Source organism: Sceloporus occidentalis, unplaced genomic scaffold (assembly GCF_023333645.1).
Source record: "Sceloporus occidentalis isolate IW3139 unplaced genomic scaffold, rSceOcc1.0.p SCAF_307, whole genome shotgun sequence".
NCBI lineage: Eukaryota > Metazoa > Chordata > Lepidosauria > Squamata > Phrynosomatidae > Sceloporus > Sceloporus occidentalis.
The window spans coordinates 132,346-192,732 of NW_028317287.1; the positions used below are offsets into that span (position 1 = coordinate 132,346).

A 60,387-nucleotide genomic window follows, 5' to 3' on the forward strand; every position below is an offset into this window, starting at 1 on the left:
GGAAGCGGTGGGTTCCAGGTTTGGAAAGAGTGTTCTGGCTTTAATAACAGCTGGCACGAAGAGAGGAGATGGACAGGTTGCTCACCTGTAACAGTATTTCTTCGAGTGGTCATCTGCGAATACATACAAATGGGTTTCACTGCGCCTGCGCAGTGCTGCTCGGAACCTACTGGAATCACTGGGCAGAGTTAACTCTGCAACATATAGAAACTTTTTGGCGGTAACTCCGCCCATCCGTTATAAGGCCCCTGCCTTCCCGCTCTTTTCCCCAGTTCCGCAATTTTTCCGCCAAGCAGGCGATGGAAAGAGAGCCAAGTAAGCAGGACACTGAGGGGACGGACGGGTGGGATTTGTATGTATTCGCAGATGACCACTCGAAGAAACACTGTTACAGGTAAGCAACCTGTACTTCTTCTTCGTGGTCTCTGCGAATCATACAAATGGGTTTAGACTGACAAGCTTAGGTATGCGGTGGAGGGAGTGTCCTGAGACCAAGCTATGGTAAACCAAAGGTATATTTATTACAAATAAACACCTTGAACCATAAAGAGTCAGTCTTTTGTTCATGCACAGATAAATAGCAATAACTTTGCTAAACCTGAGAAGGGAACAGAGGTCATGCAAGACCGATCCCATAGCAGTTGTGCAATCAACACTCAACAGTATAGCAGTTGTGCAATCAACACTCATCAGTATAAACAGTGTAAACTGTATAACACAAATACATCAGTAGTGCAATCAATGCAACCCTGAGACCAACACAGCCCTCCCGAAAGCTGCGTCTCGGATGGCCCTGGTGTCCAACCTGTAATGCTTAATAAAAGTGAGGGGTTGGGACCAGACAGCAGCCTTACAGACATCCTCCAAAGGGATCCCAGACAGGAATGCTGAGGATGCCGCCACAGCTCTTGTGGAATGTGACCGAACCCTGCCAGGGAGAGGTTTGCCCAGCAGTTCATAGCAGAGGTGGATGGTACCGGCCACCCATTTGGAGAACCTCTGCGTAGACACGGGCAACCCCTTCTTCGGTCCCGAGTAGCATTGAAAAAGTCTCTCGGACCGGCTGGAGGCAGCAGTCCAGATAAAACGCCAGCGCCCTCCTGACATCAAGGGAGTGCAGGCGACGCTCCTCATCCGACGTCGGATCGGATGCTAGAGTGGGCAACACAATGTCCTGGCACATGTGGAAAGCAGACACCACCTTCGGCAAGAAGGTGATGTCCATGCGGAGGACCACCTTGTCCTTGTGGAACCTCAGGAATGGTTGGTCCCTCCGTAAGGCACAGAGTTCGCCCGCACGACGGGCAGAGGTGATGGCCACAAGGAAAGCGGTTTTCCAAGTCAATAGTCTCAAGTCCGCTGTGGCCATGGGTTCAAAGGGCTTGGATTGGAGAGCGGACAGTACCGACTCCAAACTCCAAGCCGGTGTTGGTACCGACACAGGAGGATATAGGTTGGCACAACCCTTCAGGAAGCCCTTCACCAAGGGATCCTTAAAGAAAGACACCCTCCCCCCGAACTGATATTTTGCACAAATGGCAGAAAGGTAGCCTTTGATGGATGTGAGGGACAGCCCTCCGTCCAAAAGCGCCATCAAAAACTCCAGCACCACTGGAGTGGAAACCTGTGCAGGAGACAAGCCCTTCTGGTCAAGGAAGAGGCAAAATCTCCTCCATTTCAGGGCATAAGAACGCTGGGTGGAAGGTTTTCTGGCAGCCAGGATCACCGTCCTAACCGATTTCGGCAAGGCGGTCAGGGCCGGATCCTCCAGGCCACCAGCGGCAGGCTCTCGATGTCCGGGTGGAGAATTCGTCCGTCCTGGATCGACAGCAGGTCCGGAAGCGGTTCGAGACGGAGGAAGCATCTCCCGGAGAGGCGGAGAAGGGATGCGAACCACGGTTGTCTCGGCCACCACGGGGTGATCAGGATCGCCTGCGAGCGGTCCATTGTCATTTTGGACACCACCCTGACGATAAGAGGGAACGGAGGGAAGGCGTAGATGAGCTCCCCCGTCCAGAGGAAAGCGAATGCGTCTCCAAGGGATCCGTCGAATCGCTTCCTGGAGCAGAACTGGGGACAGTGGCTGTTCCAGCTGGTCGCGAAAAGGTCGATCCGGGGGGTTCCCCACCGAGCGAAGAGGTCGCTGACCGTCTCGGGATGGAGCCTCCACTCGTGGCACACCGATGGAGATCTGCTGAGGCGGTCTGCCAGCTCGTTGTCCTCTCCGGGAAGATGAACCGCCTGGAGGAGGACGCGTCTTTTGATACACCAGTTCCAGATGCGGAGCGTGAAGTCGAGCAGGGTCCTGGACCTGGTACCACCTTGTTCGTTGATGTAGTACATCACGGTGGTGTTGTCCGTCCTCAGGAGGACCACTCTTCCTGAGACAGCAAACTCGAATGCCCTCAAGGCCTTCTCCACTGCGAGCATCTCCAAAGCGTTGATGTGGAGGAGCTTGTCTTGTGCGGACCACCTGTCCTTGACGACAAGGTCGAGCAGGTGGGCGCCCCATCCCTCCAGGGATGCATCGGTTGTCAGCGTCAGCTGTGTCTGAGGCTGATGGAAAGGCATCCCGGTGCAGACGTTGGAGCCGTCTAGCCACCATCTGAGGGAAGCGGCTATAGGTCTGGGTACCGTGAGCCACTTCGAAGGTGGGTCCTCCAACGGAAAGAAGACGGAGAGGAACCAGGATTGGAGAGGACGAAGACGCAGTCTTGCCCAGGGGGTGACGAATGTCGTCGATGCCATGTGGCCCAGGGCGACTTGGACATCTCTGGCTCTTATCCTTCTGTGTGAGAAGAACGGCGTGAGGGATGTAGCCAGGGCCTGAAACCGGTCCGGAGGAAGGAAGGCTAGGCAGTTGTCGGAGTCGAGGATGGCCCCGATGAGCTTGACCTGTCTGGTCGGCGTGAAGTGGGACTTTTCCTTGTTGACAACCAGTCCGAGGGAGTCGAAGAGGCGCAAGGCGAATGAGACTGCCTCGTGTAGCTCTTCCTGGGATTCGGCTGCAAACAGCCAGTCGTCCAGGTAGGGAAAGACCATGAAGCCCTTCTGATGAAGGTATGCCACCACCGGTGCCATGCACTTCGTGAAGACACGCGGGGCCGTGGCCAAGCCGAACGGGAGCACGTTGTAGTGGTACGAGTCGGAGCCGACAGCGAAGGCGAGGAATCTCCGGTGGGATTCTCGGATCCCGATGTGGAAATAGGCGTCCTTCAGGTCGACAGTCGCGAACCACAAGCCCTGGTGGAGGAGAGGCAGAATGGAGGCCAAGGTTACCATTCGGAAGCGACGGTAGTTCAAAAACAAGTTCACTTGCCTCAAGTCCAGGATGGGCCTAACGCCCCCATCCGCTTTAGGTACGGTGAAGTACCTGGAGAAAAAGGCCCGAGGATGTTGGTCGGGCGGCAAAGGGGAGATTGCCCCCTTACCAAGCAAGGTGCGCACTTCGTCGAGAAGGGTGTCCGAGGGGGAAGTGGACATGAAGGCTCCAGTTGGAGGGAGCTCTTGAAACTCGAGGGCATAACCCCTACGGACGATGTTAAGAACCCACGAGTCCGATGTTATAGAGGCCCAGGTGTTAACATAGGGCCTCAAGATGTCCAAAAGAAGAGGGGTGAAGGGGAGACGAAGCGCGCTGCGTCCCTTCAGGCTCTCTTCTTCCCCTGGTCGGTATCCTGCCGGCGGGACTTGCGGTACCGAGGCGGGAAGTTGCGACGGCCAGAGGAGGAGGAAGACTGCGAAGGGAAGCGCTGTCTCTGAGAGCCTTGGTGCTGGGGCTGTCGATCCCGGGAGAAGGTCCCTTGTGACTGACCTTGCGGCTGCCACGGGCGCTGTCGCTTCCGGAACGGAGAAGCCGGTGCTGAGGACATGCCGTGCTTCTTCGCCGCCGCCTTCATCCTGAACTTGCGGTTCAGGCGGTCGTCGGTCTCGGCGTGGAAGAGGCCGGTCCCGTCGAGCGGCATGTCCTCGATGGCCGCTCTGACCGTCGGGTTGAGGTCGGAGGCCCTGAGCCACGCGTGGCGCCGAAGAGCCATGGCAGCTGACATGGATCTCCCGGAGCAGTCCGCCATGTTCCTGGAAGTGGTGATTAGCCAGCTTCCGATGGAGTGCGCCTCGTCTCTGATCTCTACCAGCTGCCTCTGGATGTCATCTGGGACGTCCGGAACAACGGGAGAGATCCGTTCCATGAGGGTCTGGATGTAGGCCCCCATGCAGGCGGTGTAGTTGGCGGCCTTGACCCCAAGAGCCGAAGCCGAATAAACCTTTTTTGCCAATCCATCGACTTTCTTTGCCTCTTTGTCGACAGGGGAAGTAGCTTGCTTCGGAACGAAGCTGTGCTGAGCTCCCTCCACAATGGCCGAGTTTGGTCTGGGGTGTTCTGCCAACCAGGAGCAACTCGCCGGGGCGACCCTATAGAGGGATTGGACCTTGCGGGAGGGTGCCGATAGGGCGGCCGGAGCATCCCAGGACCTTTTCACGATGGTCTGGAGAGAGGGAAGGAGAGGAAGGCATGGCGGAGTGGGGACCCGTCCATGCACCCTACGCTCGACCGGGTCCTCTGCGTCGTCCCCCGCGGATGCGAGCTCGATGTCGAGGGCCCGTGACATCCTGACCACGTGTTCTGTGAAGGCCCTGACGTCGTCCGACGGCGAAGACGGCCCTGGGTTGTGCATCCTCTGAGGGGAGGCCGAACCCGAGAGGACATCCTCGTCCGAGGGTGCCTCCGAAGGTGGCAGCGGTTCGTCCTCAGAATCCAGGTCGGAGGAGAGGGGGTCCGTCACCCTGACCTGGGATCTCGGGCGGGCGAAGTCCACTGACGATCGGGAGCGTCTGCGGGTTGAGGACGGCGACCTGTCGCGTGTACGGAGTGGAGACGGCGACCTCTCGCGTCTACGGGACGGCGATGATGACCTCTCGTAGACCGACACGGTGGGAACCGATCTGGCCGGGTCGGGTCGGTCTACGGGGTGGGGGTTCAGCCTCGTGAACTCCCTCAGGGCTCTGTCCTCCGGTACCGACATGTAGTAGCGGCGCGACTGCACGTCGTAGAAGAGGTCCGGGATACCCTGTATGTGGGCCAAATCATCTTCATCATCGGTCGCCGGATGGGAAGGAGACCGATGATCCGGAGAGCGAGGGGGCGCGGCGTCATCCGTCCCGTGGATGAAGTCCATGGTCCGGGGAGGCAGGGATGTAACCGGGGTCCCCTGGTCTACCGGCGTCGGCTCCTGGTATGGAGCTGGCAAGGCGGAGGCGCGGGCCTGTCTGGAGTGGGAGCTCTCCTTGTCCTTTACCCTCGGCGGGTCGGTGGTGGGCCGATCCTTGGAGGGTTTGGCCTTTTTAAGGGCCGGATCACGGTCAGCCTTGTCATGGTGCCTCTTCTTCGCAGGCTTAGGAGTCTCCTCCGATGGGAAGAATGGGTTGTCCGGGAGGTCCAGGAGGACAGCAGCCGGTGTCGATGACGAAGGCCTCGGGGACCTTGTCCCTTGCACCGGTTCGGTGCGCTCGCTAGGCATCGCATGCCGTGATCCCTTGGATGCCTTGGAGGACGAAGGCGTGAGATGGACCTCCGGTTTGGCAGCCTCCTTCGAACGGGGGCCCTCCGATCCCTCCTTTGGCTTGGAGGCCCGTTCGGTACCCTCAGTCCCCGATGGCTTATGGGGGCGCTTGGAGGGTTTGTCGGTGGCACTGGGCGGTTTGGAGCCACGGGCCACATCGGCGGTGGTGGAAGGAGTCCCGGCCGGGACACACACCACGCTGGGGACGGCGGCTCTCCCCGATCCCACGCTGGAGACACTTGCCCGAGAAGATGAAGCGGGGGGCGGCAGAGGCGGGACAGAAGAAGACCGCGAACCCCTTTCTTGCAATTTCCCCAGGGCAATCGCCGAAGTAAGCCGGGACTCACGGTTTTTCCGGGCCTGGGAAGAGAGGGATCTGCAGAGTGCGCAGGCCTTGGGGTCGTGACTTGGACCAAGGCAAAGCAGGCAGGTGGAGTGCGGGTCCTGAACGGGCATCTTGCCCTTGCAAATGTCGCACTTCTTGAAAGCCGCGGGCATTTCAAAGTCGCCAAGTCGATGGGAGATCCGAAAACGAGGTCAAGAGTCCGAAGTCCGAAGTTACCAGGGACGGGAGACAAAGAATGGTCAAGATACAGTCCGAGGTCAAAAACGAAAGTGATTCCAAGCAAGCAAAGCAAGCGAAGGTTCCTCTGAAGCAGCTTAGCGCGGCGGAAAAAAGGAACTGGGGAAAGAGCGGGAAGGCAGGGGCCTTATAACGGGTGGGCGGAGTTACCGCCAAAAAGTTTCAATATGTTGCAGAGTGAACTCTGCCCAGTGATTCCAGTAGGTTCCGAGCAGCACTGCGCAGGCGCAGTGAAACCCATTTGTATGATTCGCAGAGACCACGAAGAAGAAATGCCCAATGATGTCATTGCTTTGAGGCCAGAATGACATCACACCAAGGCAGGCTGCCCTCTCTGACATCACCACGGAGTGGGATGACATCACAGTGATGTCACTGCCTCATGGGAGAGCCACTGGTCCTGACGCAGGAGTTTGCAGTGAAGACCCTCGAACTGACCGTCCCCACGGCTGCATCTCAAAGGGGAGCGTTGCTCTTGAACTATCTGTCTGTCTTTCTCTGTGTGCGCTTTGGTCTTGGACTAGCAATTAAGGCTCATTAGCTTTACAAGAGACCCACTTCTTCTGGAGAGGAGAGCATATATATATATATATATGCATAAATGTGTGTGGAGGGGATATACATTCTTATATAGGGTTGCCATAAATCAGGACCTTCAAACCGGGACAAATGTAGGACAACATTTTCAAATGTAGGACACTTTTTTTTTTTTAAGCAGATCCAAGCCTCTCCCTCCCAGTTTCACTTTGTGTGTGGGGGTGTGAGGGGATGGAGAGGGTATTTTGCAGTCGTGACACCCCCCCCCCCATTGGCAAGCACCCCGTTTTAGTGCCAGGCTTTTAAAGGCCTCCATTTGCCCAGGCTTTCGGAAGATGTTTGCTCACGAAGGGGCTTCTTGTGGCCCAGAGTGGCTCAGCCTCCTTCCTCTCCAGGGTTTCAAACCAGATGGCTTTTTTCTGTTTGTTGCTGTTGTTTTTAAATTCAAACTTGGGCTACTACTTCTGGCCCAGTTTTTGCATTAATGATGGCTTTAAAGATGTTGATCTGGATGGAAGCCACCCAGAAGAAACAAACCTTCAGCTGAGAAGAAATTATTAAGCCAGCAAAGGGTTGAATAACCAAAAGCAGAACAACACAACTAATTGGTTAATGACACGTTTGGACTGTGACTCCCAGAATCCCCCCGACAGCTATGCTGGGAATCGCAGTCCAAAAAAGTGAAATTTCCACGTTCTGGAAAGGTAACATATCAACCTACCACAGCCAGTGACTGGGATCGCCCCAGTCCCAGTATCCCATACTGGAGGCTAACTGGAAACCCTAAGGAATACCTGATGGGTCACGGGGTCCACTCCAATCCCCCCTTTCTTCCCATCCTGTCCGTCCCAACTTCGCCAGTACCTGAAACAGATGCCGCTTTGAAGGAAAATAGCTGATGGGTTCCCCGGGTGCCACGGTGACCTCAGGCCTTCCGGAACCCTGGGCAGGCAGCAAGCATGGCTCCCTCCTGCAGCCTCCTCCTTCCCTTCCTCTTGGGACGCCTGGGTCCTTCCTCTCTCCCCGTTGCCATAATAGACAGGGCCCCTGGAGCCCTCTTGGACCCTTGAAAGGCCATGCCACACGCCACCAGAGCCCCCTGGTCCAGCAAGGGCCCCTCTTCCTCTGGGGTCTTTGGTAGCTTGGAGCGGCTATGCCAGGTTGAGCCTCCCTTCTCCAAAATGCTTGGGGGACCAGAAGCGTTTGGGGTTTTGGGATATTTGTGGCTACATAGTGAGATGTCTTGGGCTAAAGTCTGGACACAAAATGCATTTAAGTTTGGCCTTATACACATAGCCTGAAGGTAATTCCATGCACAATACTTTTTGATAGTTTTGTGCATGAAACCAAGTTTGTGTACATGAACCCTCAGAAAGCAAAGGTGCCTCTCTCTCGGTTTTGGATTTTGGAGTATTTTCGATTTCAAGATTCCAGATAAGGAAGACTGTCCCTAAGGAGCAGCCTAAAGCTGCCCCTTTTAATGCCGGATCAGGGCCGTGGCATCTACATGCTGCGGCCACGATCTCTGCTTTCCACAACGCAAAAAGGAGCTGCAAAAAGTGGCTCCTTTTTGCACCCTGGAAATGGCGCCAGAGCTGCAGCTTTTCCGCACGCCTTTGGTGCTGTGTCATGCAGACACAGTGGCAGAGGAGAGCACCATGAAGCTGCGCACCATGTGGAGCCGTGTGCGGCATCCTATCGGCCTCGGGGCAGAGTCAGGGCATGTGTCATGTGGATGCCATGCTCCAACTCTGCCCCTAGGCTGGCCTTAATAGCCAGTTTTTCCAGCACCTATATTTGGGGTGGAGGTGAGGGAGGAAGTCAAGGTGAACATTGAGCTTAAGCAGAATTAATACTTAAAAACCCTCAACAATAGGCAGGTCGGCACTTTGCTTTGAAGGTTATAAAGGGGAGGTTGTGGAGCAGAAGCCCATGGATGCCCTTTGCCCGGAAAGCTCCCTTATTGCCCTCAATTGGTGCAGGCATAAAGCACACTTTGGACAGAATTTGCTGGAATGCCACAAGCCCTCATGCAATCCCTTGGAGCTAATTGCCTCTGAGCACTGGAAGAGTTCTGCCAGCCAGGAAGCAGATGCCACCCTTCCCATCTGGAACTGGGGAGGGAGGCTGTCCTAGAGCAAGGGGTCTCTGGCTGTGGGGCATTGTTTGGGGGTCGCCAAGACCCTGACATGGCAGCCCCCACAACGTGAGACAAGGATAGTCCTGGGGCTGCCATGTCCTTCCCTGCTTGGATCCCTTCCCCTTTCTTCTTTGTCCCTCCTTGCCCCCCATTTTTATTCCTCAGACTTCCTCCAGGCCCACTCCCTTCCTTTCCCAGCCCACAAGAAGGGTCAGCCATAACTATCCAAGAATATTTATTTACCCTCCAAGACACCCCCCCCCCCCCACCACTGCCACATTTTTCCAGAGTCCTTTGTGGCTTGCGGGAGACAAAAGGTATTTTATAATCAATTTTTTTATGACGTCTCCGAGTGAAATTCCTAAAAAAAATAAAATAATAAGAATAAAATTAGAAAAATGCCAGGAATGGATTGCCATCTGTCATTGGGAATGCTTTGATTGTGAGTTCAATCACAAAAAGTCCAATCCAATGTAAAAGCACTGCTGCCACTGCTGTTTCTGGGGAGTGTGGGCTGGCCCTTGGCACTCATGTGCCCCCTCCTCATTTACCCTCCTTTTCTCCTCCCCCCCAGCCCTGGAGCTGCTGAAGACCGCCATTGCGAAGGCTGGCTACCCAGACAAGGTGGTCATTGGCATGGATGTGGCAGCCTCTGAGTTCTTCCGGAAGGGCAAATATGACCTGGACTTCAAGTCCCCCGACGACCCAAACCGCTACATCTCTGGGGAGAAGCTGGGGGAGCTTTACCAGAGCTTCATCAAGAACTATCCTGGTGAGTGGGATGGCTGAGGGAGGGAGACCCCGACGCTCCGCTCATCCCACCCAGCTTTGCAGGCAGCGTTTTCAGCTCTGAACATTAAAAGTACTTTCCAAGCCACTGGGCCTTTTTGAACACAGGGCTCAGCACTTGAGACCTGCTTCTAATGTTCAGCCTGTAACCCAGAGCAGACCCACAGCACTCAACCCTGCCTTGCAGTCCTGACTCATGCACTGCAAGCCTTCCTCAAAGACACCTGACAGCCATGTGGGGGAGCACTCTGTATATGGCCAGGAGCACTCTTCCCATGCCCGAGGCTCCCTGGGGCCCTCCTCTGCCTCTCAAAGCAATGTTTGGATCCAGGACAGAGCAGGCCAGGGAGGGACCATTACGACGTGCTACCTTTTAAACTCTTCCCCACTCACTCCTGCCAGTTGTTTCCATTGAGGACCCCTTTGACCAGGACGACTGGGAAACATGGAAGAAGTTCCTGACCCAGGTGCAGATTCAGATTGTGGGGGACGACCTGACAGTCACCAACCCCAAGCGCATCCAGAAGGCCGTGGAGCAGAAGGCCTGCAACTGCCTCCTCCTCAAGGTCAACCAGATCGGCTCTGTCACAGAGTCCATCCAGGCGTGAGTGACCGGCCGGGTGGCAGAGGGACGTGGGGCCTCTCAAGTGGGCCCACCTCGCCTGGGGAGGCTTGGAGGTGTGCTCCTGGGAGGGGTACTCCTGATGCCCCCTCCGATGGCTTCTCCTGCTCCCTTTCACAGCTGCAAACTGGCCCAGAGCAACGGCTGGGGGGTCATGGTGAGCCACCGCTCCGGGGAGACGGAGGACACTTTCATCGCTGACCTGGTGGTGGGGCTCTGCACAGGACAGGTGAGAGGCTACTGTTCACCTGGAGCCAAGGGACCATCCTAATGCACCTTCTCTTTGCTGGTCATATTAATTCATAGTGCACCTTCTCCCACTCACTGGGCAAGGTTTTATAATACTTTGGGTGCTCTTTTATAGATCAAAACCGGAGCCCCTTGCCGGTCGGAGCGTCTGGCCAAGTACAACCAGCTGATGAGGTGAGCAGTCCTTAAAAAGCCCTCCCCTCCCCTCCAGCCAGGGCTTGCAGGGGGCTGCTGAGGAGGGGGGAAAGCCCCCAAACTGTACATTCATCACCCTGAACCCTCTGCTGGGCTGGGCCTAAGAACAGCTGCCTGTCTTCTTGTTTTGCAGGATTGAGGAAGAGCTGGGAAATAACGCCCAATTTGCTGGGTGCAAATTCCGGAACCCTCTGGCCAAGTAAGACCCAGGCTCCGGCCTCCAAAGGAAGGAGGAGATACTGATCACCCAACCTTCTTCCTGCCTTGCACCCCCAAGAACAGCTCTGGGGGCCATCCGAATCTCACCCTCGTTCAGGCTGTTATGGGAACATACTCACTGTACACCTGTGGAGCCTCTCCAAATGCCATCTAGGGGGGCTGAATAAAAAGGCAGCTGCACCAGAACCTCCCTTTGTGTCTCCTGTTACCTTTAGTGCAGGGTGTGGGGTGTGCGCACCGTCTAAAAGGCCCACAAAGGTCAGCAGTGCCTGCTCTTGTCCTCACTTTCAGGGAACCAGACAGGGACAGCTTCAGACCTCAGAAAGTCATGCATGTGTGGAAGGAGTCCTGCATGGAGCCACAGAGTGGGAGGGATCCTGAGAGCCAACTAGTCCAACCCCCTTCTGCCAGTGCAGAATGGGAAACCACCACTTGTCAGTGGAGGTTTCCAAACAGCACTGCGCAGGTGCAGTGAAACCCATTTGTATGATTCGCAGAGACCACGAAGAAGAAACACACTTTTTCCAGGCAAAGTATTCTATAAAAATGCCAGCCAGAGATGCTGCTTGCGAAATGTCCGTAAGATGTGCCCGAAAACCCCCACAAAAGTATGGATGCCATTACATTACCTTATCTAGAAGATCCCTTATGACATCTTCTAGGTTTTGGATGCGGCGATGCAAATCCTTATTAACCTTTGCAAGATAAGAAAGAAATGTTACATTTTATTATAACAGCTTAATAACCATATCTAGCTTGGGCCTGCATCTCCCCATATGATCTGCCCCACACACAGATGTTCTGTTAAGAACATCAGTCTGGAAGAAGAAAAAAGCCCTCCTTCCGACCACCATCTTGAGAGAGAGAGAGAGGCAGGCCAGCAACAACAGGCCTTGCCTGAAGACAAAGAGCCCTCCTTCCGACCACCATCTTGAGGGGGAGAGAGGCCTATATGAGAGAGAAGATGAGCTGGACTTTCCTCCTTCCCTACTGGAATTAATAAAGGCTGGGGGTTCAAGTATCTTGGTTAAACTAGGGATTGGGGGACCTTCCAGGAGACCTCCAAATGTTGGCCTGGTGAGCCCAAGAGTGGCCTTGGTGGCAGGGGGTCATCTCTGGAGAAGGGGAAAAGAAGTATGGCCAATGGTCAATAAAATATTGGCTGGGGGGGACAAATGGGGTGGGGGCTGTTGGCCAAAGTGGAAGAGATGGAGGGGATTGGTAGATTTGGGGAGTGGGGGATGCTGGTGGCCCAGGACTTAGGGGTCCTTTTGGGGGGGATATGGCCTCTCAAGGGACAAGCCTTCATCAGCCCCCCCCCCATGGCAACCCATGGGAGTGGGCTCTGTGTGAGTGTGATGGCCGTGATGACCCCACTGCTGCTGTCACAAAGGTTGCGCCAGAGAGACCCTGGGGTCAACAGTCTGAGGGGCTTCGGCTGCTTGAAGGGGTCAAGGCGACAGAGGCAAGGAGGGGGCAGCCAGAGGCAAAGGGGGGCTACATTGGGACTCCCAATTTCAGAATCCTGAAAGGGAAGTGTCCGGAGGAGAGGAAAGGTGCTACGAGCACAGTCCCAAACAAACGTCAGGGGCCAGGGCGCCACTTCTGCTCCTCCTGAAGCCGAGAGGAGAGCAAGTGGCGCTCTCCCTAGTGTTGCATTGGGGGTGTGCATGCGTGTGTGCGCGCATGCGCCAACAAGCACCTTTTCTCTCTTCCTCTTGAGGGGGGGGTCCGGACCCCTGAAACCCCTCCCCCTTAACTACGTCCTTGCAGGCAAGAAGCAGTGAGTTAAGTAGGGCAAAGCAGTCAGTCTGGAAAGGAAAGGATAGTGTACTTACACAATTCACATCTTCGGGATTTTTGGTATCAAAGGTAGGCTGTGTATGAGATTGAAATACACGTCAGGTATAAAACTCATAGAATCATAGAATCATAGAGTTGGAAGAGACCTCAAGGGCCATCCAGTCCAACCCCATTCTGCCATGCAGGAAATCACAATCAAAGCATCCCCGACAGATGGCCATCCAGCCTCTGTTTAAAGACCTCCAAGGAAGGAGACTCCACTACACTCTGAGGGAGTTTGTTCCACTGTTGAACAGCCCTTACTCTCAGGAAGTTCTTCCTAATGTTGAGGTGGAATCTCCTTTCCTGCAGCTTGCATCCGTTGCTCCGGGTCCTATTCTCTGGAGCAGCAGAAAACAAGCTTGCTCTCTCCTCAATATGACATCCCTTCCAATATTTAAACAGAGCTATCATATCACCCCTTAACCTTCTTTTCTCCAGGCTAAATATCCCCAGCTCCCTAAGTCATTCCTCATAGGGCAAGGTTTCCAGGCCCTTCACCATTTTAGTCGCCCTCCTTTGGACCCATGGCTCCAGTTTCTCAATGTCCTTTTTGAATTGTGGTGCCCAGAACTGGACTCAATATTCCAGGTGGGGCCTGACCAGAGCAGAATACAGTGGCACTATTACTTCCCTTGATCTAGACACTATACTTCTATTAATGCACCCTAATATCGCATTGGCCTTGTTAGCTGCTGCATCGCACTGTTGACTCATGTTCAACTTGTGGTCTACTTGGACTCCTAGGTCCCTTTCCCATGTTGTCTCCTTAAGCCAGGTGTCTCCCATCCTATATCTGTGCATTTTATTTTTCTGCCCTAAGTGCAGTACCTTACATTTCTCCCTGTTGAAGTTCATTTTGTTAGCTGTGGCCCAGCTTTCTAGTCTATTCAGGTCATTTTGAATTTTGATCTTGTCCTCTGGAGTATTACCTATTCCCCCTAATTTGGTGTCATCTGCAAATTTGATAAGTATGCTCCCAATTTTGTCCTCCAAGTCATTGATAAAGATGTTGAATAGCACTGGGCCCAGGACAGAGCCCTGTGGGACCCCACTGGTCACTTCTCTCCAGGACGAAAAGGTGCCACTGCTGAGCACCCTTTGGGTTCGTCCGGTCAACCAGTTACAAATCCACTTAACAGTTGCCTTGTCTAGCCCACCTTTTCCAAGCTTGTTTGCAAGAATGTCATGGGAAACCTTGTCAAAGGCCTTACTGAAATCAAGATATACTGCATCCACAGCATTCCCTTCATCTTTCAAGCTGGTGATTTTTTATCAAAGAAGGAGATCAGGTTTGTCTGGCATGACTTCTTTCTCTGAAACCCGTGTTGACTTTTTGTGATGATAGCATTGCCTTCTAGATGTTCACAGACTCTCTGTTTAATGATCTGCTCCAGAATCTTTCCTGGGATTGATCTCAGACTAACTGGATGGTGATTGTTGGGATCCCCTTTCTTCCCCTTTTTGAAGATGGGGACAACGTTTGCCCTCCTCCAGTCGGCTGGGACTTCTCCTGTTCTCCAGGAGTCCTCAAAGACTATTATTGCCAATGGCTCCGATATTACATTTGCCAGCTCTTTTAATATCCTTGGATGGAGTTCATCTGGTCCCGGAGACTTAAATTCATTTAGATTAATAAGGTATTCCTCTACTATCTCTTTACTTATTCTGAGCTGAAATGCCCCTATTCTGTCCTCTGCTCCATTATCCTCAGGTTGAGCCCCTTTGCCTTTTCTGAGAAGACGGAGGCAAAGAAGGTCTTGAGTAATTCTGCCTTTTCTCTGTCTTCTGTTAGCATTTTGCCATCTTCTCCATGCAGTGGCCCTACCGTTTCCTTCTTCTTCCTTTTGCTGCGGACATATCCAAAAAAGCCCTTTTTATTGTTCTTAACCTCTCTGGAAAGACTGAGTTCATTCTGCGCTTTAGCTTTTCTGACTTTACCCTACAAATGCCTGCTATTTCTTTGAATTCCTTTTTCGTGATTTCCTCCTTTTTCCATTTCTTATACATCTTCCGTTTCAAACTCATCTCCGTTGAAAGTTCCTTAGTCATCCATCCTTGTTTCTTGAGACTTCTCCCGTTTTTCTTTCTCACTGGAACTGTTTGAAATTGTGCCTTCAGTATCTCCCTTTTGAGAAACTCCCATCCATCTTGAGCGCCCTTCTCTTTTACTATAGTTGACCATGGGATCGCCCCCAGTATTTCTCTAAGTTTACTGAAATCCGCTCTCCTAAAGTCTAGGATGCGTGTCTGACTCTGCCAGGCTTCTCCTTTCCATTGTACAACAAACTCCAGGAGAACATGGTCACTTCCACCTAAGGATCCCACCACTTGCACCCCATTAACCAAGTCATCCTTGTTGGTTAGGATCAGATCTAAAATAGCTGACCCCCTTGTTGCCTCTTCCACCTTTTGGACCATGAAATTGTCTTCCAGGCAAGTGAGGAATTTACTAGGCCTTGAGGATTTGGCTGAGTTTGACTTCCAGCAAATATCAGGGTAGTTGAAGTCACCCATCACTACTACATCTCTCCTTTCTGAGTGTGTGGTCACCTGTTCTAGAAAGGCATCATCCAATTCCTCCATTTGATTGGGGGGTCTGTAGTAGACTCCCACCATAACACCCTTGTTGTTTCCCTCCCCTTTGATTCTTATCCAGATGCTCTCCACCTGGCTTCCAGGATTGATGTCCAGGATCTCTTCACTGGTGTAAATATCTCTGACATATAGTGCTATTCCTCCTCCTTTCCTGTTTGGCCTGTTTCTCTTAAAAAGGTTATACCCCTCTATTTCCACTTTCCAATCATGAGACTCATCCCACCAGGTTTCAGTGATGCCTGTTATATCATATTTGCTTTGTTGTACTAGGAGTTCGAGTTCATCGTGCTTATTTCCCATACTCTGTGCATTAGTGTAGAGGCATCTAAGACCATGTGTTCCCTTTACTTGCTGCCTGTGCAAGTTCCTTTGCCTCCCACTGTTGGGTCCTTGCACTGTTTGTCTTGTTCCCTGTCAGTTTGACTATCTTCTCCAGCCCTTTTGCCTTCCCGAATACTGTCTCCCTCCCCCACATAACTCAGTTTAAAGCCCTCCTGATCAAATTCTTGAGGCTATTGGCAAAAACGTTTCTGCCAACTGGCGTGAGATGCAACCCATCCCTTGCCAGAAGTCCCTCCTCATGGAACTGCAGCCCATGGTCCAAGAATCCAAATCGTTCTTGGCGACACCATCTGCGGAGCCAGTTTCTTCTCCCTTCCTGGACCATGCCCTTCGACTGGGAGAAGAGAGGAGATGACAACCTGTGCATCCACCTCTTTCAGCTTCCTACCCAAAGCCTCATAATCCCTTATGATATTCTGAAGGCTATGCCTTGCAGTATCATTGGTTCCCACATGGACCAAAAGAAAGGGATAATGGTCAGTAGGCTTGACAAGTCTTGTCAGCCTCTCTGTCACATCACGGATCTTTGCCCCAGGGAGACAGCACACCTCCCAAGACATCTTGTCAGGCCCACAAACCACTGCTTCAGTGCCTCTCAGCAAAGAGTCCCCGATGACCACCACACGCCTCCTCCGAGGCTTAGCAGCGGCCGTTCCCTTTGGTGGAGCTTTCTGGGTCCCCTGTTCTGTCCCTGAGGTCTGTCCCTGTTGCTGTTCCTCATCATCCCTGATAGCAGAGAGAGATTGAAATCGATTCTGTAGCTGTAAGCTTACAGAATGTTCCCTGGTTTCCCTACTTCTGTGTGTGACCTTCCTTCAACTATCTCCTTCTGTTGTGTGTGAAGTGACCTCCTCCTCCCCAGCAACTTCCTCTGTGTCTTTCCTGTCCAGGACCATCTGGTCTCTTCTGGTCAGAAAAACCTCTTGCTCCCTAAGATGCTGAAGTGTAGCGACCTGGGCCTCCAGCTGCTGTACTTTCTCTTCTAAGAGGGCTACCAACTTGCACTTGGGGCAGGTAAAGTTCCCCATATCCCTAGGCAAGAAGACAAACATCCCACAGGTGTTGCAGGTGACTGCAGTAGGGCATTCAGTGTCCATATTGAGAAGTCTTAAGGAAGCTCTGAACAAAACTGTGGGTTTCCCCTGCTAAACACCAGTGTAAAGACCCCCTGATGGCTTGGCCTTTGTCCCCAAACTCTGTCCTTGAGTTCAATTCACTGGCCTTATAGTTATGTAGACTAGCTCCTTTCAGAGCCAAGTCTCTGACTCACTTCCTCTGAGCAGAAATAGCCACAAGCCCCTTAAGGAAAAGGGAAAAGAAAATGTGGAAGGTTAAAGGGCCCCCTCTAACAATGTTCCCAGGCCAGCTTCTATTTACTCCAAACCCTCCTTGACTATATAACAATTTTTTAAAAAATAAAAATAAATAATTCGCGCGCCGTTAGGCGCATGCCTCACCCAGGACTTAAAGAGAATTAGGCTTCTGTCCACTCCCCCCAAGATCTACAACAATATCCCAAGTTTAAAAAGGTCAGATCTCACCAAAGCACATGGAGAGAGAAAACCAGCTTTCCTCTTGGAAAAGGTGAACTAGAATGCCTCACCCAGCACTTAAAGAGAATTAGGCTTCTGTCCACTCCCCCCAAGGATGCTGGCCATGAAAATACTATTACCTTTTGAATCAAGTCTCTGATCAGTCTTTTCAGATGAATCACATGGTTCCTCAGAGATTCGTTTTCAGCTGTCAAGCTTGCAACCTAAAAAAGAAGGTTCACATTTTATTATAATGGCTTAAAACTACATTAAATGCTTAGAATCATAGAATCATAGTTGGAAGAGACTGCAAGGGCCATCCAGTCCAATCCCATTCTGCCATGCAGGAAATCCAAATCAAAGCACCCCTGACATTGCTCGGTCCTAGCATCTGAAAAGTCTGGAAATCATAAACGACTCAGGGAGCTGGGGATGTTTCGCCTGGAGAAGAGAAGGTTAAGAGGTGATATGATAGCCCTGTTTAAATAATTGAAGGGATGTCATATTGAGGAGGGAGCAAGCTTGTTTTCAGCTGCTCCAGAGACTAGGACACAATGGAGCAATGGATGCAAGCTGCAGGAAAAGAGATTCCACCTCAACATTAGGAAGAACTTCCTGAGAGTAAGGGCTGTTCAACAGTGGAACAAACTCCCTCGGAGTGGAGTCTCCTTCCTTGGAGGTCTTTAAGCAGAGGCTGGATGGCCATCTGTTAATGAGATGCTTTGATTTAAATGCAGGGTTGAATGACTCTTGTGGTCTAGAGTTAATGTAATCATATATATCTCCATATATATATATATGTGTGTATACACACACACACACACACAGTCACACAGATCCACACAGATCCAGGGAATACATAGCTCTCTGTGTTATATATACACACACACAAACACACACAGAGAAAATTTAGTTACAATATTATATACATACACATACATGCCAAGGTATGAACAGAGCATGTGAAATCATACATGTGCATACACACACACACACACACACATCAATATATACAGGACATGTATGAGGCTCCCTGGGTGCCCTTCTTCCCCATCTTGGGAACCCATCTGACATCTCCCCATCACCAGCCCACAAGCAGGTCCTCTCCAGGACACAATAGGTCACAGTGGCTCAGGCCAAACCAGACCAACTCCTCCAAACGAGTACAGAGCAGGGATTCTGGTTGAGCGGATACCACAGATCCACTCATCAAATGACCACGTGGCCATTTTGATGGCCACATTTTCCATGTCCCACCCGTTTATTCTCACAGAGGAGAACAGAAGCCTCTTACAGTTTGTCTATGGCTGGGAAATGGTGCTCATCACATGCTCAGAAGCCCCTTCACTTGTTAATGAGGGGAGTTCTGCCTCTATGTAATGTCTGAGATGCAGCTAGGTCTCTCTTGGAATGCCACTTGTTTGGCAGAAGGATGTGGGCAGCACATGGGAGCAGGAGGAGGAGGGGGTAGACCAGGCTCCCAGGGGTAGGTCCTTCTGTGGGGTGTTGTGGGGGAAGGGGAGAGAGGTGCGGCCAGAAAGCACCTGGGGAAGAGAAGTCCAGCAGACATCCCCCATGCGCTCCATGCTGAAAATACCAGACAGCATCCAGTCCTTGGTCTATTAATGGAGGGGGAGAATGGATCAAGAAAATTGAATTTGCCATGGCTAGTCAACATTTCTCATCGTATCTCTTGCATCAACAACTCTTTGGACTGATTTTCAATTTCCCTAGTTCTGAATTTCAAGCACAAAATATGAATCTCAGCAGGTTTCCAAGTTTTGTGACAGATTTAAGCCGCAAGCTGGGATTTGGCTTTTTCTGGAAAATAAAACCCAGAGATAGACAGACCGACTGACAGACCTCCGCTCCTTTTCTCTCCCCTCTGCTAGAAAATCAGTGTCGTTGAGCAGGAGAAGATTGACAAAATCATGATTGACTTGGACGGGACAGAGAACAAGTGTAAGCAGAGCCTTTCTTGGGAGGAAGGGGAGGGAAGGGACCCCTGGGCCATGCTGGCCCCCGGTGCCTCACTTTTATTCTGCCTTTCCTTCTCACAGCCAAGTTTGGGGCCAACGCCATCCTGGGGGTCTCCCTGGCTGTTTGTAAGGCTGGTGCGGCCGAGAAGGGGGTCCCCCTCTATCGCCACATTGCTGACCTGGTCGGGAATAAGGAGCTCATCCTGCCTGTCCCTGTGAGTGACTTTGCAGTGCTTGAGATGGGGGTGTTTACACAGGGGAAGGGCACAGGGGAAGGTGGGGAAGGGGCCTGGGTCTTGGAACAGGAGGGGCTGGGCCCTGGTTCCTCAAAGGAGAGGGCAACCAAGGCCTTGGGCTTTTGGGGGGGGGGGGCTACAGAGGGAGCAGGCTGTGTCCTGCCTGTCAGCAAAGGTGTCTTCCCAGGAAGGATGGAGGAGGCCAGCAGATGGGGGAAGCACCCCCAAAGCAGGGCACGAGGGCATTGGGAGGCATTGAATGGGAAACCACCAGCTTGGCACTGGATCATAACACTTTCCTTCCCCCAAACTCCCCAGGCCTTCAACGTTGGGAACAAGCTGGCAATGCAGGAGTTCATGATCTTGCCCGTGGGGGCCACCAACTTCAAGGAGGCCAATCTTGAACTTACCTCAGATACTGAACGGAGTTGTTCCCGGCGCTGAACCAAAGACATCATGTTCCTTGGATGCTTGTCATACAATTCCCCACGTTCCTCAGTGGTGATGCAGCTATCCACTTCCACCTGAAACATATTCGTATTAAATCATTGCATTAAAGATAGACAAACTGAAATAAAGGAGAAGGAATGGAGGTTGTATTGTCTGCAATGGAAGAAGAGGTCCCCCTCAAGATGGTGGTCAGGACAGACCAGCCTCAGGATCCTTGAGAAGGGACCTAATCCCTGGAAGGCGGAGGGCTTTCTAACCGAGTATCCCTTTGCCACACTGCTGAGGATATATAAAACACACACCAAAAAGACAAGGTTCAAAAGAGTGGGTGAAGTTGGCATCTGTTCAGTATCCCTCTCCTGTTAAAAATAGATTAGTAGGGTCGAGATGAGGCTCCGAGGGGGAAGGAATTCCAGGTGTGTTGAAGGTCAGGATTACAGAGGGGCGTCCAAATGGGCCGGTTGCCCAGCAAAGCTGACGTTGGTTCAGGATGGGCAAAAAAGGAAGCAGTCTTGGCATTTGCACACCTCAGGCACAATCAGTGCGCGGAATTTGCTGCTGCCATATGGATGTGAGGGGGTGGCCACTAGCCAGCCCACTTTCAAAGCCAACGAGGCAAAGGAAGGGAGGGCAAAGAGCGGAGCGCAGGGAAGGAGATTCCTCATTTCCATCTCTTTCATTTAAACCACACTTTTCTCCCCACATGAGACCCAGGGGTCCTTCCTCCATGAAGCACAAGTTGTCCCTGAGGAGAGGTAATGAGGTGGGGGCTTGGGTTGCAGCCCTCCCTCACTGAGTGCCAGGAATGGATTGCCATCTGTCATTGGGGATGCTTTGATTGTGAGTTCCTGCATGGCAGAACGGCATTGGACTGGATGGCCCTTGGGGTCTCTTCCAACTCTATGATTCGATTCTATGATTCTACCCCTTCCTTTCCCCTCTCATCCCACAGGGCAGCTCCCTCCCAGCGGCCACTCAGAATGTCCCTGCTCACATTCGGATGGGATGCCAGACAAACAAGGAGGCCTTTGCTGGGCCCCTTGTGCCTGGCAGCCCCAGTCTTAATCTTGGGCCCATGTGCCGTGGGCCTTCCAGCCAGGTGCCCTCCTCAGCCACGGATCCCTGCACACTCCAGGGCAGGGCCAGGGCCAGGGCATGGGTGGCAAGTGGGTGGGCCTGGTTCCTTTGGGGTCTCTGTTGAGTCTGACCACCAGGAGCAGTGGGTCACCCTGCTGACCTCTCCCCTCCTTCCACAGCCATGTCCATCCAGAAGATCCTTGCCCGTGAGATCCTCGACTCTCGGGGGAATCCTACGGTGGAGGTCGATTTGCACACTGGCAAAGGTGAGTGCAGGCCAGAGAGCATGTGGGTTTTGTCCTCCTGGTTTTAAGGGGTGGGTGGAAATCTGTTTGTTTCCTTGGAGGTCAGTCAAGGTGCCCCGTTGACCCTTTTCTCTCCCTGCCAGGCCGCTTCCGGGCAGCCGTGCCCAGTGGCGCCTCCACCGGCATCTATGAGGCCCTGGAACTCCGGGATGGAGACAAGGCCCGCTACCTGGGCAAAGGTGAGAGGGTCCAGACCCACCTGATGGGCTGCATGGAAGGGCTTCCTGGCAGATGCCCCGGGTGGGGGGTGGGCTGGGCTGCACCAGGGTCAGAGGTCAGGTTGGAGGAGGAGGACGATGAGAGGAAAGGGCCCTGGGACCAGGAGGGGGCCTTTCTTGGAAATGTAGGTGCCTGAGTGCTGGCAAAGAGAGGCTGCAGCATGAACAAACTCCTTCCTTTCTCCTCAAAAGAAACCTCACTCAGGGGTATAGCTGTGGGGAAGCCAAAGGAGCACATTAGCCCCCCATAAGAGCTTTGCTCCCCCCCCCCCCAACTGCCACTATGTAATTTCCCTTCAATGCTCACAGTTCTAGCATTGCAGAGCGGGAGACCTTGAAACTCCTTCCCACCTGGAACGCCTCTTCTCCTTGCCACCTTTGCATCCCCTTGGAAACCCTTTGCCTTTCTTTGCATGCCTCCATGGTGGTTCTCAAGGCTCAGCTGAAGTTCCACAGTGCTGCAGTGCTGGAGATGTGGGGAACTGGTGGGAGATTTCTCTGGGGAGGGAAGAATCCTTATGGGGGTGCAATGCCCTCCTTTCCCCTGCTCCAAAGGTACATCTCTGGAAATGGGGAACAGGCTTGTGGCCCTCTTGGTTGCTGGATTGTGTAGCAGTGGCTCTCATGAGTGGCTTTAGGAAGGGCTTTGTTTAAATCTTGGGGGTGGTGGTGGGGGAACACTTGGAGGACCCCTCCTTGTCTGACTCTGGAGCACAGCTTGTCTCCAGGAAGAGGCAAGCCTCCTCCCCACCAAACCTCACCATCTCTGGCTTCCCCATGGTGGCTGGGGCCTTTGGATAAGGCCAGGGAGTCCTGGCCAGGTGCCCTCCCCATTTCTGTGGGATGCTCCTGCTTCCCACCATCTCCCTCTCCTCAAATCTGCCCCACTGGCTCTGTCTGCCTCACTCTCTGCCACTTGTTTTGATCAGGGAGTCTCTGACATCTCCCAGTTGGCCCACTAAGTCCACCTTCTGGCTCATTCACCCTGTTTCAGTCCTTCTGTGCCCCCCCCCCCCCCCGGCCAGGATAGAAGCTGGTCCTTGGGCAGGACTGTGACCGTGGGAAGGGGCTGCCATTGCTCCCCTTCATCCACCCATCCATCCACCCACTCCTCCCTCCCTCCATCTGTCTGTCTATATAGGGGTGTTGAAAGCCGTGGAGTACATCAACAAGACCATCGCCCCAGCCCTGATTGAAAAGGTGAGCTTCGGGGGGGGAGGGACCCCGCAGCGGCTGGGATAAGTGGGGGGGTGGGAGGGAACAGGACATGTACGAGGCTCCCTGGGTGCCCTTCTTCCCCATCTTGGGAACCCATCTGACATCTCCCCATCACCAGCCCACAAGCAGGTCCTCTCCAGGACACAATAGGTCACAGTGGCTCAGGCCAAACCAGACCAACTCCTCCAAACGAGTACAGAGCAGGGATTCTGGTTGAGCGGATACCACAGATCCACTCATCAAATGACCACGTGGCCATTTTGATGGCCACATTTTCCATGTCCCACCCGTTTATTCTCACAGAGGAGAACAGAAGCCTCTTACAGTTTGTCTATGGCTGGGAAATGGTGCTCATCACATGCTCAGAAGCCCCTTCACTTGTTAATGAGGGGAGTTCTGCCTCTATGTAATGTCTGAGATGCAGCTAGGTCTCTCTTGGAATGCCACTTGTTTGGCAGAAGGATGTGGGCAGCACATGGGAGCAGGAGGAGGAGGGGGTAGACCAGGCTCCCAGGGGTAGGTCCTTCTGTGGGGTGTTGTGGGGGAAGGGGAGAGAGGTGCGGCCAGAAAGCACCTGGGGAAGAGAAGTCCAGCAGACATCCCCCATGCACTCCATGCTGAAAATACCAGACAGCATCCAGTCCTTGGTCTATTAATGGAGGGGGAGAATGGATCAAGAAAATTGAATTTGCCATGGCTAGTCAACATTTCTCATCGTATCTCTTGCATCAACAACTCTTTGGACTGATTTTCAATTTCCCTAGTTCTGAATTTCAAGCACAAAATATGAATCTCAGCAGGTTTCCAAGTTTTGTGACAGATTTAAGCCGCAAGCTGGGATTTGGCTTTTTCTGGAAAATAAAACCCAGAGATAGACAGACCGACTGACAGACCTCCGCTCCTTTTCTCTCCCCTCTGCTAGAAAATCAGTGTCGTTGAGCAGGAGAAGATTGACAAAATCATGATTGACTTGGACGGGACAGAGAACAAGTGTAAGCAGAGCCTTTCTTGGGAGGAAGGGGAGGGAAGGGACCCCTGGGCCATGCTGGCCCCCGGTGCCTCACTTTTATTCTGCCTTTCCTTCTCACAGCCAAGTTTGGGGCCAACGCCATCCTGGGGGTCTCCCTGGCTGTTTGTAAGGCTGGTGCGGCCGAGAAGGGGGTCCCCCTCTATCGCCACATTGCTGACCTGGTCGGGAATAAGGAGCTCATCCTGCCTGTCCCTGTGAGTGACTTTGCAGTGCTTGAGATGGGGGTGTTTACACAGGGGAAGGGCACAGGGGAAGGTGGGGAAGGGGCCTGGGTCTTGGAACAGGAGGGGCTGGGCCCTGGTTCCTCAAAGGAGAGGGCAACCAAGGCCTTGGGCTTTTGGGGGGGGGGGCTACAGAGGGAGCAGGCTGTGTCCTGCCTGTCAGCAAAGGTGTCTTCCCAGGAAGGATGGAGGAGGCCAGCAGATGGGGGAAGCACCCCCAAAGCAGGGCACGAGGGCATTGGGAGGCATTGAATGGGAAACCACCAGCTTGGCACTGGATCATAACACTTTCCTTCCCCCAAACTCCCCAGGCCTTCAACGTTGGGAACAAGCTGGCAATGCAGGAGTTCATGATCTTGCCCGTGGGGGCCACCAACTTCAAGGAGGCCAATCTTGAACTTACCTCAGATACTGAACGGAGTTGTTCCCGGCGCTGAACCAAAGACATCATGTTCCTTGGATGCTTGTCATACAATTCCCCACGTTCCTCAGTGGTGATGCAGCTATCCACTTCCACCTGAAACATATTCGTATTAAATCATTGCATTAAAGATAGACAAACTGAAATAAAGGAGAAGGAATGGAGGTTGTATTGTCTGCAATGGAAGAAGAGGTCCCCCTCAAGATGGTGGTCAGGACAGACCAGCCTCAGGATCCTTGAGAAGGGACCTAATCCCTGGAAGGCGGAGGGCTTTCTAACCGAGTATCCCTTTGCCACACTGCTGAGGATATATAAAACACACACCAAAAAGACAAGGTTCAAAAGAGTGGGTGAAGTTGGCATCTGTTCAGTATCCCTCTCCTGTTAAAAATAGATTAGTAGGGTCGAGATGAGGCTCCGAGGGGGAAGGAATTCCAGGTGTGTTGAAGGTCAGGATTACAGAGGGGCGTCCAAATGGGCCGGTTGCCCAGCAAAGCTGACGTTGGTTCAGGATGGGCAAAAAAGGAAGCAGTCTTGGCATTTGCACACCTCAGGCACAATCAGTGCGCGGAATTTGCTGCTGCCATATGGATGTGAGGGGGTGGCCACTAGCCAGCCCACTTTCAAAGCCAACGAGGCAAAGGAAGGGAGGGCAAAGAGCGGAGCGCAGGGAAGGAGATTCCTCATTTCCATCTCTTTCATTTAAACCACACTTTTCTCCCCACATGAGACCCAGGGGTCCTTCCTCCATGAAGCACAAGTTGTCCCTGAGGAGAGGTAATGAGGTGGGGGCTTGGGTTGCAGCCCTCCCTCACTGAGTGCCAGGAATGGATTGCCATCTGTCATTGGGGATGCTTTGATTGTGAGTTCCTGCATGGCAGAACGGCATTGGACTGGATGGCCCTTGGGGTCTCTTCCAACTCTATGATTCGATTCTATGATTCTACCCCTTCCTTTCCCCTCTCATCCCACAGGGCAGCTCCCTCCCAGCGGCCACTCAGAATGTCCCTGCTCACATTCGGATGGGATGCCAGACAAACAAGGAGGCCTTTGCTGGGCCCCTTGTGCCTGGCAGCCCCAGTCTTAATCTTGGGCCCATGTGCCGTGGGCCTTCCAGCCAGGTGCCCTCCTCAGCCACGGATCCCTGCACACTCCAGGGCAGGGCCAGGGCCAGGGCATGGGTGGCAAGTGGGTGGGCCTGGTTCCTTTGGGGTCTCTGTTGAGTCTGACCACCAGGAGCAGTGGGTCACCCTGCTGACCTCTCCCCTCCTTCCACAGCCATGTCCATCCAGAAGATCCTTGCCCGTGAGATCCTCGACTCTCGGGGGAATCCTACGGTGGAGGTCGATTTGCACACTGGCAAAGGTGAGTGCAGGCCAGAGAGCATGTGGGTTTTGTCCTCCTGGTTTTAAGGGGTGGGTGGAAATCTGTTTGTTTCCTTGGAGGTCAGTCAAGGTGCCCCGTTGACCCTTTTCTCTCCCTGCCAGGCCGCTTCCGGGCAGCCGTGCCCAGTGGCGCCTCCACCGGCATCTATGAGGCCCTGGAACTCCGGGATGGAGACAAGGCCCGCTACCTGGGCAAAGGTGAGAGGGTCCAGACCCACCTGATGGGCTGCATGGAAGGGCTTCCTGGCAGATGCCCCGGGTGGGGGGTGGGCTGGGCTGCACCAGGGTCAGAGGTCAGGTTGGAGGAGGAGGACGATGAGAGGAAAGGGCCCTGGGACCAGGAGGGGGCCTTTCTTGGAAATGTAGGTGCCTGAGTGCTGGCAAAGAGAGGCTGCAGCATGAACAAACTCCTTCCTTTCTCCTCAAAAGAAACCTCACTCAGGGGTATAGCTGTGGGGAAGCCAAAGGAGCACATTAGCCCCCCATAAGAGCTTTGCTCCCCCCCCCCCCAACTGCCACTATGTAATTTCCCTTCAATGCTCACAGTTCTAGCATTGCAGAGCGGGAGACCTTGAAACTCCTTCCCACCTGGAACGCCTCTTCTCCTTGCCACCTTTGCATCCCCTTGGAAACCCTTTGCCTTTCTTTGCATGCCTCCATGGTGGTTCTCAAGGCTCAGCTGAAGTTCCACAGTGCTGCAGTGCTGGAGATGTGGGGAACTGGTGGGAGATTTCTCTGGGGAGGGAAGAATCCTTATGGGGGTGCAATGCCCTCCTTTCCCCTGCTCCAAAGGTACATCTCTGGAAATGGGGAACAGGCTTGTGGCCCTCTTGGTTGCTGGATTGTGTAGCAGTGGCTCTCATGAGTGGCTTTAGGAAGGGCTTTGTTTAAATCTTGGGGGTGGTGGTGGGGGAACACTTGGAGGACCCCTCCTTGTCTGACTCTGGAGCACAGCTTGTCTCCAGGAAGAGGCAAGCCTCCTCCCCACCAAACCTCACCATCTCTGGCTTCCCCATGGTGGCTGGGGCCTTTGGATAAGGCCAGGGAGTCCTGGCCAGGTGCCCTCCCCATTTCTGTGGGATGCTCCTGCTTCCCACCATCTCCCTCTCCTCAAATCTGCCCCACTGGCTCTGTCTGCCTCACTCTCTGCCACTTGTTTTGATCAGGGAGTCTCTGACATCTCCCAGTTGGCCCACTAAGTCCACCTTCTGGCTCATTCACCCTGTTTCAGTCCTTCTGTGCCCCCCCCCCCCCCGGCCAGGATAGAAGCTGGTCCTTGGGCAGGACTGTGACCGTGGGAAGGGGCTGCCATTGCTCCCCTTCATCCACCCATCCATCCACCCACTCCTCCCTCCCTCCATCTGTCTGTCTATATAGGGGTGTTGAAAGCCGTGGAGTACATCAACAAGACCATCGCCCCAGCCCTGATTGAAAAGGTGAGCTTCGGGGGGGGAGGGACCCCGCAGCGGCTGGGATAAGTGGGGGGGTGGGAGGGAACAGGACATGTACGAGGCTCCCTGGGTGCCCTTCTTCCCCATCTTGGGAACCCATCTGACATCTCCCCATCACCAGCCCACAAGCAGGTCCTCTCCAGGACACAATAGGTCACAGTGGCTCAGGCCAAACCAGACCAACTCCTCCAAACGAGTACAGAGCAGGGATTCTGGTTGAGCGGATACCACAGATCCACTCATCAAATGACCACGTGGCCATTTTGATGGCCACATTTTCCATGTCCCACCCGTTTATTCTCACAGAGGAGAACAGAAGCCTCTTACAGTTTGTCTATGGCTGGGAAATGGTGCTCATCACATGCTCAGAAGCCCCTTCACTTGTTAATGAGGGGAGTTCTGCCTCTATGTAATGTCTGAGATGCAGCTAGGTCTCTCTTGGAATGCCACTTGTTTGGCAGAAGGATGTGGGCAGCACATGGGAGCAGGAGGAGGAGGGGGTAGACCAGGCTCCCAGGGGTAGGTCCTTCTGTGGGGTGTTGTGGGGGAAGGGGAGAGAGGTGCGGCCAGAAAGCACCTGGGGAAGAGAAGTCCAGCAGACATCCCCCATGCACTCCATGCTGAAAATACCAGACAGCATCCAGTCCTTGGTCTATTAATGGAGGGGGAGAATGGATCAAGAAAATTGAATTTGCCATGGCTAGTCAACATTTCTCATCGTATCTCTTGCATCAACAACTCTTTGGACTGATTTTCAATTTCCCTAGTTCTGAATTTCAAGCACAAAATATGAATCTCAGCAGGTTTCCAAGTTTTGTGACAGATTTAAGCCGCAAGCTGGGATTTGGCTTTTTCTGGAAAATAAAACCCAGAGATAGACAGACCGACTGACAGACCTCCGCTCCTTTTCTCTCCCCTCTGCTAGAAAATCAGTGTCGTTGAGCAGGAGAAGATTGACAAAATCATGATTGACTTGGACGGGACAGAGAACAAGTGTAAGCAGAGCCTTTCTTGGGAGGAAGGGGAGGGAAGGGACCCCTGGGCCATGCTGGCCCCCGGTGCCTCACTTTTATTCTGCCTTTCCTTCTCACAGCCAAGTTTGGGGCCAACGCCATCCTGGGGGTCTCCCTGGCTGTTTGTAAGGCTGGTGCGGCCGAGAAGGGGGTCCCCCTCTATCGCCACATTGCTGACCTGGTCGGGAATAAGGAGCTCATCCTGCCTGTCCCTGTGAGTGACTTTGCAGTGCTTGAGATGGGGGTGTTTACACAGGGGAAGGGCACAGGGGAAGGTGGGGAAGGGGCCTGGGTCTTGGAACAGGAGGGGCTGGGCCCTGGTTCCTCAAAGGAGAGGGCAACCAAGGCCTTGGGCTTTTGGGGGGGGGGGGCTACAGAGGGAGCAGGCTGTGTCCTGCCTGTCAGCAAAGGTGTCTTCCCAGGAAGGATGGAGGAGGCCAGCAGATGGGGGAAGCACCCCCAAAGCAGGGCACGAGGGCATTGGGAGGCATTGAATGGGAAACCACCAGCTTGGCACTGGATCATAACACTTTCCTTCCCCCAAACTCCCCAGGCCTTCAACGTTGGGAACAAGCTGGCAATGCAGGAGTTCATGATCTTGCCCGTGGGGGCCACCAACTTCAAGGAGGCCAATCTTGAACTTACCTCAGATACTGAACGGAGTTGTTCCCGGCGCTGAACCAAAGACATCATGTTCCTTGGATGCTTGTCATACAATTCCCCACGTTCCTCAGTGGTGATGCAGCTATCCACTTCCACCTGAAACATATTCGTATTAAATCATTGCATTAAAGATAGACAAACTGAAATAAAGGAGAAGGAATGGAGGTTGTATTGTCTGCAATGGAAGAAGAGGTCCCCCTCAAGATGGTGGTCAGGACAGACCAGCCTCAGGATCCTTGAGAAGGGACCTAATCCCTGGAAGGCGGAGGGCTTTCTAACCGAGTATCCCTTTGCCACACTGCTGAGGATATATAAAACACACACCAAAAAGACAAGGTTCAAAAGAGTGGGTGAAGTTGGCATCTGTTCAGTATCCCTCTCCTGTTAAAAATAGATTAGTAGGGTCGAGATGAGGCTCCGAGGGGGAAGGAATTCCAGGTGTGTTGAAGGTCAGGATTACAGAGGGGCGTCCAAATGGGCCGGTTGCCCAGCAAAGCTGACGTTGGTTCAGGATGGGCAAAAAAGGAAGCAGTCTTGGCATTTGCACACCTCAGGCACAATCAGTGCGCGGAATTTGCTGCTGCCATATGGATGTGAGGGGGTGGCCACTAGCCAGCCCACTTTCAAAGCCAACGAGGCAAAGGAAGGGAGGGCAAAGAGCGGAGCGCAGGGAAGGAGATTCCTCATTTCCATCTCTTTCATTTAAACCACACTTTTCTCCCCACATGAGACCCAGGGGTCCTTCCTCCATGAAGCACAAGTTGTCCCTGAGGAGAGGTAATGAGGTGGGGGCTTGGGTTGCAGCCCTCCCTCACTGAGTGCCAGGAATGGATTGCCATCTGTCATTGGGGATGCTTTGATTGTGAGTTCCTGCATGGCAGAACGGCATTGGACTGGATGGCCCTTGGGGTCTCTTCCAACTCTATGATTCGATTCTATGATTCTACCCCTTCCTTTCCCCTCTCATCCCACAGGGCAGCTCCCTCCCAGCGGCCACTCAGAATGTCCCTGCTCACATTCGGATGGGATGCCAGACAAACAAGGAGGCCTTTGCTGGGCCCCTTGTGCCTGGCAGCCCCAGTCTTAATCTTGGGCCCATGTGCCGTGGGCCTTCCAGCCAGGTGCCCTCCTCAGCCACGGATCCCTGCACACTCCAGGGCAGGGCCAGGGCCAGGGCATGGGTGGCAAGTGGGTGGGCCTGGTTCCTTTGGGGTCTCTGTTGAGTCTGACCACCAGGAGCAGTGGGTCACCCTGCTGACCTCTCCCCTCCTTCCACAGCCATGTCCATCCAGAAGATCCTTGCCCGTGAGATCCTCGACTCTCGGGGGAATCCTACGGTGGAGGTCGATTTGCACACTGGCAAAGGTGAGTGCAGGCCAGAGAGCATGTGGGTTTTGTCCTCCTGGTTTTAAGGGGTGGGTGGAAATCTGTTTGTTTCCTTGGAGGTCAGTCAAGGTGCCCCGTTGACCCTTTTCTCTCCCTGCCAGGCCGCTTCCGGGCAGCCGTGCCCAGTGGCGCCTCCACCGGCATCTATGAGGCCCTGGAACTCCGGGATGGAGACAAGGCCCGCTACCTGGGCAAAGGTGAGAGGGTCCAGACCCACCTGATGGGCTGCATGGAAGGGCTTCCTGGCAGATGCCCCGGGTGGGGGGTGGGCTGGGCTGCACCAGGGTCAGAGGTCAGGTTGGAGGAGGAGGACGATGAGAGGAAAGGGCCCTGGGACCAGGAGGGGGCCTTTCTTGGAAATGTAGGTGCCTGAGTGCTGGCAAAGAGAGGCTGCAGCATGAACAAACTCCTTCCTTTCTCCTCAAAAGAAACCTCACTCAGGGGTATAGCTGTGGGGAAGCCAAAGGAGCACATTAGCCCCCCATAAGAGCTTTGCTCCCCCCCCCCCCAACTGCCACTATGTAATTTCCCTTCAATGCTCACAGTTCTAGCATTGCAGAGCGGGAGACCTTGAAACTCCTTCCCACCTGGAACGCCTCTTCTCCTTGCCACCTTTGCATCCCCTTGGAAACCCTTTGCCTTTCTTTGCATGCCTCCATGGTGGTTCTCAAGGCTCAGCTGAAGTTCCACAGTGCTGCAGTGCTGGAGATGTGGGGAACTGGTGGGAGATTTCTCTGGGGAGGGAAGAATCCTTATGGGGGTGCAATGCCCTCCTTTCCCCTGCTCCAAAGGTACATCTCTGGAAATGGGGAACAGGCTTGTGGCCCTCTTGGTTGCTGGATTGTGTAGCAGTGGCTCTCATGAGTGGCTTTAGGAAGGGCTTTGTTTAAATCTTGGGGGTGGTGGTGGGGGAACACTTGGAGGACCCCTCCTTGTCTGACTCTGGAGCACAGCTTGTCTCCAGGAAGAGGCAAGCCTCCTCCCCACCAAACCTCACCATCTCTGGCTTCCCCATGGTGGCTGGGGCCTTTGGATAAGGCCAGGGAGTCCTGGCCAGGTGCCCTCCCCATTTCTGTGGGATGCTCCTGCTTCCCACCATCTCCCTCTCCTCAAATCTGCCCCACTGGCTCTGTCTGCCTCACTCTCTGCCACTTGTTTTGATCAGGGAGTCTCTGACATCTCCCAGTTGGCCCACTAAGTCCACCTTCTGGCTCATTCACCCTGTTTCAGTCCTTCTGTGCCCCCCCCCCCCCCGGCCAGGATAGAAGCTGGTCCTTGGGCAGGACTGTGACCGTGGGAAGGGGCTGCCATTGCTCCCCTTCATCCACCCATCCATCCACCCACTCCTCCCTCCCTCCATCTGTCTGTCTATATAGGGGTGTTGAAAGCCGTGGAGTACATCAACAAGACCATCGCCCCAGCCCTGATTGAAAAGGTGAGCTTCGGGGGGGGAGGGACCCCGCAGCGGCTGGGATAAGTGGGGGGGTGGGAGGGAACAGGACATGTACGAGGCTCCCTGGGTGCCCTTCTTCCCCATCTTGGGAACCCATCTGACATCTCCCCATCACCAGCCCACAAGCAGGTCCTCTCCAGGACACAATAGGTCACAGTGGCTCAGGCCAAACCAGACCAACTCCTCCAAACGAGTACAGAGCAGGGATTCTGGTTGAGCGGATACCACAGATCCACTCATCAAATGACCACGTGGCCATTTTGATGGCCACATTTTCCATGTCCCACCCGTTTATTCTCACAGAGGAGAACAGAAGCCTCTTACAGTTTGTCTATGGCTGGGAAATGGTGCTCATCACATGCTCAGAAGCCCCTTCACTTGTTAATGAGGGGAGTTCTGCCTCTATGTAATGTCTGAGATGCAGCTAGGTCTCTCTTGGAATGCCACTTGTTTGGCAGAAGGATGTGGGCAGCACATGGGAGCAGGAGGAGGAGGGGGTAGACCAGGCTCCCAGGGGTAGGTCCTTCTGTGGGGTGTTGTGGGGGAAGGGGAGAGAGGTGCGGCCAGAAAGCACCTGGGGAAGAGAAGTCCAGCAGACATCCCCCATGCACTCCATGCTGAAAATACCAGACAGCATCCAGTCCTTGGTCTATTAATGGAGGGGGAGAATGGATCAAGAAAATTGAATTTGCCATGGCTAGTCAACATTTCTCATCGTATCTCTTGCATCAACAACTCTTTGGACTGATTTTCAATTTCCCTAGTTCTGAATTTCAAGCACAAAATATGAATCTCAGCAGGTTTCCAAGTTTTGTGACAGATTTAAGCCGCAAGCTGGGATTTGGCTTTTTCTGGAAAATAAAACCCAGAGATAGACAGACCGACTGACAGACCTCCGCTCCTTTTCTCTCCCCTCTGCTAGAAAATCAGTGTCGTTGAGCAGGAGAAGATTGACAAAATCATGATTGACTTGGACGGGACAGAGAACAAGTGTAAGCAGAGCCTTTCTTGGGAGGAAGGGGAGGGAAGGGACCCCTGGGCCATGCTGGCCCCCGGTGCCTCACTTTTATTCTGCCTTTCCTTCTCACAGCCAAGTTTGGGGCCAACGCCATCCTGGGGGTCTCCCTGGCTGTTTGTAAGGCTGGTGCGGCCGAGAAGGGGGTCCCCCTCTATCGCCACATTGCTGACCTGGTTGGGAATAAGGAGCTCATCCTGCCTGTCCCTGTGAGTGACTTTGCAGTGCTTGAGATGGGGGTGTTTACACAGGGGAAGGGCACAGGGGAAGGTGGGGAAGGGGCCTGGGTCTTGGAACAGGAGGGGCTGGGCCCTGGTTCCTCAAAGGAGAGGGCAACCAAGGCCTTGGGCTTTTGGGGGGGGGGGGCTACAGAGGGAGCAGGCTGTGTCCTGCCTGTCAGCAAAGGTGTCTTCCCAGGAAGGATGGAGGAGGCCAGCAGATGGGGGAAGCACCCCCAAAGCAGGGCACGAGGGCATTGGGAGGCATTGAATGGGAAACCACCAGCTTGGCACTGGATCATAACACTTTCCTTCCCCCAAACTCCCCAGGCCTTCAACGTTGGGAACAAGCTGGCAATGCAGGAGTTCATGATCTTGCCCGTGGGGGCCACCAACTTCAAGGAGGCCAATCTTGAACTTACCTCAGATACTGAACGGAGTTGTTCCCGGCGCTGAACCAAAGACATCATGTTCCTTGGATGCTTGTCATACAATTCCCCACGTTCCTCAGTGGTGATGCAGCTATCCACTTCCACCTGAAACATATTCGTATTAAATCATTGCATTAAAGATAGACAAACTGAAATAAAGGAGAAGGAATGGAGGTTGTATTGTCTGCAATGGAAGAAGAGGTCCCCCTCAAGATGGTGGTCAGGACAGACCAGCCTCAGGATCCTTGAGAAGGGACCTAATCCCTGGAAGGCGGAGGGCTTTCTAACCGAGTATCCCTTTGCCACACTGCTGAAGATATATAAAACACACACCAAAAAGACAAGGTTCAAAAGAGTGGGTGAAGTTGGCATCTGTTCAGTATCCCTCTCCTGTTAAAAATAGATTAGTAGGGTCGAGATGAGGCTCCGAGGGGGAAGGAATTCCAGGTGTGTTGAAGGTCAGGATTACAGAGGGGCGTCCAAATGGGCCGGTTGCCCAGCAAAGCTGACGTTGGTTCAGGATGGGCAAAAAAGGAAGCAGTCTTGGCATTTGCACACCTCAGGCACAATCAGTGCGCGGAATTTGCTGCTGCCATATGGATGTGAGGGGGTGGCCACTAGCCAGCCCACTTTCAAAGCCAACGAGGCAAAGGAAGGGAGGGCAAAGAGCGGAGCGCAGGGAAGGAGATTCCTCATTTCCATCTCTTTCATTTAAACCACACTTTTCTCCCCACATGAGACCCAGGGGTCCTTCCTCCATGAAGCACAAGTTGTCCCTGAGGAGAGGTAATGAGGTGGGGGCTTGGGTTGCAGCCCTCCCTCACTGAGTGCCAGGAATGGATTGCCATCTGTCATTGGGGATGCTTTGATTGTGAGTTCCTGCATGGCAGAACGGCATTGGACTGGATGGCCCTTGGGGTCTCTTCCAACTCTATGATTCGATTCTATGATTCTACCCCTTCCTTTCCCCTCTCATCCCACAGGGCAGCTCCCTCCCAGCGGCCACTCAGAATGTCCCTGCTCACATTCGGATGGGATGCCAGACAAACAAGGAGGCCTTTGCTGGGCCCCTTGTGCCTGGCAGCCCCAGTCTTAATCTTGGGCCCATGTGCCGTGGGCCTTCCAGCCAGGTGCCCTCCTCAGCCACGGATCCCTGCACACTCCAGGGCAGGGCCAGGGCCAGGGCATGGGTGGCAAGTGGGTGGGCCTGGTTCCTTTGGGGTCTCTGTTGAGTCTGACCACCAGGAGCAGTGGGTCACCCTGCTGACCTCTCCCCTCCTTCCACAGCCATGTCCATCCAGAAGATCCTTGCCCGTGAGATCCTCGACTCTCGGGGGAATCCTACGGTGGAGGTCGATTTGCACACTGGCAAAGGTGAGTGCAGGCCAGAGAGCATGTGGGTTTTGTCCTCCTGGTTTTAAGGGGTGGGTGGAAATCTGTTTGTTTCCTTGGAGGTCAGTCAAGGTGCCCCGTTGACCCTTTTCTCTCCCTGCCAGGCCGCTTCCGGGCAGCCGTGCCCAGTGGCGCCTCCACCGGCATCTATGAGGCCCTGGAACTCCGGGATGGAGACAAGGCCCGCTACCTGGGCAAAGGTGAGAGGGTCCAGACCCACCTGATGGGCTGCATGGAAGGGCTTCCTGGCAGATGCCCCGGGTGGGGGGTGGGCTGGGCTGCACCAGGGTCAGAGGTCAGGTTGGAGGAGGAGGACGATGAGAGGAAAGGGCCCTGGGACCAGGAGGGGGCCTTTCTTGGAAATGTAGGTGCCTGAGTGCTGGCAAAGAGAGGCTGCAGCATGAACAAACTCCTTCCTTTCTCCTCAAAAGAAACCTCACTCAGGGGTATAGCTGTGGGGAAGCCAAAGGAGCACATTAGCCCCCCATAAGAGCTTTGCTCCCCCCCCCCCAACTGCCACTATGTAATTTCCCTTCAATGCTCACAGTTCTAGCATTGCAGAGCGGGAGACCTTGAAACTCCTTCCCACCTGGAACGCCTCTTCTCCTTGCCACCTTTGCATCCCCTTGGAAACCCTTTGCCTTTCTTTGCATGCCTCCATGGTGGTTCTCAAGGCTCAGCTGAAGTTCCACAGTGCTGCAGTGCTGGAGATGTGGGGAACTGGTGGGAGATTTCTCTGGGGAGGGAAGAATCCTTATGGGGGTGCAATGCCCTCCTTTCCCCTGCTCCAAAGGTACATCTCTGGAAATGGGGAACAGGCTTGTGGCCCTCTTGGTTGCTGGATTGTGTAGCAGTGGCTCTCATGAGTGGCTTTAGGAAGGGCTTTGTTTAAATCTTGGGGGTGGTGGTGGGGGAACACTTGGAGGACCCCTCCTTGTCTGACTCTGGAGCACAGCTTGTCTCCAGGAAGAGGCAAGCCTCCTCCCCACCAAACCTCACCATCTCTGGCTTCCCCATGGTGGCTGGGGCCTTTGGATAAGGCCAGGGAGTCCTGGCCAGGTGCCCTCCCCATTTCTGTGGGATGCTCCTGCTTCCCACCATCTCCCTCTCCTCAAATCTGCCCCACTGGCTCTGTCTGCCTCACTCTCTGCCACTTGTTTTGATCAGGGAGTCTCTGACATCTCCCAGTTGGCCCACTAAGTCCACCTTCTGGCTCATTCACCCTGTTTCAGTCCTTCTGTGCCCCCCCCCCCCCCGGCCAGGATAGAAGCTGGTCCTTGGGCAGGACTGTGACCGTGGGAAGGGGCTGCCATTGCTCCCCTTCATCCACCCATCCATCCACCCACTCCTCCCTCCCTCCATCTGTCTGTCTATATAGGGGTGTTGAAAGCCGTGGAGTACATCAACAAGACCATCGCCCCCAGCCATGTCCATCCAGAAGATCCTTGCCCGTGAGAGCCTCGACTCTCGGGGGAACCCTACGGTGGAGGTCGATTTGCACACTGGCAAATTCTGGTTGAGCGGATACCACAGATCCACTCATCAAATGACCACGTGGCCATTTTGATGGCCACATTTTCCATGTCCCACCCGTTTATTCTCACAGAGGAGAACAGAAGCCTCTTACAGTTTGTCTATGTCTATTTTCCCTTCAATGCTCACAGTTCTAGCATTGCAGAGCGGGAGACCTTGAAACTCAGAATGATTACCAACCTTTGAAGTTACACCAGTCTGACGTATCGGAGAAAGTTTCCTTGGAAATTTTGGCTTATACGCTCTAGATCCGTCAGAAAGGACGTAAAACATCCTTCCTCTTTCGTATCCTCTGCCACTCGCCATTTTTACGGCAAAGAATGTCTTTCTATGTTGCTATGATACACTTCAGATTAGAATCATAGAATCATAGACTTATACAGCTGAAGAGACCACCCGTCCCAAGGAGTTCCAACAGAGAATGCTGTCTGCATTGGCATGCCGTCCCTGCCAGGTTGGACACAGGGGGCCCTCCAGAAGACCTCAGCCCCCAGGCAGGCCATGCATTTGGGGGCAAGAGGGGAGCATCCTCCCTCAGTCTGGGGCCCAAACTTAAAATGGAGGTGCTGATGGGTGGGCCGATGGTCGTGCCAGGAGAGCCTCCCTGGCGGCTGGGAAGCTCATGCAAGGCTGGAATGAAGGAGCTACTTGAGGGTATAAGATTACAGAACTCAGGAAATTCCTTATTTTTGGAAGGACTAGAAGTCCCAGAATCCTTCAACTGGCATGGCTATACTGACTCTCTGAGGCCTGAACACTGATTCCTTCCACATCATCATCTCCCTTCTATCTTTCCAGAACCTGAAAGCTGTTGTTGTTGTTATTTCATATCCTTTTATTTCGAGGTGTCATTCCTCTGTACAGACACCGGGGGGCGCCGGGAAGCTCCTAGGCCCTCTGCGAAGCCCTTTACTTCCATTGGCTGCTGCTCCTTCCCTTAATCCTCCCGGTTCCTCCATTCGACAGAGTGATTTCCCTTCATGGTGCAATGCCTCAGTGCGGACACAGGAGGGCGATAGATAGCAAGAAACGAGGCGCTGCCTCCCAGTGACGGAACAAACATCAGAGAATTCAAGTAGACCCAGAGAAGGGCCCCGCCCCTTCGCCGACGGTGGCGCATGAAGCTAAAGGTCCGCCCTTGGAGTCTTAGGAAGCCAGTTCGATCCCGGTTTGGGCTTTTACAAAAAGAAACCTGCTTAGAAAAGAGGAACTTTAATTGTTTTAAAATACTTTTTTAAATTTTATTTTAAATTTTTTTTTATTTTAATTTTATTTTACTGTATAAAACATACATTAAATATAAATATAAAATATAAATTAAAATAAAGAATAAAATAATAATAAAAACATTATTCACTTACTAGATCATTATATCATTTACTTAGTGGGGGCAAACTTTACTTTATTTGTGGTTTAGGTGTTAAGAGGGTGCCATATTTATTTTATTATTGGCTTAGATTTAGTTGGTGAACGAAATGCTTACTTCCTTTATTCTATATTGACTTGCTTTCTGCCACCCTTTTCTCATTTACTATTTGCATAGTTGCAGGGGGGAACATTCATTGATTTTAGGATTTATTTAGTTGCTAGGTGCAATTTTTATTTCATTGATGATTGACATCATTGGTCAGTCCAATATTCATTTCGGTTATTATTTGTTTATTTCGTGGGTGCAATGTTTCTTTATTATTTACATGGTTGGGGGGGACATTATTTTCATTTCTTATTTACTAGTCGTTGGCTAGAACATTTATTTTATTTGCTGTATTTGCAAATTAATAAATAAACTGTAATAAATTATGAATTATAATAAGGACAGGTTGCTGACCTGTCGCAGTATTGCTTCTTCGTGGTCATCTACGAATACATATAATTTCATTTTCACTGCGCCTGCGCAGTCTGTTCGGAAACTTCTAGAATCTCTGGGCAAAGTACACTTTGCAACATAAGGAAACTTTTGGGCAGTAACCCCACCCACCCATTATAAAGCCTCTGCTTCCCACTCTTTTCCCCACTTACGCACTTTTTACGCCGCATAGGCGCTATGAGAATAAGCCAATCAAGAGCAGGACACTGAGGGGATGGACGGGTGGGATTTGTATGTATTCGCAGATGACCACTCGAAGAAATACCGTTACAGGTAAGCAACCTGTCCTCCTTCTTCGTGGTCTCTACGAATCATACAAATGGGTTGAGACTGACAAGCTTAGGTCAGCGGCGGAGGGAGTGTCCTGAGACAAGTTGAAGTTCAAACAGAATTGGTTTATTAACAATAAACTCTAGAACCAAACCTTCGTGTCAATCATTCTTTGTGACAAACCTTAAACCGAGACTGAGGACTTGAACAATAAATCCTGAGCAAAGTAAGGCACATGGTACCTAGTAGCTAATGCAATTCAGATATCAGGTCAAGTAGAGGCCAGACAGGGCCTAACAGATTTATCAATAAACATGAGGTATCCGCACATAACTCATGATTACCTGCAAGCAGCGCAGGCGAACAAATAAGCAATAGGGAACAAAAACCCTAATGTAGAGGTTATAAGACAGCACATAGTTAAGGATTTCAAAACCACAGGTGTAAGCAATTCTGAGAGCACATAACAATGTAATCAGTGCAATCCTGAGATTAATACTGCCCTTCCAAAGGCTGTATCCCGTTTGGCCCTGACATCCAGCCTGTAATGTTTGATAAAGGTCATTGGTTGGGACCAAACGGCAGCCTTGCAGACATCCTCCAAAGGCATTCCATTCAAGAAAGCGGAGGATGCTGCCACTGCCCTGGTTGAGTGGGCCTGAACCCTGGCTGGGACAGGCTTTCCCAACAGCTCATAACAGAGATGGATGGTACTAGCCACCCATTTAGACAACCTCTGAGGAGATACAGGCAGCCCCTTTTTCGGTTCCGAGTAGCATTGGAACAATCTCTCGGACCGACTTGAAACCGCAGTCCTGTCCAAATAGAAGGCAAGAGCCCTCCTAACGTCCAAAGTATGCAGGTTGCGTTCGACCTCAGTGGTCAGGTCCAGGGCCAGGGTAGGCAGCACAATGACTTGACACATATGAAAAACCGAGACTACCCTCGGAAGGAAGGTGATATCGGTGCAGAGGACAACCTTATCTCTATGGAACCTAAGAAAGGGTTGATCCCTCCGCAAAGCACAAAGTTTGCCCACACGGCGAGCAGAAGTGATGGCCACAAGGAAGACATTCTTCCAAGTCAATAGTCTTCAGTCAGTAGTGGCCATTGGTTCATAGGGTCTATCTTGCAAGGCAGACAGCACAGCATCCAGGCTCCAAGCCGGGGTCGTTGTCAAGGCAGGAGGGTGAAGGTTAGCACAACCCCTCAAGAAAGTCTGTACCAGAGGGTCCCTGAAAAAAGAAGGTTTGCCGGATCGTGAGAAGGTCGGGACGGGGCTCGAGCTGAAGAAACTCTCTCTTGGAGAGCTGCAGAAGCACAGGGAACCACGGTTGTCTTGGCCACCAAGGGGTGATGAGGATCGCCTCCGGACGATCCGCTGTCATCTTGGAGACTATCCTGGAGATCATTGGAAACGGCGGGAAGGCATATAGCATCCGACCTGACCAGATGAACCCGAATGCGTCTCTGAGGCAGTTCTCGCTTTGCGTCCAGGAGCAGAACTGGGGACAGTGAGCGTTGTGAGCAGTCGCGAAGAGCTCGATCCGGGGGCAGCCCCATCAGTCGAAGAGGTCGCTGACTGTCTCTGGATGAAGCCTCCACTCCTGACAAGTGGTCGCAGATCTGCTGAGTTGGTCCGCTGAGTCGTTCTCGTCTCCAGGCAAGTGGATCGCTTGGAGGGTGATCCGTCTCTGCATGCACTAGTCCCAGATTCGAAGTGTGATGTCACCTGGACTTGGTCTCTCCCTGCTTGTTGATGTAGTACATCACCGTGGTGTTGTCCATCCTGGGCAAAACCATCTTGCCTGTCACATTGCGTTCGAATGATCGTGAGGCTTTCTCCACTGCAAGCATTGCCAGCGCGTTGATGTGGAGACATCTTTATCCCTGGGACCATCTGTCTCTTATCACGAGATCGAGCAAGTGTGCTCCCCTGCCTTCCAGTGATGCATCTGTCGTGAGGGTCACCTGTGGCTGTGGCGGGACGAACGGCATGCCAGCACAAACGTTGCAGGAGTCTAGCCACCATTGTAGAGAAGAGGCGACAGGTCTCAGGACAGTGAGCTACTTGGAAGGATGATCCTCCATTGGGTTGAAGACCGAGAGGAACCAAGCCTGCAAAGGATGGAGACGAAGCCTTGCCAAGGGAGTGACAAACGTCATCGACGCCACGTGTCCTAGGGCCACCTGGACATCCCTGGCTCTGACCCTTCTGTGGGCTATGCAAGACTGGACAGCCGTTGACAAAGCCTGGAAATGGTCTCGAGGGAGATATGCGATGCATAGCACGGACTCGAGGACAGCGCCGATGAATCTGATGTGGGTGGACGGAGCGAGATGGGACTTCTCTATGTTGACAGCGAGCCCTACGGATGCCAGGAGATTCAAGGCGAACCCGGTCGCCTCCTGAAGATGTCCCTGCAAGGTCACGGCGAAAAGCCAATCGTCCAAGTATGGGAACACAATGTACCCTCTTTGATGAAGGTAAGCCACCACTAGTGCCATGCACTTGGTGAAGACCCTCGGTGCAAGACCAAAGGCAAGGACATTGTAGTGGTAGGCGTCGGGCCCGACGGCGAAGGTGAGGAATCGTCTGTGGGACTCCCAAATTCCTATGTGGAAGTAGGCGTCCTTGAGATCAATGGGCGCGAACCACAGTCCCTGATGAAGCAAAGGCAGGATAGAGGCCAATGTTACCATACGGAAACGGCGATAGTCAAGGAATTGATTAAGGCTCCTTAAGTCTAAAATTGGTCTGATGCCCCCATCTGCCTTAGGCACAGTGAAGTATCGTGAGAAGAAGGATCTATGGAAAAACTCGGGAGCGACAGGTGAGATTGCTCCCTTGCTGAGCAAAGAGTGTATTTCGTCGAGAAGGGTGTCCGAGGGTGGGGTGCAAACAAAAGACCCGGTTGGGGAAAGGTCCAAAAACTTGAGGGCATAACCCCTACGGACAATGCTGAGGACCCACGAGTCAGATGTGATGGAGGCCCAGATGTTAACAAAGGGCCTCAAAATATTGAAAAAAGAAGGTGGGAGGGTGGCAGAGACGAAGCACGCTGAAATCTTTCAGCTCCTCTTTTTGGCCTAGTCGGGCTCCTGCCGACGGTTATTGCGGTACCGACCAGGGGTGTTCTGTTGACCGAAACAGGAGGAGGACTGTGAAGGGTACCTCGGTCTCTGGCATCCCTGCTGCTGGAAGGGACGGTCATGTTGGTAGGACCGTTGGGACTGACCTTGGTTCTGCCAAGGGCGCTGCCTCTTCCTGAATGGCGGAGTGGGGGCTGAGGACATGCCATGCTTTCTAGCGGCTGCCTTCACTCAGTATTTCTTGTTGAGTGTCTCATCAGTCTCGGCATGGAAGAGCCCGGACCCATCAATCGGCATCTCCTCAATAGCGGCTCTGGCGTTGAGGTTGAGATCAGAGCCCCGGAGCCACGCATGATGACGAAAGGCGATTGAGGCCGCCATCGCTCTCCCCATACAATTGGTCACATTTCTTGAGGTAGTGATGAGCCAGCTACCTATGGAGTGGGCCTCATCTCTGATCTCGACGAGCTTGTGTTGGATCTCGTCTGGCACATCAGGGATCAAAGGAAAGATGCCCTCCATCAGCGTCTAGACGTATGCCCCCATGCACGCATTGTAGTTGGCAGCTTTGGCGGCAAGGGCAGCAGCGGAATAGGCCTTTTTGAGCAGCAGATCTACCTTCTTGGCTTCAAGGTCCCCCAGAGACGTGGCCTGTTTCTGGGTGAAGGTCTGCTGGGAGCCCTCCACGATGGCTGAGTTCTGCTTTGGATGTGATGTCAGCCACGAACAGCAAGAGGGTGAAATCCTGTAAAGGGACTCCACCTTACGGGATGAACCAGCCAGAGAAGTAGGGGAGTCCCATGCCCGCTTCAAGATGGTCTCAAAGACGGCAGTAGGGGGATCGAAGGAGGAGTCGGTACCCTGCCCTGTACTTGATGCTCGACGGGGTCTTGGGCGCCAACATTTGAGTAGGAGAGCTCAATTATATATTCATTAAATGAACAGAAGTTGTCGGTTGGGGAGACCGGTTCTGGGCGATGCATCTCCTGCAGGGAACCTGGGGGTGACAGTTCCGTCTCGGAAGGCTCCTCCGAAGACAAAACCATGTCGGGCTCTGATTCAAGCTCCTCGGGCTCCTGAAGCACAGCTGGAAGCTTGGGATGGGATGGTTCTCTAACCGGTACCGGGACTGTGGATGTTGAAGGCTTCTGCGGTCGGCGTGCAGAAGTTGCAGATGACTGCTTCGACGCCGGCGCCACTGGTCCCGGTGCCTTACATCCCAAATGCCTAGATGAAAAGTATTCGAAGGCATGCTCCTTGGACACAGACATATAGTATTGGTCCATCTCCAATTCGTAAAAGAAGTCAGGGTCTTCCTCCCGAGGAACCTCCCGTGCAGGCCTCAGAACTGGCGTGGTGGAACGCCGCCCAGAAGACACCGATTCTTCATCCTCAGACCTATCCTTCTCCTTCCGAGTGGAGGATGGAGACTCGGAAGACTCTCCCATGCCTGAAGCTTTATGAGGGCGTTTCGCGGGTTTGGTGGTGGCGCTGGGCACATTAAGACCACAGGCCACGGAGGTGGCGGCACTGGGTTCAGCAGAACCATGGGCCGCATCGGCTGGAGGCGCAGAGGACACGCTGACCAGGCTGTGACAGACGGGGGCAGAGCCAGTTGTCGGAGCTGAAGACGGCCGGGGATCCCCTTCCTTTGGTTTCTTCAGGACGCCTTGGGCAATGGCGGAGGTGAGGCGGAGGTGAGGCGAGATTCCCGGTTCTTCCTCGCCTGGGATGAATTTACAGAGTGGACAAGCCTTGACGTTGTGGTCCCTCCCCAAACAGAGAAGACAGGAGGAATGGGGGTCCTGGACCAGCACCTTACCGCCACAGATGTCGCATTTCTTGAACGGAGCCGGAGACATGGTCGAAGTCAAAAACGAAGCCAGAGTCAAGCCGATCCAAAGTCAACAATACACTGGGAGAGTAGAGCCAGATGAGTCAAAGAACAGTCCAAAGTCAAAAAACCAGTGATTCAATGAAAAAGAGGTAGCAAATGCAAGCAAAGTTCCCTCTACAGCAGCCAACGCAGCGGAAAAAAGGAACTGGGGAAAAGAGTGGGAAGCAGAGGCTTTAGAACGGATGAGCGGGGTTACCGCCAAAAGGTTTCCTTATGTTGCAAAGTGTACTTTGCCCAGTGATTCAAGAAGTTTCTATTTGTATGATTCACAGAGACCATGAAGAAGAAATTACAATATTAACTGGACGAATTAAAGACAGACGTGTTTATGGGGCCACTTTATCGAAGGCGCCATCATGGGACCCAGCAACTGAATAACTCATAAAATAAAGGTTGGCCCTCCACTGGCTGCCCATTCGCTTCCGAGCGCAATACAAGGTGTTGGTTATCACCTATAAAGCCCTAAATGGCTTGGGCCCAGGGTACTTGGAGAACCGCCTCTCCCCATATAATCCGCCCCGCACACTCAGATCAGCCGGGAAGCATTTGCTGACAGTCCCAGATTTTAAATACGCCACAACATCGCGTAGAGCCTACTCCATCTCGGCTCCTTTGCTCTGGAACGCGCTTCCCAGTGAGCTCCGCTCGGTTCCTCCCTTGAACGGTTCAGGAAGGAATGAAAAATCTTCCTGTTCCAAACAGCTTTCCCCTAATTTTCTCCCTTTGTAGCCTCCTTCCTCCCCCTCACCATTATTATCTTTGTTGTAAACATCTTATGCTAGTTGGATATTCCTATTGTGATTTTAATGTATACCTTGACCCCCCAATGCATAATAATTATCGGCTTGTATCGCTGTTGCCATTTTTGGGTAAGGTGATCGAGAGGGCGGTTGCGATCCAGCTCCAATCGATCCTAGATGAAACGGATTATGTAGACCCATTTCAAACCGGGTTACGGGGTTGAGACGGCCATGGTCGCCTTGGTCGATGACCTCCGTCTGGGCATGGACAGGGGAAGCGTGTCCCTGTTGGTGCTCTTGGACATCTCAGCGGCTTTCGATACCATAGACCATGGTATCCTTCTGGGGCGCCTGGCGGAGGTGGGAATCGGGGGCACTGCGCTTCAGTGGTTCCGATCCTACCTCTCTGGGAGGTTCCAGATGGTGCAGCTGGGAGACGTGTGCTCCGACAAGAGACCCCTAACATCTGGGGTCCCTCAAGGAGCCATTCTGTCTCCCATGCTTTTCAACATTTACATGAAACCGCTGGGAGAGATCATCTGGAGACATGGGGCGCGGGGTTATCAGTACGCTGATGACACCCAAATAGTCTTCTCGATGTCTCCGACTGATGCAGTGACCGGGGATGGCATCTCTCCTCTCGTGGCCTGTCTAGAGTCAGTAATGGGCTGGATGAGGGAAAGCAGACTCAGCTTGAATCCAGAGAAAATGGAAGTACTTGTGATAGGTTCTCCTGGCCCAGGGATGGCGGTGGTTCCACCTGTCCTGAATGGGATCACGCTTCCCGTGAGGGACTCTGTACGCAGTCTGGGGGTGCTCCTCGACTCGTCGCTCCACCTTACATCTCAAGTGGACGCAACGGTCAGGAGCACCTGTTATTAGCTTCGGCGGATACGCCAGCTGCGTCCCTACCTGAGCCCGGGGGACCTAGAAACAGTGGTACACGCTCTGGTAACCTCTCGGTTGGATTTCTGCAATGTGCTCTACATGGGGCAACCCTTGTACCATACTCGGAAGCTGCAACTAGTGCAGAATATGGCAGCAAGACTGATCACTAATACATCTAGGACCAGTCATATAACACCGGTCTTAAAAGACCTACATTGGCTGCCTATTCGCTTCCGGGCGCAATACAAGGTGTTGGTTATAACCTATAAAGCCCTAAATGGCTTGGGCCCAGAGTACTTAAAGGACCGCCTCTCTCCGTACAATCCGCCCCGCACACTCAGATCCACCGAGCAGCATCTGTTAAGAGCTCTGGAGGCTAGATTGGTTAATACCACTAGAAGGGCCTTTTCCATCTCGGCCCCCACCCTCTGGAACTCGCTGCCCATTGAGCTCCGTTCAGCAACCTCCCTGGCCCAATTCAAGAAGGGGCTGAAAACGTTCTTCTTCAAGCAGGCTTACCCCTGATTCTTTGCCCTGAGAGCCCCCTCTCCCCCCCTCTGTTAGTAGTTTGTGATCTGGCACAAGTTCTTTTATTACGGTTTTAATGGTATTGTTTTTATAAATTGTATTGAATAGGGTTCAATACCTGATGTTTCGAAGGGCGGGATATAAATAAAGTTATTTATTATTGTTTTATTTAATTGTTGTTGTTGTGTAATGTGTTTTTACTCTGGACTGTTATTGTTGTAACCCGCCTTGTTCTATGGAAAGGCGGGCAATAAATAAATATATTATTATTATTATTATTATTATTATTATTATTATTTAATCACTTTTATTTTATTATTGACTCCCTTTATTTGATTCTTCAAAGGGTTGCTGCCATATTTCTTGTATGGTTTACTTAGGGGTGGTTTTCGTTTTTATTTTGCGATGTCCATGGTTGGCGGGGCTGCCTTTTTCACTTATCATTTCTATATTTGCTGGGTGCAAATTGACTTAGAAGGAAGGAACAACACTTTTGCTCTGACTTTTGTTGGAATTATTATTTAGTTGGTTGCGGGATTCAACATTTAGCTTATGATTTCCTTGGTTGGAGAGTGCAATATACATCTATTTTGTACCCACCAACTATGGAAATAATGGATTAAGAAGTTCTTCCATCAATTAATTACATAATAAATAACATAAATGGGGAATCCACCAAGAAAGTTAATAATAAATGGAAAAAAAACCTTCACCCAGCAACTAAATAATAAAATGAACGTTGCAAACACCAACAAAGTAAATACTGTACCAAAATGAATATTACACCCACTTAATAAGTAATAAACAAAATAGATGTTACACCCACCAATTAAGGAAATAATGATAATAATAATAATAATAATAATAATAATAATTTAATTAAATGATTAATGAAATAAACATTTGTTTATTTGTTGCCTGCCCCAACAAACTAAATCATACATTACAATAAACATTTCACCTGTAAATGACTTCCGTAGAGCAGCCTAGAATTGGAGGGACCCCTGAAATGCCATTCAGTCCAAAGCCTTTTGGCCATCGCATGCAGATTGATGACAGACACAGAAAGACAATAAAAACAAAGCAATTAATGTCACATCCAGTGTGCTTTATTTCTTCCAAAGGTGTTGCCGTAAGTAACCATCATGTATGGAGATATATACACACACATAAAGTACAAAACGGGTCCAGAGGACTCCTAGGATCACACACAGTAAACATCCCATGCATTGGAATTACAAGAGAGAAGGGAAGCAGACCCTGTTCTCCCAGGCAGCCATAGAACATGAAGGCACTCCATAAAACAAGGTCACTATCTCTTGGCCCTTTTAAAAAGTGTACAATAGATGCTACATGTTCTCTTTGGATTTTTTGTTCAGACTGTTTTTCCACAGGAACATGAGTTCAAAACACATTTGCTAATAGAGAAACATTGGGCAACACATACCAGTCGGGAATCATAGGGGAACGGCTGCCCATAGGCAATCAGGGGGGAACACTTTCCCATAGGGAAACATTGGGGGACGCTTTCCCATAGGGAAACATTGGGGAATGCCTGCCCATAAAGAAACATTGGGGAACATTTGCCCATAGGGAAACATTGGGGAACATTTGCACATAGGGAAACATTGGGGAACGCCTGCCCATAAAGAAACATTGGGGAACGCCTGCCCATAGGGAAACATTGGGGAACGCCTGCCCATAAAGAAACATTGGGGAACATTTGCCCATAAGGAAACATTGGGGAACATTTGCACATAGGGAAACATTGGGGAACGCCTGCCCATAAGGAAACATTGGGGAACGCCTGCCCATAGGGAAACATTGGGGAACATTTGCACATAGGGAAACATTGGGGAACATTTGCCCATAAGGAAACATTGGGGAACATTTGCACATAGGGAAACATTGGGGAACGCCTGCCCATAAAGAAACATTGGGGAACATTTGCCCATAAGGAAACATTGGGGAACATTTGCACATAGGGAAACATTGGGGAACGCCTGCCCATAAAGAAACATTGGGGAACATTTGCCCATAAGGAAACATTGGGGAACATTTGCACATAGGGAAACATTGGGGAACGCCTGCCCATAAGGAAACATTGGGGAACGCCTGCCCATAGGGAAACATTGGGGAACATTTGCACATAGGGAAACATTGGGGAACATTTGCCCATAAGGAAACATTGGGGAACATTTGCACATAGGGAAACATTGGGGAACGCCTGCCCATAAAGAAACATTGGGGAACATTTGCCCATAAGGAAACATTGGGGAACATTTGCACATAGGGAAACATTGGGGAACGCCTGCCCATAAAGAAACATTGGGGAACATTTGCCCATAAGGAAACATTGGGGAACATTTGCACATAGGGAAACATTGGGGAACGCCTGCCCATAAAGAAACATTGGGGAACATTTGCCCATAAGGAAACATTGGGGAACATTTGCACATAGGGAAACATTGGGTTCAGATGCTGTTTTTTCTGAGTCAGAAAGAAACACAGAGCTTTTGAAAAGAGATCCCCTTTTGAGTGAACTTTACTGTAAATTAAATCTGGGCTTGGATCAAGTGACTGAAGCTTTGGTAGAGCTGAATGAAAAAGGCAACACTCTCCTGTTGAAATCTGGAGAAGACAGAAGACAGGAGGAAAAAAAGGACATTTTGGACATTATATTCAGCATCACTCAGTGGAATCAGGATGCTAAGAAGGACCTACAAGATTATAAAAGGAGAAAAAGGCATTTATTAAAACAATCTGCCATGAAGACAAAGCAGGAGAAAACCAAACAAAAGACAAAACCTAAAAGGGACAGGAGGAAAAAAGCCCAAAGTCGGGATTTATCGGAGGAGGAGTGTCCAAGTCCAAAGAGAGATCGTTCTCCCCTTAGGCCACAGAGGCTCCTGGAAGAGGAAATACCCCTCCTTCCTTTGGCCAGAGGAAAACAAGCCCATTCCCAGAGAGCTGAAAGGCAAGACACTGGAGGAAGAGAAGAGGCTTCTGGTGGGCAGCCTGCAGAGACTACACCTTGCAGGGACTCCATTGACCTCGCAAAAGACTCTCAAAGCAAGGAAGCAGACAGCCTGGAAGGTCCTTCCTTTGAACAAAGAAGGGAGAGCGAAATGGAGTTCTCTGGCATCTCTTCCTTGGCTGCAACTAGTGACAGTGACACAGAGAGCAGCAGTGAGGAAGATGAGGAGGAAGAAAGCCCTGAGGACAAAGCCCAGAGGAAAAGGGATAAGAAGAAAGCCAATAAAAGGAACCGGGGCCCTGATCCAGAACACCAAGTCACTAACGAGTACCTGGTCTATAAATATGACACGGACTTCCAAAGCGTGGAGGAGGAAGGGGAACAGACTGATCGGGAGAAGACCCTTTCGGAGGCTTCTCAGCAGAAGAGGCTCTCCCGAGAAAGGCAGATCTCTGCAGCCTGGACTGAATGTCTCCATACGCGGTGGGACAAAGTGACCGATATCATCTTGCCAAAGGACTTCGATAGGTATGACACTCTGAAACTATGGGGCTATGCGGTGGCTCACATTGCCCTGCCGACATCGAGCCATCGCCTGCCCAGCCTAAAAAAGTACAGCAGAGATAAACTTTGGGGGCTCTTGGAGAAAGGTTTCCCTCTCTTGAAGTCTGTACTTTCGGGATTAAAGGTGCCCGACTCGCAGGAGCAAGTGTCTTATGCCAGGACTCTAGCCTTAGACATTGTTCAACGCCTGCTATTGGGCAGGAAACCCAAGACGTCTCTCATCGTATTACCGGACTGGCTAAAGGAGACCCAATTGATAAAAACCTTCCAAGAGATCCATCGAATCTGGGAATGCACCCCTGAGAACCAGAAACCTCCGGTTTGGGCGCAAGTGGACAAGAGGGGAAAATGGTGTCCAGAGAGGCCTTGATGGAGTGGCTCTTAAACGTCGTAGCAGACCTGAGACAACGGGCAAAAATAGCTAAGCAGTCAGGCTTCGATCCGATGGAAGAAAAGACTAAAGGAACTGGAGCAGGGAGAGCTGTGGAGAAAGTGGAGAAAGCAGAGACCCCGAAAGAACCAGAACGGGCAGAAGGACGTCAGCGGACCGAGCGGCGCTCCAAAGGACATTTGCCATTGACTCCTGTCCTGGGGGTGAGTGCCACGATTTCACCCCCAGCAATGGGTGAGGAAAGCAGGGAGGTTAGAGGACGAAGGGAGGCAGCAGGGGAAGGGAAGGAGGTGCAAGGAGTGGGATTGGGAAACACTAGGCAAAGAGGGACACTGAGTGATATCAGCAGTTCGGATTTAGAGGAAACGGCTACCACTTCTCAAGCGAAGAAGAAACCTAGAGGGGAACAGCCTTGGTCAGAAAGAGTAGAGGTAGAATTGGGCCCAGCAACCGCACCGGATGGAAATATCTTGGGTCTGGGAGAGGAATTCAGGGGATCAGATTCACTGGGTCAGGGTTTGGGGGCTGGAGACAACTGGATGGAAGGTACTGCTGTTTCAGCTGGTGTTCTTTCCCAGGAACAATGCAAAAACCCATCCTTGCCAACCAAAGGACTAACTGCCCAGAAGAAAAGGCTTCTGGAAAATGGAGATGCAGCTGAGAATGGTCATATCTCGGCAAGACCCCGATTGGACCGGGAAACTAACAAAGACACACGGATTGGGAACGTAAGTCTAAACCCTCTGCCAGACAGACACATAAAGGGAAAGGAGGGCAGTCGCACGCATGGCAATGGCGCTCATGGAGAGGCACCGCAGGGTTTGCCGACTTTGGCATCCGGAGGACCCCTCGGGGTGCCGGGTGACAAGCTGCAAGAACTCAGAAAGGAAGGGAGGACATATGCCAGTATAGCGGGAGAGTCAGGGTCTTCCAGCATGACGGTAGATGAAGAGACATACCTTGACCGGTTCTTTAGTGAAGCCTCGGATGTAAGAAACCCTAGAGCACGCTTTGTAATACGGTTTAAATATTTAGGGTCAGACCCTGAGAAAGGGTCACGGGCCTATATTTCAAAGCGGCTTCTGAAAGATACATTGGACGCTCAGAGGGAAGATATTGTGGCAGTGATTCAGCTTCCGGGATCTACAGAAATAGATGTATGTTTAGCATCGGAAAGAGTTTACAGGCATTTCTGGATTAGCTGTAAGAGGGTGAAACGTCTGAACCCAGATCTGCTGTCGGAATATGAGATGTTCCCTTTGTTTAGAGGTGATACCAAGGTTCTGACTATAAGTTTCAGAACCACTACTATCCCTGCTGAAGACGTAGCGAGGTGGGTGTCTAAATACGCCACGATCCTGACAGGGCCAGATAAAAAGGAAGATGAGCAAGGCTACTGGACAGGGGAATACAGATGCGTAGTCTCCTTTAAAAATGAAGACCCTGAGTACAGGCATGGCAAGATACCTAAGTACTTTTTCCTAGGGGCTGATAGAGGGATCACCAGGTACAGTGGCCAACCACAGGCCTGCTTCCAATGTGGGTCCTATGAGCACCAGAGGCGCCTGTGCACCACTCCTTTGTGTTCACGGTGCGGCACCAGGGGCCACCCGACAGCTGCGTGCCACAGCAGCATCAAGTGCAACTTTTGTGGGGAACTGGGTCACACTTACTTTTGGTGCCCTCAGGCATATTATAACCAGCAAGATGCTCGAGTCTTTGAGAAGGCCCAGCAAGTAGCCAAAACGGGAAAAGAAAGGGCAGAAGTCCAGGAGAAGACAAGGGTTTTGAGGGAGAACTTGAGAAGGAGGGGAGAAAAGTTACCAAATCCAGAGAAGTTACCTAATTCAGAGCAGCAGGAGGACAGGGGCAGGCATAGCGACCCATTGCTTGCAAGGGAAGAAAGACAAAATGGGGCAGACAGATGCACAATAGGTGCTGAATGGAATGTAGTGCGCAGACGAGGGGCAGGAAGAGAAGAGGGGAGGCCACAGGAGAGGAGAGGTCCCCGGGAACAGATAGTCACAGAGAACAATAGGTTTCATGTTCTGGTGCATGAAGAAGAGGGTCAGAACAGGTTGGACAATGAGGAGCCCACCGATGATAATAATAATAATAATAATAATAATAATAATAATAATAATAATAATGATAATAATATTTATTTGTATACCGCCCTCTGGCAAACCAATCCGGGCGGTTAACAACAGTAAAATATAACATATGACAATTAAAAACACTTTATCCCTCCCCCCTTAAGACAGTATTAAACAGTATAACATATTAAAACACAATATCAATGCATAAAAACAACAATTAAAAACTAAAACCCCTGATATCCCTCTGTTGATCCTCGACCATCACTAAGATGGGGCCACGGGAGGAATGAGAGAATCAGGGAACCTGGGCCGGGATGGTTGATCTGGAAAGGCCTGCCGGAAGAGATCCGTCTTGACCGATAGCGAAGTCTTGGTAGCTGTCCAGGAGGTAGCAGATAGACAACCCATGCAGACAGAGGAATTGAAGGGGCAAAGGACTCCAAAGACCCCTAAGAAGAAAAAACAAAAGGAACATAACACACAGAGGAGTGAAGGGGAGGGGGAGAAGGTGATAGGAGGAACAGAGCAGATGGAGGTGAGGCAGGTGGTTGAGCCCCCCAAACCAAAGTCCTGAAGATCCTTCTAAAGACCCACCTGAACCCATGGTGATAGAAGTAGGAGCTGAACCAATAGGGACAGAAGTACCAGCAGAAGTACTAGCAGAGAACACATTGAGTGAAGCATCTGAGAATTCACCGCAGTTGTTTTCAGAAGAAACAGTAGCTTCAATACAGGAATCTGGTAATAGATTGGTGGAGCCTTGCGGGACGGATGTGGAACCCTTTTCCTGCCCCCTTCTACCCCTGACCCTTGATGGTGACCCTCCCCCTCCTCCTCCTCCTCCGGCTCCTCCTCCCCTTCCTCCTTCCCCTCCTCCCCCCCCTTCCAGTGCTCCCTCCCTTGCAACCACCTTCCCAATATCCCCTTTACCAACCCCTGTCTCTTCACCCCTTTCCCCTTCCCCCCAAATTGGTGAGGCTACACCTCCGGTTGCACCGGAGGAGGTAGAGAGGACCCAGCTGGAATCGGAGGACCAGAGGACTGAGAATCCTGGAGAGAACAAACAAGACTAGAATGGTTGGGAAGCCTTTATTTGGAAAGAATTTACCTGGATGTATTTTAATTGAATTGAATTAAATTTAGGTCAAATTCAAAATTAGAATTACATTAAAATTAAGTCAAATTCAAAATTACAACTAAAATTAAAATTACAAAATTAACAAAATTTAGAAATATAAAAACAATGGCAGTCTTTGTTTGGGAAGGAAAATCAATTACCTGTTTAATGGTTATGGAAATGTTTAATATTGACACTAGTCTTGACATTGTTATGATTATTTGGGTTAGGATAGTCAGGGTTAAGGTAATGTTGAGCCAAGATTAATCATGGTGTCTCTAAGAATCACCTCTTGGAACGTGAGAGGGCTGAGGATGGCCGACAGGCGGCAGGAGATCCTTCCTCTTCTGGCAACCGTGGCGCACGACGTGGTGGTCTTGCAAGAGACCCACCTGGTGAGCGAGCAGCAACGCTCCCAGGGGCAGAAACTCTGGACTCAAGGACCCTCCATTTGGTCTTATGGGGAGGAACACCAGGCAGGCGTGGCGGTCTTATTTAAAGCTAGGCAGGACCTGCAGATTGACTTTGTCTGGAGGCTTTACCGGGCAGGTTGCTGGTTGTGGACTTTACTGTGCTGGAGATTTCGAAGGATGGGAAGGAAGAAAGGACTCCTTTCCGGCTTTGCGGGCTTTATGCCCCAGTGGTGGCATCGCAACGGAAAACGTTTTGGCCTCATTTGAAAGGGTATTGTGCTACTTACAGGCATCTATTGGTTGTAGGGGATTTTAATAATAGGACCAGACTATCTGATTATTCAAATTATGTGGATCGAGGTAAAACGGGGAAAAAGTCAACCGCTTTAACACCCGAGGAGAGACTTTTGGAGACCTTTTTCTCAGATCGGAATTTAACAGATAAAGCCTTGGAAGTGAGTAATCGGTTCAGTTTTTTCCCTCTTCCCTGCAAAAAAGCATTTATGGATAAATATGGTTCGCTGGAGGGAGGCAAATTCACTTGGTATCAGAAAGACAGAGCCAGTCGATTGGACAGGATCAGAGCCCCTGCCGAACTGAAGGCCTTGAGTTGCCAACTGACGGTCACTCCGTGGTCTGACCATGCCATGCTTCACATGCAGTTTGCTTTGGGCTTGGAGCTCTACTCCAGAGGGAAACCTCTGTGGAGGCTTCGCCCAAAGACTCTTGGCAACGCCGGCTGCAAGGAGGAGATTGCGGGCGTCTTGGCAAATATGCTGACGCTGCAGGATCTCTATGTTGGAGAACTGTCTGTCTGGTGGGAGAGAGCCAAAAAAGTCCTCAAGAAGACTTGCCAAAACTACGAATATGTTATCAATAGGAAAGATTTGCAGGGCTATCAGAGAGCAGTCTACCAATTCTTGAAATGCCATTACAAGGTTAACAACGGCCTTCCAGTGAACCAGAAAGTGTTGGAATGGTCCAGAGGTGTAATAAGAGAATTTCAAATTAAACAGAAACGTAAGAAGAAATATCATAAAGAATTCAGGACCAAGGGGTCAGTGGTGGACATTGAGGATTGGGCCAGAGCCAAGGCCCCTCAAGCCTCAGTGGTCATGGGGGGCTTGAGGCACAGTGAGCAGGACCCAGTCAGGAGGGACCCCAGAGCAATGCTGAGAGTGATGGAGGATTTCTATAGGGACTTATACGCAGGGGAAGAAATAGGAAAGGAGAAAATCAAGGCTTTCTTGGAACACGTGCCCCAAAATATCCAAGACAAAATGTACCCAGGGCTGACTCAAATAGATAGGGATGAATTGGTGGCCCCTGTGACAGAGAAGGAAGTCCAGGAGGTCATTGTCCAGGGAAGGGGCAAATCGGCTCCGGGACCAGATGGACTCGGATGGAGCTTTTACAAGGCCTTTGCCAAGTGGCTGGTTCCCCCTCTCACCCGAGTCATCAATGAACTCTTGTCTAGAGAGAGCCTGACAGACTCCTTTTATCAGGGCGTTTTGATTTTCTTTCCCAAACAAGGAGATTTGACTTTGCCCAAAAACTGGCGACCGATCGTTTTGACAAACGTGGATTACAGGATTGTGGCAAAGGTTTTGAACAACAGACTGGCAAAAATAGCACCCAAAATGGTTTTAGCTTCCCAAACCAGTGCCGTTCCAGGGCGCTTTATGGTGGACTCTTTGTGTTTGTTTAGAGAGGTCTTTCATTTGGCCCAGAAAGGCAAGTGGGAAACAGGGGAAATACTGCTCTTGGATCAGGCCAAGGCTTTTGATCGCGTTCACCATCAGTTTATGTGGGAAGTGCTGGCAGGGAGGGGTCTCCCCATCCGCTTTGTCAGGTATCTCCAACTGCTTTACCTGAAGGCGCAGGTGACTCCTCAGGTGAATGGACACAGGGGGACTCCGATTAGGCTGAAGTCGGGGGTCAGGCAGGGCTGCCCCCTGAGCCCCCTCCTCTACGTCCTGGTTCTGGATTCGGTCCTTTGCCAAATCCAGGCAGAAGAAAGCATCAAGGGTTTGAGGGTCACCCTGAAGCCCAGCGGAGGAGTCATGCCTTTTCCCATAGAGGCTTCTAAGGTTGAGCAGGTGAAATACGCAGCCCATGCAGATGACATTTCCCTCTTTGCGAACGATCGAAGGGAGATAGCTTCAGCTATGGCTATTTTTGAGAGATATCAACAAGCTTCAGGGGCTCAGATAAACTTGCAGAAAAGCTCTTTGATTTCCTTTTCCCAAAAAGAGGAAAGTTTAATTTTGACTCCAGTAGAAGTTGTTGGTAGGATTCAGGAGGAGCAATGCGAACAGTCGGAAAAATTAGAGGAATATAAAATGTTAGGTTTGAAGTTCTCTATTAAGCTTTTCGGGTGGGAGAAGAACTGGTATCTCTGGTTGGAAAAAATAAAGGCGTGTTTTGATAGATGGAAACCGTGGCAGTTAAATGTCTACCAGAAAGCAGTGTACATAAAGACTTACCTGATGCCGCAGGCCTTGACTCTGGCCGCAGTGTATCCACCTCCCCAAAAGGTTTTGGGGGAGGCAGAGAAACTGGTCTTCCGTTTTCTCTGGGGAACGGCCTTTTTTCCTCTGGCTTGGGCCGTGGCCTATAGGAAAGTGGAACAAGGAGGGTTAGATTTGCCTGCGCTGAGACTCAGGTTCCTCTCAGCTTTCCTCAGCCAGAACTTTGGGAAACTCAGCCAACGGTTTCATCATGGATCTGGCCTGGAAGGGTGGCTGGCCCTGTTTGCCAATCACTGGGTGAATGAGAGCTGGGCCCAGAAATGGTGGCGGGAGGAAGAACCGGTGCCTTTCCGGGTGACGGCCGCCATGAAACAGTCCGGCCCCGACTTCCTCAGGGAGGTCTATGGGCAGATTCAGCACAACAAAGTCCTGGCAGAGTGGTTTCGGACCAAGGCGGGATGCATCAGGACCTTGAAGGGTTTTCTCTATTGGGAAATGGTGAGGGTGGTCTTCTTTCAGCCGCAGATGGAAAAGGACACCAAGAGGGACCAGTTGTCTCTCTATTTAAAAGAATGGCCCCAAAGCATCGAGTGTTTCACGGACCGGAGGGTCCCCTTCGGTCTCTGGGACATTCGATGGAGATTTTACCACCAAATATCTTGTTTAAAGGGGAATCAGCCTTGGCTGAAGGAAGCAGAGCAAATGTGTCCTAGACTGTTGTGTCAGAAACAATCTTGTGTGACTAGAAAACTATACAAAGAGACTACAGAACACTTTATAAAGGACTGTCCCTCGGCCAAGGACACTTGGGAGAAGGTGGCCGCTGCTTTGGATTGGCCGGACCTAGCCGGTCAGCCCTGGGAAGCGGTGGCCTCTGGACTGGAGCCGGAGTCAGGGGTCAGAGGACCGCGTTGAAGGCAGGAGAGGAAAAGGAAGAGAGGACACAAAGGGGGGACGGTGGACTCATACTGGGAAGTCCCTTGGTCAACAATTAGACTGGTCAATCTGTATGTTTTGCTGGCTATGGTTTTCCAGAGAAAGAAAGAGTTAGCGACACAAATGCAATCAGATGTTAGGATTGCTGTCCGTTTTGTATTGAGCAAAATAAAGACTCTGAGTGTAATAGAAGGAGGGAGGATGTCCTCCAACAAATGGAGGGAGTTCTGGCCATGGCTGACGGAGGCCACATCACCTGAGAAATGGCATCCATTGCGCATATACTCTTGTCATATGTTTATGTAAAGCATGTCACTTTTGGCTCTAGATTATTTATGTATCAGGATGTAAATTCTGGGTTTTGAAAGATTCGAAATAAGTGTAATTACAAAAGTAAAAGGAGAAGATTTAGACTTACAAGGGTTTTATAATGTTTAATGTTTTGTAATGGTATAATGGTTTTGAAACAGCTGAAGTAGCAAATTTGTTTGTAGGATGTACTTTTTTATATTAAACTTCATTTAAATTTTAAAATTCACACTCAGTGACAATAAAAACAACATTTCCAAAAAACAACAACATCTAAACCATCCCAATTTTACCTATAATCTGTATATATCTTGCAGAACTGACGACCGATTTCATGACGCTTCATAGATGATGCCTGCTATCTTTAACTCCAGACACTTCCTAATACTTACTGAGGGCACTCTATCCCTTACATAGATGTATCATACTAACTCTTAGTAAACAAAAACTGTATCACAACTAGAAAAGTCATTAGGATCAGCTTATAAACCTTGTGTTCCTGAATCTCCATTTCTACTCATCGTAACTAACCAGACTGTTTAAAATCCTGCTCAACGTTTTCCCTCCTTTATTAATCATCCTCAAAAGCAGGAACTAATTCTCCCTGAAGGTCTTTTTGCAGGTATTTTCTCCAAGGCTTCCATTCTTTATCAAACATTTCCAGCCTTGTTTGGCTTATCAGAGAAGTTCATTTGTCCATTTCGTACATAGCTAACACTTCCATGCTTCTATTGTAGGGATCTCCTCTGTTTTCCAGTCTTTGGCGAAGACAGTTCTTGCCGCTATAATCATAGAGAATAAAGGCTTTTCTTTCTCTTCCCCCAAATTCCAGGTATCTCTCAGATTCAGAAGGTAGACATTTAATTCAGGTCCTGATCTATTCTTCCCCAGAATGACTTTGACTTAGGACACTGCCACCAACAGTGTCAATATCTACCCATCTCCTCCTTTTTGCACCTCCTACATCTATTAGGGTTATGACTGTACATTTCAGATACTTTATGAGGACTAAGGGACCATCTATACCTTGATTTGTAGAGGTTTTCTCTAATCTCAGTTCTTGGGGGGTGTTTTGTTTTATTTTGCCATAATTTCCCCCAAGAATGTAGTTGTAAAGGTCTTTTAAATCTCTGGCCCATTCAATCATATATTCCTTCACGGTTTCATCTTCTAATTCAGGATTCCTAATCAGGAACTGTTTTATTATTTGGTCTAATTCAGGCTCATCTCAGCCAATTCCTAGATGCTTACTATCAATTAGAAACCTTTCTTTTAACTGTCTATAAGCAAACCAGTTAGATATAGATCCTTCCTTTTGCAGTTCTTCTTGAGATTTCATTCTCCTTTCCCCAATTCAACCGTTGTTATATTTTCCTATCTCACCCATTCGTTTTCTTTCAGATCTTCTCTTTCAAACAAAGCGTCATTTGAAGATGTCCGTAATGGGATCCATGGGCACCATTTCTTTCTAGATAGCTCCCATGTTCCAAGCAATGTTTTCCTAATTAAATGGTTCTTTGCATTCCCATCCAATTTTGTTTCATCATATATCAAATATCCATCTAACCCATGATTTAAATCTCAGCTCCCTGGCAGCCTTTCCTTCGCCAGACCTCTCTCTCCGGAGGGAGGTCTTGAGGAGGAAGGGCCCCCGAGGGAGCCCAGGGCCTGGCAGGCTACCCTTCTGGGCTCCCTGGCGGCCTTTCCCTCACCAGACCTCTCTCTCCGGAGGGAGGTCTTGAGGAGGAAGGGCCCCTGAGGGAGCCCGGGGCCTGGCAGGGCGTCATCCTGGGCTCCCCGGGGGCCTTTCCCTCGCCAGACCTCTCTCTCCAGAGCGAGGTCTTGAGGAGAAAGGGCCCCTGAGGGAGCCCGGGGCCTGGCAGGGCGTCATCCTGGGCTCCCCGGGGGCCTTTCCTTCGCCAGACTTCTCTCTCCGGAGGGAGGAGGAAGGGCCCCTGAGGGAGCCCGGGGCCTGGCAGGGCATCATCCTGGGCTCCCCGGGGGCCTTTGCTTCACCAGACCTCTCTCTCCCCGGAGGGAGGAGGAAGGGCCCCTGAGGGAGCCCGGGGCCTGGCAGGGCGTCATCCTGGGCACCCCGGGGCCTTTCCTTCGCCAGACCTCTCTCTCCGGAGGGAGGTCTTGAGGAGGAAGGGCCCCGGAGGGAGCCCGGGGCCTGGCAGTCCACCCTTCTGGGCTCCCTGGCGGCCTTTCCTTCGTCTTTCGGCCGAGGTGAAGAACCGAAGGGAAGGGCCTGGGACGGGTGCCCAAGCCCTTCCCTTCGTCTCCTTCCCCTTCGGCTGACAGGGCCCATTTGAGCCCGTTTGGCCGAAGGAAGGGACAGAGGAGGAGAGGCCGGGCACACACCTCCTCCTCCCCACGGGACTTCGGTAGCCCTGAGGTGTCCTTCGGAGGACACCTCAGGCCTGGCGAAGCACCGAGGAAAGGAGCAAGTGCTGCACGCCTGCTGCTCCTGCCCCTCACGGGCCCTTACTGGTCCCCACCTGTCTCTGAGAAGCAGCTGGGGGCCAAGGAAGGGCAGGTGCATGCCTGTCACCCCCTCTCCCAATCCCACCCCCTACTTCTAGCTGTCTCTTAGACAGCTGGAGGTCGGGAAAGGGAGCAGGGAAAGCCCCACCCCCTGGAGGGTGGAAGCTCCACCCCTGGCACGCGGCCCCACCCTCGGAGGGTTCGGCCCCCCAGTTGTCTGAGAGACAGCAACCCGGCCCCCAGTTCAAAAAGGTGGCCTACCCTTGCCCTAAAGCCTAACTCCTAACCTTTCCATCAGTCTCTCTTGTCTAGGTCTTTCCCCCTTTCTCCATTCATTGTAGTCTATCGGGGGGGGGGGGGGTCATCCTTGGACATTTCCAGTAAGCTGGCCAGGGGTCAGTCTGGATGACCACAAGATATTACCCTTTTCTAACCCTTCCATCAGTCTCTCTTGTCTAGGTCTTTCCCCCTTTCTCCCTTCATTGTAGTCTATCTACTTTTTACAACTCTTTACTTGCCTCAAGCTTTCCCCATTTCTCTCTTTTCAGTCAACCAGACTACCTCACAGGGGCAGCGGACTCTCTTGTGTCTTAAGCACAGTCTGGATGACCATTAGAGATACTCATTTCCAACTCTGTTCTATTTCTGGTTTGAGCCTCCCAGCCCCTTCTTGTCCTTAACGTCAATCATTCTGAATGACAGACTCACCCTCCCATTTTTCATGGACATTTCCTGTGTTTCCCCAGTTGCCCAGCATCCTTGTCCAGTGTTTAAATCACTGAACAAATGCACTTTGTTGGCTATGGTATCTATCGTGTGTGTGTGTGTCTGTGTGTATGCAGGGTGTCACTAGCCCACCTTTGAACCCCTCACACACACAAAACGGCAGCCTCTTTGGGGGAAAAGCAGCCCAATGTTGGGGCGCCATGAGAGACGCCAACGCGTTTCACACAACAAGCAGCAAAACCAACCTCACCTCCGTCCGCTTCTGCCAAATTGTCATCTTCCTGTTGCTTCTTCTTCCCCCTCTTTCTGC

General features: G+C 51.6%; 5 protein-coding genes and 1 long non-coding RNA gene across 6 annotated transcripts; 5 read left to right on the plus strand and 1 right to left on the minus strand.

Annotated features, from left to right (window-relative positions):
* Positions 1 to 9,103: 9,103 nt before the first annotated feature.
* On the minus strand, positions 9,104 to 33,480 carry LOC149274954 (uncharacterized). Its single transcript, XM_089505053.1, has 8 exons — positions 33,371 to 33,480; positions 28,859 to 28,972; positions 24,347 to 24,460; positions 19,835 to 19,948; positions 17,350 to 17,433; positions 12,734 to 12,772; positions 11,525 to 11,590; positions 9,104 to 9,182 (listed from the first exon to the last, which is right to left on the minus strand). The coding sequence occupies exons 1-8, from the start codon at positions 33,416 to 33,418 to the stop codon at positions 9,159 to 9,161; spliced, it is 603 nt and encodes a 200-aa protein (XP_089361179.1). The 5' UTR covers positions 33,419 to 33,480; the 3' UTR covers positions 9,104 to 9,158.
* On the plus strand, positions 9,397 to 11,085 carry LOC149274955 (beta-enolase-like). Its single transcript, XM_089505055.1, has 5 exons — positions 9,397 to 9,593; positions 10,013 to 10,214; positions 10,353 to 10,461; positions 10,597 to 10,655; positions 10,810 to 11,085. Exons 1-5 carry the CDS (start codon positions 9,458 to 9,460, stop codon positions 10,877 to 10,879), a joined length of 576 nt encoding a protein of 191 aa, XP_089361181.1. The 5' UTR covers positions 9,397 to 9,457; the 3' UTR covers positions 10,880 to 11,085.
* On the plus strand, positions 21,108 to 24,340 carry LOC149274956 (beta-enolase-like). The gene is made up of 6 exons (XM_089505057.1): positions 21,108 to 21,217; positions 21,340 to 21,435; positions 22,616 to 22,674; positions 23,615 to 23,684; positions 23,783 to 23,977; positions 24,255 to 24,340. The coding sequence occupies exons 1-6, from the start codon at positions 21,133 to 21,135 to the stop codon at positions 24,338 to 24,340; spliced, it is 591 nt and encodes a 196-aa protein (XP_089361183.1). The 5' UTR covers positions 21,108 to 21,132.
* LOC149274957 (beta-enolase-like) lies at positions 25,620 to 28,852 on the plus strand. The gene is made up of 6 exons (XM_089505059.1): positions 25,620 to 25,729; positions 25,852 to 25,947; positions 27,127 to 27,185; positions 28,126 to 28,195; positions 28,294 to 28,488; positions 28,767 to 28,852. Exons 1-6 carry the CDS (start codon positions 25,645 to 25,647, stop codon positions 28,850 to 28,852), a joined length of 591 nt encoding a protein of 196 aa, XP_089361185.1. The 5' UTR covers positions 25,620 to 25,644.
* On the plus strand, positions 30,132 to 33,364 carry LOC149274958 (beta-enolase-like). Its single transcript, XM_089505060.1, has 6 exons — positions 30,132 to 30,241; positions 30,364 to 30,459; positions 31,639 to 31,697; positions 32,638 to 32,707; positions 32,806 to 33,000; positions 33,279 to 33,364. Exons 1-6 carry the CDS (start codon positions 30,157 to 30,159, stop codon positions 33,362 to 33,364), a joined length of 591 nt encoding a protein of 196 aa, XP_089361186.1. The 5' UTR covers positions 30,132 to 30,156.
* A 1,164-nt stretch (positions 33,481 to 34,644) lies between the features above and the next one.
* Positions 34,645 to 36,191, plus strand: LOC149274959 (uncharacterized). Its single transcript, XR_016279414.1, has 3 exons — positions 34,645 to 34,753; positions 34,876 to 34,971; positions 36,150 to 36,191. It is a non-coding gene; the product is annotated as an uncharacterized LOC149274959 (long non-coding RNA).
* Positions 36,192 to 60,387: the final 24,196 nt, after the last annotated feature.

Bases quoted from the DNA above. Each gene is read 5' to 3' on its own strand.
- LOC149274955 (XM_089505055.1), top strand. From the start codon at position 9,458: ATGGATGTGGCAGCCTCTGAGTTCTTCCGGAAGGGCAAATATGACCTG. The intron at 9,594-10,012 runs GTGAGTGGGATG...CACTCCTGCCAG, and splicing joins CTTCATCAAGAACTATCCTG to TTGTTTCCATTGAGGACCCC. The intron at 10,215-10,352 runs GTGAGTGACCGG...TCCCTTTCACAG, and splicing joins GTCACAGAGTCCATCCAGGC to CTGCAAACTGGCCCAGAGCA.
- LOC149274956 (XM_089505057.1), top strand. From the start codon at position 21,133: ATGTCCATCCAGAAGATCCTTGCCCGTGAGATCCTCGACTCTCGGGGG. The intron at 21,218-21,339 runs GTGAGTGCAGGC...TCTCCCTGCCAG, and splicing joins CGATTTGCACACTGGCAAAG to GCCGCTTCCGGGCAGCCGTG. The intron at 23,685-23,782 runs GTAAGCAGAGCC...TCCTTCTCACAG, and splicing joins GGACGGGACAGAGAACAAGT to CCAAGTTTGGGGCCAACGCC.
- LOC149274957 (XM_089505059.1), top strand. From the start codon at position 25,645: ATGTCCATCCAGAAGATCCTTGCCCGTGAGATCCTCGACTCTCGGGGG. The intron at 25,948-27,126 runs GTGAGAGGGTCC...CTGTCTATATAG, and splicing joins GGCCCGCTACCTGGGCAAAG to GGGTGTTGAAAGCCGTGGAG. The intron at 28,196-28,293 runs GTAAGCAGAGCC...TCCTTCTCACAG, and splicing joins GGACGGGACAGAGAACAAGT to CCAAGTTTGGGGCCAACGCC.
- LOC149274958 (XM_089505060.1), top strand. From the start codon at position 30,157: ATGTCCATCCAGAAGATCCTTGCCCGTGAGATCCTCGACTCTCGGGGG. The intron at 30,460-31,638 runs GTGAGAGGGTCC...CTGTCTATATAG, and splicing joins GGCCCGCTACCTGGGCAAAG to GGGTGTTGAAAGCCGTGGAG. The intron at 32,708-32,805 runs GTAAGCAGAGCC...TCCTTCTCACAG, and splicing joins GGACGGGACAGAGAACAAGT to CCAAGTTTGGGGCCAACGCC.
- LOC149274954 (XM_089505053.1), bottom strand. From the start codon at position 33,418: ATGATGTCTTTGGTTCAGCGCCGGGAACAACTCCGTTCAGTATCTGAG. The intron at 24,461-28,858 runs GTAAGTTCAAGA...AATATGTTTCAG, and splicing joins AACTCCGTTCAGTATCTGAG to GTGGAAGTGGATAGCTGCAT. The intron at 11,591-12,733 runs GTAAGTACACTA...TATCTTGCAAAG, and splicing joins ATCCCGAAGATGTGAATTGT to GTTAATAAGGATTTGCATCG.